The 72,089-nt window shown below is 43.6% G+C and overlaps 1 protein-coding gene across 1 annotated transcript; it reads right to left on the bottom strand.

Moving 5' to 3' along the window:
- Positions 1 to 12,909: 12,909 nt before the first annotated feature.
- LOC126298040 (uncharacterized) lies at positions 12,910 to 71,185 on the bottom strand. Its single transcript, XM_049989359.1, has 3 exons — positions 71,168 to 71,185; positions 61,308 to 61,492; positions 12,910 to 13,306 (listed from the first exon to the last, which is right to left on the bottom strand). The coding sequence occupies exons 1-3, from the start codon at positions 71,183 to 71,185 to the stop codon at positions 13,210 to 13,212; spliced, it is 300 nt and encodes a 99-aa protein (XP_049845316.1). The 3' UTR covers positions 12,910 to 13,209.
- Positions 71,186 to 72,089: the final 904 nt, after the last annotated feature.

Below are 72,089 nucleotides of genomic sequence, written 5' to 3'. Positions count from 1 at the left end.
TATGGTACACGCTACAAACTGAAGCACAATAGTGGATGAGTTTTGGATGTTGCGTCAGCCAAGCAGCAAAGTCGACTGAGTAATATGCATGACATTTAACACCTCAGCTGATATTGGGAACAAATAAAAAATTCAGAGGCACTAAATTTCAGCACACCCTCGTACTACTGACCCTGTGGAATGAAAAGTAATACAGATTTCACTGAAATAACGTTTTTGGTTTTCACTTTGTAACTAAGAGATTGATTTATTGCTGGCAAGTGTTATGTGGAGATTTATACTGAAGAATTGAGTGAATTGGGGAATACTACTAGCAAGGGGAAACTACAGCCGTAATTTTTCCCGAGGACATGCAGCTTTACTGTATGATTAAATGATGATGGCATCCTCTTGGGTAAAATATTCCGGAGGTAAAATAGTCCCCCATTCGGATCTCCGGGCGGGGACTACTCAGGAGGATGTCGTTATCAGGAGAAAGAAAACTGGCGTTCTACGGATCGGAGCGTGGAATGTCAGATCCCTTAATCGGGCAGGTAGGTTAGAAAATTTAAAAAGGGAAATGGATAGGTTAAAGTTAGATATAGTGGGAATTAGTGAAGTTCGGTGGCAGGAAGAACAAGACTTCTGGTCAGGTGACTACAGGGTTATAAACACAAAATCAAATAGGGGTAATGCAGGAGTAGGTTTAATAATGAATAGGAAAATAGGAATGCGGGTAAGCCACTACAAACAGCATAGTGAACGCATTATTGTGGCCAAGATAGATACGAAGCCCACACCTACTACAGTAGTACAAGTTTATATGCCAACTAGCTCTGCAGATGATGAAGAAATTGAAGAAATGTACGATGAAATAAAAGAAATTATTCAGATAGTGAAGGGAGACGAAAATTTAATAGTAATGGGTGACTGGAATTCGAGTGTAGGAAAAGGGAGAGAAGGAAACATAGTAGGTGAATATGGATTGGGGCTAGGAAATGAAAGAGGAAGCCGCCTAGTAGAATTTTGCACAGAGCACAACTTAATCATAGCTAACACTTGGTTTAAGAATCATGAAAGAAGGTTGTATACGTGGAAGAACCCTGGAGATACCAAAAGGTATCAGATAGATTATATAATGGTAAGACAGAGATTTAGGAACCAGGTTTTAAGTTGTAAGACATTTCCAGGGGCAGATGTGGACTCCGACCACAATCTATTGGTTATGACCTGTAGATTAAAACTGAAGAAACTGCAAAAACGTGGGAAATTAAGGAGATGGGACCTGGATAAACTGAAAGAACCAGAGGTTGTACAGAGTTTCAGGGAGAGCATAAGGGAACAATTGACAGGAATAGGGGAAAGAAATACAGTAGAAGAAGAATGGGTAGCTCTGAGGGATGTAGTAGTGAAGGCAGCAGAGGATAAAGTAGGTAAAAAGACGAGGGCTGCTAGAAATCCTTGGGTAACAGAAGAAATATTGAATTTAATTGATGAAAGGAGAAAATATAAATATGCAGTAAATGAAGCAGGCAAAAAGGAATACAAACGTCTCAAAAATGATATCGACAGGAAGTGCAAAATGGCTAAACAGGGATGGCTAGAGGACAAATGTAAGGATGTAGAAGCTTATCTCACTAGGGGTAAGATAGATACTGCCTACAGGAAAATTAAAGAGACCTTTGGAGAGAAGAGAACCACGTGTATGAATATCAAGAGCTCAGATGGCAGCCCAGTTCTAAGCAAAGAAGGGAAGGCAGAAAGGTGGAAGGAGTATATAGAAGGTTTATACAAGGGCGATGTACTTGAGGACAATATTATGGAAATGGAAGAGGATGTAGATGAAGACGAAATGGGAGATACGATACTGCGTGAAGAGTTTGACAGAGCACTGAAAGACCTGAGTCGAAACAAGGCCCCCGGAGTAGACAACATTCCATTAGAACTACTGACAGCCTTGGGAGAACCAGTCCTGACAAAACTCTACCAGCTGGTGAGCAAGATGTATGAGACAGGCGAAATACCCTCAGACTTCAAGAAGAATATAATAAATCCAATCCCAAAGAAAGCAGGTGCTGACAGATGTGAAAATTGCCGAACTATCAGTTTAATAAGCCACGGCTGCAAAATACTAACGCGAATTCTTTACAGACGAATGGAAAAACTAGTAGAAGCCGACCTCGGGGAAGATCAGTTTGGATTCCGTCGAAATGTTGGAACACGTGAGGCAATACTGACCTTACGACTTATCTTAGAAGAAAGATTAAGAAAAGGCAAACCTACGTTTCTAGCATTTGTAGACTTAGAGAAAGCTTTTGACAATGTTGACTGGAATACTCTTTTTCAAATTCTAAAGGTGGCAGGGGTAAGATACAGGGAGCGAAAGGCTATTTATAATTTGTACAGAAACCAGATGGCAGTCATAAGAGTCGAGGGGCATGAAAGGGAAGCAGTGGTTGGGAAAGGAGTGAGACAGGGTTGTAGCCTCTCCCCGATGTTATTCAATCTGTATATTGAGCAAGCAGTAAAGGAAACAAAAGAAAAATTTGGAGTAGGTATTAAAATTCATGGAGACGAAGTAAAAACTTTGAGGTTCGCCGATGACATTGTAATTCTGTGAGAGACGGCAAAGGACTTGGAAGTGCAGTTGAACGGAATGGACAGTGTCTTGAAAGGAGGATATAAGATGAACATTAACAAAAGCAAAACGAGGATAATGGAATGTAGTCAAATTAAATCGGGTGATGCTGAGGGAATTAGATTAGGAAATGAGACACTTAAAGTAGTAAAGGAGTTTTGCTATTTAGGAAGTAAAATAACTGATGATGGTCGAAGTAGAGAGGATATAAAATGTAGACTGGCAATGGCAAGGAAAGCGTTTCTGAAGAAGAGAAATTTGTTAACATCGAATATAGATTTATGTATCAGGAAGTCGTTTCTGAAAGTATTTGTTTGGAGTGTAGCCATGTATGGAAGTGAAACATGGACGATAACTAGTTTGGACACGAAGAGAATAGAAGCTTTCGAAATGTGGTGCTACAGAAGAATACTGAAGATAAGGTGGATAGAGCACGTAACTAATGAGGAGGTATTGAATAGGATTGGGGAGAAGAGAAGTTTGTGGCACAACTTGACTAGAAGAAGGGATCGGTTGGTAGGACATGTTTTGAGGCATCAAGGGATCACAAATTTAGCATTGGAGGGCAGCGTGGAGGGTAAAAATCGTAGAGGGAGACCGAGAGATGAGTACACTAAGCAGATTCAGAAGGATGTAGGTTGCAGTAGGTACTGGGAGATGAAGCAGCTTGCACAGGATAGAGTAGCATGGAGAGCTGCATCAAACCAGTCTCAGGACTGAAGACAACAACAACACTGTGGATTTAATGAATATTATAGTATAGGATATAGGGCTATAATACACATTGCTACTTCACTGGAGTAGCGTCCACACTATTGAGTATTCAAAATGATGTGTCATTTACCTATTACCAGTTGGTAGTTTTGATATTAATGAAGTCCTTTATGGTAGTCATTTATAGTGGAATAATAGCAGCAATTTCATTGTCAATTCTGTGATTGTATCTAGTAGTTGTGAGAAATTGTACCTTGGTGTAGTCGTGAGTGAACCACTCGCATGTTGATCTTGAGTGTGAGTTGCATAAAGTGCACTGTATAATCATTTTCGTGTATTTTTAGGGCGCTAAATAGATAGAAATTTATGGATTTTTTGTCTGGTGAATTTTTTTCCTCTTAAAGGCGCACACTAACCTAGAACAGTTAGTGTTTGAGGGTATGTTGTATCAGTTTGTTAGACATGTCCTGACATGCCACTCCTTTTCACATTCGTCAGGCATCAGCAAATACACCCTGTGAGTACATTAGCGTCATTAGAATAAATTACAGGCTCTAGGAGTGGATCGCTATTCTATGACAGAACACATTTCTGTTTAGGTTTAAAATTTGTTTAATTTCTCTATTGTTGTCAAATAAGCACACTGGTTTCCATAGAGTATAGCCGGCCGCGGTGGTCAAGCGGTTCTAGGCGCTCAGTCCGGAACCGCGCGACTGCTACGGTCGCAGGTTCGAATCCTGCCTCGGGCATGGATGTGTGTGATGTCCTTAGGTTAGTTAGGTTTAAGTAGTTCTAAGTTGTAGGGGACTGATGACCACAGATGTTAAGTCCCATAGTGCTCAGAGCCATGTGAACAATTTCTTTTCCATAGATTATAACATGACAATTTCAGGAAAGTTGTCGAGGTAACGTATTACGTACTGTTTAGCCGAAATAGCGCTGAACACAACAATATCAAATTTAAATAGAAGGTTCTCTACAAGATTTTTCTAACTTCTTGACAGTGAAACCTTTTCTGCATTGGTCAATATTACAACAAATCATCCAATTTGGGTTCTAAGTTCTATAGTATTTAGGATTACAGCCAAGTCTATGGAGGATGGTTAGTTTTTGTGACAAGATGAGCAAAAGAATATTCAAGGTCGCTTATGTTCACAGTGGACGCAAGCTGGTGATCCAAACAATTTTATGCCTCTGCTAGCGGCGTTTAGCTGCGACATGCTATCAGATGCACGGCAGCTCTCACCCTCTGAAAATCCTATAAAAAGCTAACCAAAATCTTTGCTGATTTTATTAGCTGATACTGGCCTATGTTTTGTAGGCGATAAAACATGCACTCATCCCTAGTCTGGAAAATATGGCGATATTCACATGAATAGATGGAACAGTGTGTATACTTCAAAGCCATCCTGATTTAGGTTTACCGTGATTTCCCTAAATCGCTCCAGGCAAATGCCGGTATGGTTCCTGTGAAAGGGTACGGCCGATTTCCTTCCCCGTCCTTCCCTAATTCGATAAGACCGATGATCTCGCTGTTTGGTCTCTTCCCCCAAACAACCCAATCCAACTTCAGCGCCCTCTCAGGTCTCGCAAGAACTATGTGGCTGTTTCGTGACGTGATGCGCTCTGTTCCACACTTGACGTTGGTTCAGAGGAGACTCCCCGAAATTTTCGGTATTGTGTCTTTCGTAACAAACTGCCCCCCACCTGTGTCCTTTTGTGCTTCACGTCACGCCTTTTTCAGACCAATGGGAGCGTTCCTTTTATCTAGTGGGAACTATCCCTGCCAGTCGCAAAGGGCCTACCTTTAAGCAGCGTCAAAATATCGCTTCTTTTACTTCTTCCATATTCATTTCAGCCAAACGGACATTTTGTGCTTGCTCCTGGCGCCTAAAAGTTACACGCGTACATCACCAGAGCTCCACGGGTCATTCACGTGATCGACTACGTCTCTGGCCTGTTAGTAATTCATCTGGGAATTCCCCAACGCAGTTTTCTAAAGAATTTCTCCGTCACAAGCAGCCCTGGGCGGCTACCCGTTCCTCTCGATGTTTCAGCTGGCACGTTCGTTGTTCCTCTCGACGTGAGTCACCAACCCCTGTTAGAAGCATTGCGTTATATGCGAGCCGTGATGGTACAAATCACGTCTGCCCCCAAACAAAAAGTTTCTTCCTGCTGCTTTTTTCACCTTTTTCTCATTGACATGCAGGATTTGTGTTCTGTGTGTTAATACCGTCGAAGCGAGTGTCATCCCTTTTGGCATTACCTACTGTACGTTTTGACAGGCAAATCTGATCCCTATCACCGAAGTATGTCAGGTGACATATCCGTCTACTTGTTACGACATTGAAAACATCATGTAAGGTGTGAAACTGTCATTCATTCAAGCTGGCACTTTCCAATGTTTCTTGCAGAATAAAAAATTACATTACGCGGCATACTGAGTTTTTTAAACTGTGCTATTTTCTCTTTTGATGTCATTCCTATACATGAACCGCTTACTGCAGGAAGGCAACATGTCCACATATCCCACTTTGACAGTAGAGACAAAAATAGACTAAAATCGGTTCATGCACTTCATCTCCTGACATGTGTTCCTGGTTTCCTGATTTGGTGTAGTTGCTTATTATATACAAATTAAATTCAATTAAGACATAAAGTGATGGACAACCTATCTGGTGTTAAACGTATTCTACTTCTGCAGTACACTGGATTTTCAAATTAATTTTGGCGCTAAGTTACTTATTTTAAAACAGAATTGTATATATAAGCGATTTTTATTGTAATAAACATTGATTGTTACATATTTGTGAATAATATTTCATGTTTTGCTTGATTCCATTACTCGGTTATCTTTGTCTGAACAACGAGCAGCCGTTTTTGTCAGCAATCTTGTGACCGAGTTCCAAAACTGCATTTTCTCTTGAGTGATGTAGACCAAACCCTTCTTGATTTCATTTATTTTGTTATTATTTACGGGTTGTACTGATATGTAAGTTTCCTTTTACAGCTTCTCGAAGCCGAAAAGTGTCCATCGTCAAGCCAGCTATATTCATGTTTCTCGTAACACCATGAGAATTTTCAGCTCAAAAGGTTACCTCAGCGTATTTTGAACTATTGATAACCCTTTTTATGTGTCAAGGATCGACTTTACGAACTCAAACAGATGCTTTTATTAAAAGCATGTTACCGTTCTTTGAGAAATGTGTCTTGAGTTGAGTTCAATAATATTAACCCCTATATAGTATCTTTCCTCTTTTTTCAGCTTCCTACTAATTATTCCGAAAGTTCTGTTATTCGGTATGTACGATTGGCCTCTAATGGGAAAAATAAAGTCACTGCGTCTTATGATTTCACACAGGGCCATCATCATCCAAATCAGAGTGATGTTGCTGTTATGACTCGCACATTTGTCCCCTAATACGGATAACATTTTTTCGTCCTTGTCGATGTTATTCTTGACATACCATTTCAGTATCGTACGCACTTTATTTGACCGCTTTCCTCCCGCACGCTTATGGCAGATGAAAACTGTCCTTTCCCATGAAGTACAGTCCACAAACTAGCCGCATAGTCTCACCACCAACATGTTCCCTACCTTCAGGGAACGGAAAATTGGCGACGTTGCCAGACCCGTGTTATCCTTCCAGCAGGATTTCTTTTTATGGTAAAATATGCTTTGATACGCTCAGAAACACAATCGTCAAAACACGGAAATTTATAAATTTCGAACTAGTTGCCTTCCCGCAGAAAGCGATTAAAGTACATTTGTGAGAAATGTCGTTCCCAATTTCCCTGTAATGAAGGACATCGCCAGACTGTCGATGTGATTTTCGTGGATGCTTACATGTGGGTCATGGTCAGAAAGATAGTGGGTCAACCGTTTTGTTGGTGCTATGTAAATATGTTTTTCTTTCTTCTTTTTTTGTATCAAGGAGACCCAAATTGTTGACGAGTGAGGGTCACGCCTTTTTCAGCGAGAGATAACAATAAGACTCCCAGTTGAAGACAATTATATGTCGACATAAAATTTTTCTGATTATGGTACCGCGTCATAATGTATAAAATTACTACTGCTGGAGATAAACCAACGTTTCGCCTACGGTTGCAGCGGCCTTCTTCTGGGTCGAAAAGCGTCAAAGATTTTTATGTTTATAATTAAAGGAGATAATTGCTTTTAAAACCAGTCATTCGTTTATTGCAATATATGAAGTGTGGTGGAGGTGAATTACTGTGTCACTAAGCGTCGCTAAAGGACTATAATTCTTCTCTATGCAAACGTGGTACACTTTGTGCATGAAAGGAATTCTTGTGATGCGTTCCTAGCTGGGAAGCCCGGCGACCAGTGGACACAGGTAGTGCCCACAGGCGAGCGGCAGTCGCACGCCTATGTCGGCACGCTTCACAGAGGGCAGGGCCCCAGAGGATTAGCGACAGGCGAAGACGTTGCATACATCAACACGCTGCCAAGGAAAGCCGTGGACATTCGCACGTGTGCCCGAGGCAGCGGAAACTATAAACTTGGAGCGAAAAACAGCTTTGCCACGATTCTAGGTAACACGGAGAGAGCGGCGAGTTGAATAGCAACAGCACGACTTCGGTGTCCAAGAATGTCAAGTGGCCTGGGGAATTTTTGCCGTTTCCCGCGAGCAGAAGACCTGGGAATGTAGCGGCAATACTCAAAGGGAGAAGTCTTGGTTTATTTGTATACTCTGTCTCACACAGAGTATGGCTCTCTTTTCCTCGCGAAATGCGACGGCAAGGAGGGAGGAAAATTTGAAAGGGACTTCTTCATTGGTAAGAATCTAACGTTGACTTCGAAATATAGTACGAGCTACGTAATTTTGCGGAAGGGTGGGAAAAAGACGCTGGAGGGAAGCGGCTCTCTTTCTCCAGGTACGAGTAGCGCACTAGTATGGGGCATTCCGAGTTTTGCTTTTGAGGAGGCAGGAGTTCACTCTTGACTGCTTCCGATAAGTCGCATGGATTCTCTAATCGCTTGTCATGAGACGTATTACTCTGCATTCGTCGCAAACAGCGTAGAGAGCAAAGTTTGTTAGATCCAAGTAGGCGAGCTTCACTCACTGCGCGCGTTATCAAGAGTTTAACTCAGGATCACATTTTGATTTACTACATGTCCGATGACGGTAGTACCTTTAGAACAGTTTTGAGCTTTGTTTAGTGCAGTTTCACGTAGGTTTGCACTTACAGATGGACGCATACCATCGTCCAGTAATGATAACTTCCAGTAGCAGGTTTCGGTCACTATTTTCAGCCTAGGGCATGTTAGACGCTATCAACTACGACGCCGGCAGAGTCTTGATGCAGCCGCACACAATCAGCCGACTCCACCGCCATGTCGACCACACTATGAACATGGTAATACAGAAAACGCCTGCCTTCCTAGCTGCGCATTCTTCATTCGATTTCTTCAATTTCTTTGCAATGTGTTAGATGCTCATACATACGCAAGGCCCGTTAAGAGAGTCATATGTTCAGCTTTTTTTTTATTCCGTCCTCATTTAATACACCAGGTAAGCCCGTCTCGCGTAATTTGTTTATATATTAAATTAGAATGAAGTCATACAGTGCTCATGTTAAAAGGCAAATACCAGGGCAAGCACTTTATATAATTCACTAGATGTGAGCTCTTGGTGCCAATTCAATTCTATTTAATGTTTATTTTTTTATTTTTTGATACTTTCTATAGTATGTGGCGACCCATTTTTTAAAATTTTTGTTTATCATTATTTGAATAATTTGTGAGTGATCGTTAAATGAATTTGATAAAATTTCAATAATTATTGCATGTGCCGTTTAATGCAGTTTCTTGAATAAACCACTTGAACAGCACTGCTTGCATTTCATTTATAGAATTTAAATCAAAATTCAGTCGGCCTCGGTGGCCGTGCGGTTCTAGGCGCTGCAGTCCGGAACCGTGGGACTGCTACGGTCGCAGGTTCGAATCCTGCCTCGGGCATGGATGTGTGTGATGTCCTTAGGTTAGTTAGGTTTACGTAGTTCTAGGTTCTAGGAGAATGCTGACTTAAGATGTTAAGTCCCATAGTGCTCAGAGCCAAATCAAAATTCACACCTCTTTCTCCCTCCCACACCAGGAATCTATTAGGGTATAATGGTGCGTTCTACCTATGCAGTGTCCTTTATATTTTGTTGTTACTGTTTACTGCGCATGCCATAATTTTAAAAAGGTAGTTAGTTTCATAAGTCACTTAAGGAAGAAGGAGAGGGAGCTTTATTTTAATAGGTTATTGCGGTGGAGGGAGAACGTAACCTCTGTTGTCTAATGGATCTTGTGTTATGTGCCACCATTGGTGGTCACCGTCGAATGAGAAGTTGGCTGCTGTTTACCAAATGCTGGACGTCGGTTGCGCGGCGGCAGTTACTCGCCGGTAGTACTCGTGCCTCGAGTTGACAGTGCGGTCTGTTGGGCTCTGACTGCTGGAAGCCAAGATGCGGCAAGCCTGTATCCATCCTCTCTGTTCATGTTATTAGGGTGTTTGAATATTTCGATGGCCTCTCCGATTTTGCTTTTCGTCATAACCGGCTGCTTGGCTAACACAAAGGCTTCGCTGAATTTTATTTCTTTTCCGCAGTCTTGCTGACGTTCTGTCACTGCAGATTTGTTGTGCTGCAGAAGAAGAATATAGCGCTCGTGTTCCCGAATGTGCGTTGCTATTGGTTTATCATTCTCGCTGATGTATGCCTCTCCACATTCGCACTACCGAGCGAGGTGGCGCAGTGGTTAGCACACTGGACTCGCATTCGGGAGGACGACGGTTCAATCCCGTCTCCGGCCATCCTGATTTAGGTTTTCCGTGATTTCCCTACATCGTTTCAGGCAATTGCCGGGATGGTTCCCTTGAAAGGGCACGGCCGATTTCCTTCCCAATCCTTCCGTACCCCGAGCTTGCGCTCCGTCTCTAATTACCTCGTTGTCGACGGGTCGTTAAACACAAACCATTACCACATTAGCACTCCATCTTGTAAACGATTGCAGTGTTTGCGACCACCTTGTCCTTCGTGGAGTCTAGCACGCCCTGGAACGTACGACCACTATAGAAGACAGGCTGCACCTCAACCGGGCGAAGGAGTTTGCCTATTCGGTTCGAATAAAATGGTTCAAATGGCTCCAAGCGCTATGGGACTTAACATCTGAGGTCATCAATCCCCTAGACTTAGAACTATTTAAACCTAATCAACCTAAGGACGTCACACACATCCATACCCGAGGTAGGAGTCTAACCTGACACCGTAGCAGCAGCGCGGTTCCGGACTGAAGCGCCTAGAACCGCTCGGCCACAGCGGCCGGCTGCCTATTCGGTCAGTAACATTTTTCACATAAGGTAAGCGCACTGTTGACTGCGGTTTGTCTATTTCTTCCTTATCTTTCTTAATTGTGTTCGTCGACAAGGCTGTGTGGATCGACGTATGGCTGTAGCCATTGGCTAGAAACGTTGTGCGTTGCCTTTCAAGCTCAGGTGTAATGTTTTGAGCATCATTTAGGTGCTGTACATGGATTACCAAAGAACGGATGACAGAATTCGTCTGCGCTGGGTAGTGGTAGAATTGGGCGTGCAGATACCTGTCTGTATGTGTAGGCTTTCGATATACGCTGTGTCCAAGTGTGTCCTCCGTTCCCCTGTATACTTCGACGTCTACAAATGAAATTGCACCATTTTTCTCTACTTCGAGCGTGAACTGTATCTTGCATTTTCTTCAAATATTCATTAAACTTGTGTAGCTCCATTTCACCATGAGGCCATACAGCGAACGTGTCGTCCACGTATCTGAACCAGCAACGTGGGCCTAAAGGAGCTGAGCCGAGGGCCGTTGCGTCAAAGGCGTCCATGAATATTTCGGCTGCCAGAGGAGGTAGGGGAGATCCCATTGCTACGCCGTCTGTCTGCTCGTTGCATTTTCCTTGCCGCTTGAAATACGTTGAAGTCAGGTACAACCCAACCAGGTCGCATACGTCTGGCGGGACATGCTCCTGAAGGATGCGGATAGTTTCATCTACTGGCACGTTCGTAAATTGTGAATTCACGTCAAAGCTGACCATGATGTCCGTAGGTAAAACTGTTTCTCCCTTTAGGGGTTCTATAAAGTGCGTCGAGTTCTTCACATAAGAGTCCGTCTTGCCAACTAGATGTCTTAATTTGCAGGCCAGATACTTCGTCAAATTGGAAGCAGGTGAATTGATCCCATTCACTATTGGCCTCAAAGGATAACTTTCCTAATGTATCTTAGGAACACCGTAAATTCTAGGAGAGAGTGGTTCTCTGGGAATAAGACCCTTGGCTGTGTCAGCGTCAATTCTCGAGTCCTTAATCGCGGTCTGCGTCTTTCGAATTATCTCCGCCGTAGGGTCCGTCCTTAGTGCTTTGTAGATGGGATCATTTAATAATTATTTCATCTTTCTTCGTACTGCACGGTATCTAAAATGACAGTAGCATTGCCTTTGTCTGCTGTTAATATCACAATTTCGTCGTTGTTCTTCAGTTCCTTGATAGCTGCCCTTTCCTCTCGGTTAATGTTGTGTTTCGGTGGCTTGGCACGTAGTAGAACTCGAACGGTTTCCTGTCTAATTTTGTCAGCTTCTATCGCAGATGTGTGCCGGAGTGCTGTCCGGTTGCGACACTGAAATTTTAAAACAGGTCTTGCCTGCAGTTAGTCAGCTACGGAAAACTCATACCCGTCCAACGAGTTTATGTTGAACGATACGTAGATATGAGCACTCGGTAACGTCTCAATGACTAAAGTTATGCTCTGGGGTGTATTGCATACCATTTGGATGCTATTTGAAATTACGTCCGATAGATTAAGATGGTTTCTCAAGTATTTAACAATGCACTTGGAAGACTGAACCGATGGCCATAGTACTGTTTCTGCTACGACGATCTGGCAAGTTATTCCAGCAGGGTATCCTCCAGTTTATGAGTCTCCCTTTGTCTAAAAGATTTTCCGTGAATTGAAAAGTCTCTGTTGCTTCTGGCCTAAATTCCATCGTATACCTGCACGACTGAATGTAGAACATACTTACCTACGTCTAGTTCACCACATGACAACAAACTCCTGAGTCACAAAGCAGCAGTGTGTCCCAGAAGGAGCTCTGCACTTGTCAGACACTAATAGTGGATCATGAAAGCTGGTCGCTATTGTATATGGGAGACCTCAATATACTTACGTAGTGCTGAAATTAAGTGAAATATAATTTGTGTCATAAGCAAACAGTGTAATAAACGTTATTTACTTGTTTCGTAATTGCAATGTACTCACGCAATTGTGTATTTATAAACAAGATCAGTGTGTGTTTGATAGGTCATGAACTTTGTTAGCTATGTGGATAAATTTATGCATGAAATAAATAAATTAACGTGTGTGGTGCTCGTACAGTTATGTAAACTATAAGGTTGCCGACGCGAGCAGTGTATGCATAAAGGTAGAGAGCCCCAATTCAAAATGTCGAGTTTAATGAAGGATTAATTATTCGGATTCCTTTAAATACATTAATGAATTTAATAGGCGACATTTTCAGTCGTATACTTCAAATAGTTGACGAATCGTTTATAATATACGCGTACCTTAGGACATTAATGTGTCAATAGATGCAAATATCGATTTCATTGCATTACAGCAATCAATATGGATAGAAAGTACTAAAACAAATAGCAAATCAGTTACTGATAACATAAAGTGATACACGTTATAGAAAGTGATACAGAAATAGCAGTAATGGCTGGGATATACAATTTATATGGCTACAAATAATGTAGTTATCATTTATGGCATTACTGATAATTTGTGCGACTTAAAATATAAGATAACTATTCTATTTTGATGTGCGTTTCGCGGATTCTTTACTTCTCATCGCTGGCTGAAGCGTCGCTGTGCGTTGCTCTGCTAGCTGTCACTCCACGTCTTTGACGGTGTGCTGGAACTGTGCCAGGCCGCCCACTGAAAAAGAAAACCGCTAGTAACATATGTTATTATATGTACAAAATATTATACAGAAACGCTGTAACATAGCTACAAATATTGATAAGTATATGGCTTAAATGGCTCTGAGCACTATGGGACTTAATTTCTGAGGTCATCAGTCCCAAATAATTAAACCTAACTAACCTAAGGACATCACAAACATCCATGCCCGAGGCAGGATTCGAACCTGCGACCGTAGCGGTCGCGCGGTTCCGAACTGTAGCGCATAGAACCACTCGGCCTTTCCGGCCGGCGATAATTATAAATCTCATAGCGGAAACCAATCGTTAATCTTCTCGTATTACATGAATTTGAGAGTATGCGAAATAAAGTAACCGACGAGGAGGCCGATGCTGTGAGAGTGTGCAAAGAAATTGTATGCAAATAAATGTAACGCAACTGACTAAATGGAATCATTCTTAATTATTCTGTCGTGATGACTGGGTGTTGTGTGATGTCCTTAGGTTAGTTAGGTTTAAGTAGTTCTCAGTTCTAGGGGCTGATGACCATAGATGTTAAGTCCCATAGTGCTCAGAGCCATTTTAACCATTTTGAATTATACTGTCATCGTAATTACCAAGATGGAGCAGTGACTAAGACGTCATTCACTTTCACGTCCACGTCGTCTTAGGAACGTTAAACTTTAATCTTCCTTCCTAAGACATCACGACAATTCCTAGTCTGAATCCTGATTTATTTGGCAGGGCATCTCATGTAACATCGAGGAAGGACGTCATTGTTTCATAGCTTGGGGAGGCGCTGTTGATGTGAGCAATCAACCAGTCGTTCACACGTTCTCGTCCAACCAGGCAACTCACCCTGCCACCCTTCCACTGCCCATCTCCCTTTCGCTGCTACGGGTAGGGCGTGAGACATGTGGCTGAACAAGTAGACAGTGCATGGTACAAAAGGAAGTTCGGGATGCCTATTGAAACCACTGTTTATTCACAATCGTCGAATCAAGACAGTCAGCAGAGTTCGTATAACTGACTCACGTCGGCTAGTGCACAACAAAAATTACCTGCCCGCTCAAGGCAAGTAACTGACCCCGTTAGTGTGCGCTCCTTCTGCCCGTGTTGTTGGTAAGTTCATATTCTGATGTGCTTCTTAGTGCAATATACTTTCGATTATGATCGTGCGTTGGTCATTTCCCGTTTATATGTCACGCTCTCATCTGGGATAACGGCTATTTAATCAGTCCAGTGCGTAGTCTGCAATCGATGCACCCTCTGCGTCAGGGCGCGGAGTTTAAGAGTTCGAAAACCGTTGAGTCTTCTCAAAACTGAGATGGACTGACGCTTGAAACCTTTAGCTGACCAGCTGGACTGGTACCAACTCCTATAGCGCATTGGAAGAGAAGTCCCAAAACACAAGTAGGGTGAATATCAGTGAGCTATTTTCGATGTGTTGATGGTGCCCAATGTAGGGCCTGCATTCCAGGATGGTTGATGGCAGCGTCAGGTGTGGCACGATGCCCAGGCGTAGTGGTAGAGCGAACACGGGTTTCGAGACTGGATGATGTATTCGCATCCTGCTACTTGTCGGCGATGAGAGTGCTTAAGAGAGAACGTCTGGCTATTGGGTCGACGATTTGCTGACATTATTGCTCCAGGGCATATTAACACATCATCAGAGGACAGGCGGGAAGCCAATACCAACGGGTGAGGCTAGATGAGCAGTACTCGGCGTACAATAGCATTTATTCTTCGAGGGTGGTGCATGGAAACGTTGAGAAGTCATGAAAGGATTAATGGATCTAGTGCCGTGTCATCGACAGACAGTGACAGTTTTACATGGCAGGTCGTCAGAAAGCTTCTGTACGGGAGGGATAAAACAATGTGCTAAGCACTGATCCTTGTCGGAATCCCCGGTTGAAGGCCCGTAGTGGAAGTTTCCTCTCTCCAGGTACGAATGTTGCATAAATATGTGTGGCGTTGTAAAAGGGCATTGAGCAAGAGGTCATCGTAAGTGTACGAGTATCACGTCGCAGTAATCTCTACATCTATATACTGCAATCTTCCCTGCAGGTAGAGATGCTCGAACGTTATCGATATCGCTTAATTGCCATTAGATACAAAGTGCAGTCAAATTAAAATTGGACAGACGAAGAAAAGGTAAGTAAACTGTTTTTATTTCCGAAGTAATCGCCATAAATGTTAATACACTTATGCCATTGTGAGAGAAGACGGTCATTGTCTTCATGGAAAAACATTCACGGTTGTCTACGGAATCATGATTGTAGCCAGTAATGCACGTTTTCGTCCGAAGCAACCGACGGCCATCAATGTCTTTCTTCAGGGCTCCAAAAATATGGGAATCGCTTGAGTTGGCCCACATGCTGCTAAGGTTGTTTCGACTACGCTGCAGAAGTTTCGCTGGGAAGCCCTTACTCACACTCCATAATGTCGCGATCTGTCGCCGTGCGATTTCAATATTTCTGGCTCCAAAAATATGGGAATCGCTTGAGTTGGCCCACATGCTGCTAAGGTTGTTTCGACTACGCTGCAGAAGTTTCGCTGGGAAGCCCTTGCTCACACTCCATAATGTCGCGATCTGTCGCCGTGCGATTTCAATATTTCTGGCGCCCTGAAGAAAGACATTCCTGGCTGTCCATTTGCTTAGGACGAAGAGATGCACACGCGAGTACAGTTATGGTTCCGTAGGCAAACAAATCTCGTGAAGGCACTGACCGTCTTGCCTCACAACGGGATAAACGTATTAACAGTTATGGCGATAACTTTTGAAATAATAAACAATTTACTCACTGTTTTCATCTGTCTTGTTTTCATTTGGCTGACCCTTATATTTGGTGAACAGTCTTTCAAATTCCAATGATGTCAGATTGTTTCCACGTTGCTGGACGTCTCTCGTAGGCCGGATGACGCTGATATCGCAACAGCCTTTGTACCTTACCGCCCCTCACAGGCTGAGCTAATCCGCAATTTCCGGTCACCGAAGCCTCGCGACCACTTCTGGCGACATCCACGATGCACAGCGGAACAAACACAGCCAGCAGCGGTTCACTGCAAAACAAACGGCTCCAGGTTGCATGTATACAGTAGTTCCAAGCAATTCCACGCCGACATAGACCCACAAGTTTAAAAAAATCCACTGTATTGAGCCCGAGACAGCGATATTGTTGACCAAATACTTTGAATTTTTCGTGCGAAATGCAAATTTGTCCCTTCTATCCCAGTTACTTTCGAAGACAGAAGATATTGAGGCGTACACGCGTTCTCACACCGCTAAAGTATCGTTACTTGTGAAAAATGCTGTAATAGTAGGGCACAAGTTACATTTCCTATATCAAGAGAATGATCCAATAAGACATGTGAAAACCTTCCCCGAATTTTTTTGCACAGGAAGAAGACAACCAAACAAATGCACTTTCAGAATTTTATCTGCTAAGAGGAGCTGCAAATATTTTATAAAGGTAGCAGAAAATTGCGAAATTTGTAGCGCGCCAGCCGGCGGTAGAAATGTGCAGCCCCTCTGGTGCGCAAGACAAGTTTCACACGGAATTTGCCGTCTCCCCTCCACAACGGCCAAAGGTCGGTCACGTGATTCCACCTCAACACGGACAGGAGGCGGGGCGTGACTGCCAGTGCTCCTGGTTTTACGTGAGTGTACTATGTTGCTTTTCCCGCCAGAAAACAAACACCCTCTCGCCCGCTTTGTGTCGGTGTAAGCAAAAACAGCCAGATTGCACAGGTTCTTTTCAGGTTTGTACTACGAGTTGTTTAAAAACGTACAGCCCAAAAAGAGCCTCGAAGATTAAGTGACTTAACAAAAGTTTGTACTCTTTTCCGTTTTGTTTCACAAAATAAATATTTTTCTTATTAACATTCGTGTGTAGCGAACATGAGTTTCTACTGTGATGTTTTTATTGCTCAAAATAAAATATCGGTGACAAAATTGCCGAAGGAGTCGGCTTTAAGTTCGTGAAATTTCCACTTTAATATGCTGTAACGAGTTGGCTGTTTCTTTGTACATAAACATTTAGTAGATGCAAACAGTTCATCGTTCGTTTCGTTTCCTTATTTAAGTTGCTGTCTGTTGGTGTTCTTGTGAGATTTTATTCCACATATTTCAAGCATTATGTTCATAATATATCCGTGTCTTAGGTTGATATAACATTTAATGCATAGTTTGGCAACACATGGGATATGACTTTTCAGAGTTTTACAGTCGGCTGAAGAATGAGTTTTCCAACATTTTGTCCATTGCTGCTCAAATAGGATACAATAATTATTGAAGTGTCAATATTTTCCATACAGTCGTCCCAGCAAACAGCTGCATGGTTTTAAAGCTTTGTACAATAACCACATATATTTGCTGCCATGACAAACTATGTCGCCATTATTATGAATTACCTTATGTATCTATTGCATATCCAAAATATGTGTGTGTTATTAGTTTCGGAAACTTGTTCTTTTGAATAACATTGCGGGGAAAGTATGTTTCTAGTACACACTTATATTTATCTAAAGACATTGAAAATGCCTTGTAAGCAACATGTTCAAAAATTGTAGACTTTGACAATTTTAATTTGAGTTATTAAAGCCCAGGTAAAAAAATGATGAAGGCAAATAACGTTTGTAGTAGGTCTAAGACTAAGCGCTGGCAGTGATGCCCCACCTCCTGTCCGTGTGGAGGTGGAATCACGACCGGCCTGTGGCCGTTGTGGAGGGGAGACTGCAAATTCCGTGTGAAACTTGTCTTGCCTCTTGCGCTGTAGCAACTGCGCATGCGCAGCACCCAGAGCCGAGGTCGGTGGAACATTTGTAAACAGGAAACACGACACAACCCGATCGAAATTTGACGACGACGTTTCAGGTTACCGTTCGTTGATAATTTCTCTGACACTACAGTTCACAGTTTTTATTCCCTCTAATTAGCCACTCAACTAACATCTATTACAACTTATCTGTTTATTTTTGCAGCATCGGTAAGTACGGACAATACAAGTAAAGCTGAATTAATATTTATTGTCCTTTTGTAAGGTATGCCTGCTAATGCCCATTTTCTTTTTCTTCCAGTTCCACAGTAATGTGGAATCCAATTACCGTTCTCAATTTAGCAACGTTTAAATATGAAGAACGTGGTTTCCAGCCGAAATCAACTACTTCTCCCCAGGACTTACATATGTGTCATTTATTAGTTGATTTCCTTGACATTTATTCGAATGATATCGACGTTTCTTTTGAAATAGTGGATATGTTAGAAAAAATAGGTAATAACTATGACGATTCGATGTGTGGGTGTATTCCTAAGGGGCCAAACTGCTGAGGTCATGGGTCCCTAGATTTACACACCACTTAAACTAACTTGTGCTAAGAACAACACACACACTCATGCCCGAGGGAGGACTCGAACCTCCGGCCGGAGGGGCCACACAATCCGTGATTTGGCGCCGCAAACAACGCGGCCACTTCGCGCGGCCTGATGATTGCATGAATGGTGGTTCGGACGACGTCAGTTGTTCCAGTAACAGCTCTGAAGAAGAGTACCTACAAGGCCTAAAAAAAAAAAAAAAAAAAAAAAAAAAAAAAAAAAAAAAAAAAACCACGTACTGTAACAGCTTTCGGCGACAAAGAAAAGGCAGTGAAATATTAATTAAACGGAAGAGGGAAAAGACGCTTAAAGTTACACTGTGTGCAAGGGAGTTTTCGTTTCCTAAAATCCGAGCGTGATCTGTCCAACTGGAAGAATGAATTACATGAGGTAAGAAATATGCGCCAAACGGAAACCCGAAACCATCTGAATGGAAAAACAGTTCGAAAGATTTAGAATTGCTCGTGAGAGACAATGCACTGTTACCGATGGAAATCAATGAGAGTATGCCCTCCGAATTGCATCTGACATAAACATCACTAATTTCCAGGCTTCGTCGACCTGGCTACGCAGGTTCGAGAAATAGTAAAGAATAGTAAGTCGCAAAATTACCAAGTTTACGTCACGCAAACTTTTAGAGCAGCTGCGAGTGGTAGACAATGCTATACAGAAATTCATGGCTGACGTAAAGACGAAACTTGCTGTTATCACCGCAACTGTTGTTTATAGCGCTGATCAGTCAGGTTTCGTTAAAAAACTCTGTGAACCTCGCACTTTATCATTTCAGTGTGAAAAAAACGACGGATTCGGTTGCCCAGTCAATGAATGCAATGGTACTTTCATACACGATAATGTTAGTGATAAGTATGAGTGGATTACTGTTTCCGCAGCTGTATATCTGTCTTCCAAAACAACAAGGAAAATTAGAACCAAAAATAAAATCTGGACTGTTTAGTTGCAATAATCTTGTAATCGACGTATCAAAATCTGGAAACTGGGAAATAATAATTTTCAACATTTAGTTCGAAACGTATTCCTACGTGCTGCAGAAACTAATTCACTGTTTCTGTTGGATTGATGGTCTGGACATAACGACAGTTCTGTGTGGACGACGAAAAACCTGTAGATGTAATGTGGATTCCGCCTGGAACCACTAGTACGATTCAACTTTCCGATAAAGAATGTTTTCGGCAGTGGAAAGAATTTTTCAGGAAATTAGCAAACCATATATTTCCGATACCTCTCTCATATATCAGGTTTATCAGTTGAACAGTATTCTTAGGCACCAGTCATTTGTGCATTACCAATTATCTTCGCTACGCTTTAGAAATTTCATGAAATATGCCTGGTATGCTGCGCAATATGCAGAGCAACAGCCGGGACCATTTCTGACTCCATCCCAGTTCTGTCTAAAGTAAACTAGTGCTTACTGCGAGGTGCCGGACTGCTCGTACAAGAAAAATGTTTGTTTCTGTCATTCAATAGACACTTCGCCGTTTTGGGACGACTACAGAGATTAAACAGAAAACATTCAAATATTATTATAAGGAATGGCCTACAGGAATTGTTATAAAATGTAGGACTGCAAGTCGCATTTCATTTCAACAGATTACAAGTGCTCGTTGATGAAAGTCGTCTGTGACATCAAACAGTGCCATGATTTTCTCTGGTACTACCATGCCCCAACCCCATGAACCATGGACCTTGCCGTTGGTGGGGAGGCTTGCGTGCCTCAACGATACAGACGATACAGATAGCCATACCGTAGGTGCAACCACAACTGAGGGGTATCTGTTGAGAGGCCAGACAAACGTGTGGTTCCTGAAGAGGGGCAGCAGCCTTTTCAGTAGTTGCAGGGGCAACAGTTTGGATGATTGACTCACCTGGCCTTGTAACACTAATCAAAACGGCCTTGATGTGCTGGCACTGCGAACGGCTGAAAGCAAGGGGAAACTACAGCCCAAATTTTTCCCGAGGGCATACAGCTTTACTGTATGATTAAATGATGATGGCGTCGGCTGGGTAAAATATTCCGGAGGTAAAATAGTCCCCCATTAGGACCTCCGGGCGGGGACTACTCTAGAGGATGTCGTTATCAGGAAACAGAAAACTGGCGTTCTAAGGATCGGAGCGTGGAATGTCAGATCCCTTAATCGGGCAGGTAGGTTAGAAAATTAAAAAACGGAAATGGATAGGTTAAAGTTAGATATAGTGGGAATTAGTGAAGTTCGGTGGCAGGAGGAACAAGACTTCTGGTCAGGTGAATACAGGGATATTATAAAATCAAATAGGGGTAATGCAGGAGTAGATTTAATAATGAATAAAAAAATAGGAGTGCGGGTAGGCTACTACAAACAGCATAGTGAACGCATTATTGTGGCCAAGACAGACACGAAGCCCACCACTACTACAGTAGTACAAGTTTATATGCCAACTAGCTCAGCAGATGATGTAGAAAATGATGAAATACACTCCTGGAAATTGAAATAAGAACACCGTGAATTCATTGTCCCAGGAAGGGGAAACTTTATTGACACATTCCTGGGGTCAGATACATCACATGATCACACTGACAGAACCACAGGCACATAGACACAGGCAACAGAGCATGCACAATGTCGGCACTAGTACAGTGTATATCCACTTTTCGCAGCAATGCAGGCTGCTATTCTCCCATGGAGACGATCGTAGAGATGCTGCATGTAGTCCTGTGGAACGGCTTGCCATGCCATTTCCACCTGGCGCCTCAGTTGGACCAGCGTTCGTGCTGGACGTGCAGACCGCGTGAGACGACGCTTCATCCAGTCCCAAACACGCTCAATGGGGGACAGATCCGGAGATCTTGCTGGCCAGGGTAGTTGACTTACACCTTCTAGAGCACGTTGGGTGGCACGGGATACATGCGGACGTGCATTGTCCTGTTGGAACAGCAAGTACCCTTGCCGGTCTAGGAATGGTACAACGATGGGTTCGATGACGGTTTGGATGTACCGTGCACTATTCAGTGTCCCCTCGACGATCACCAGAGGTATACGGCCAGTGTAGGAGATCGCTCCTCACACCATGATGCCGGGTGTTGGCCCTGTGTGCCTTGGTCGTATGCAGTCCTGATTGTGGCGCTCACCTGCACGGCGCCAAACACGCATACGACCATCATTGGCACCAAGGCAGAAGCGACTCTCATCGCTGAAGACGACACGTCTCCATGCGTCCCTCCATTCACGCCTGTCGCGATACCACTGGAGGCGGGCTGCACGATGTTCGGGCGTGAGCGGAAGACGGCCTAACGGTGTGCGGGACCGTAGTCCAGCTTCATGGAGACGGTTGCGAATGGTCCTCGCCGATACCCCAGGAGCAACAGTGTCCCTAATTTGCTGGGAAGTGGCGGTGCGGTCCCCTACGGCACTGCGTAGGATCCTACGGTCTTGGTGTGCATCCGCGCGTCGCTGCGGTCCGGTCCCAGGTCGACGGGCACGTGCCCCTTCCGCCGACCACTGGCGACAACATCGATGTACTGTGGAGACCTCACGCCCCACGTGTTGAGCAATTCGGTGGTACGTCCACCGTGCCTCCCGCATGCACACTATACGCCCTCGCTCAAAGTCCGTCAGCTGCACATACGGTTCACGTCCACGCTGTCGCTGCATGCTACCAGTGTTAAAGACTGCGATGGAGCTCCGTATACCACGGCAAACTGTCTGACGCTGACGGCGGCGGTGCACAAATGCTGCGCAGCTAGCACCATTCGACGGCCAACAACGCGGTTCCTGGTGTGTCCGCTGTGCCGTGCGTGTGATCATTCCTTGTACAGCCCTCTCGCAGTGTGCGGAACAAGTATGGTGGGTCTGACACACCGGTGTCAATGTGTTCTTTTTTCTATTTCCAGGAGTGTATATGATGTGATAAAACAAATTATTCAGGTAGTGAAGGGGGTCGAAAATTTAATACTCATGGGTGACTGGAATTCGACAGTAGGAAAAGGAAGAGAAGGAAACGTAGTAGGTGAATTTGGATTGGAGCTAAGAAATGCAAGAGGAAGCCGCCTGGTAGAATTTTGCGCAGAGCGTAACTTAATCATAGCTTGGTTCAAGAACCATGAAAAAAGGTTGTATACATGGAAGAACCCTGGAGATACTAGAAGGTTTTAGATAGATTATATAATGGTAAGACATTGATTTAGGAACCAGATTTTAAATTGTAAGACAGATGTGGGCTCTAACTACAATCTGTTGGTTATGAACTGTAGATTAAAAATGGAGAAAGTGCTAAAAGGTGGGAATTTAAGGAGATGGGACCGGGATAAACTGAAAGAACCAGAGGTTGTACAAAGTTTCAGGGTGAGAAAAAGGGAACTATTGACAGGGAGAAAATTCAAAAATGCAGTAAGTTAAGCAGCCAAAAAGGAATACAAACATCTCAAAAATGAGATCGACAGGAAGTGCCAAATGGTTTAGCAGGGACGGCTAGAGGACAAATGTAAGGATGTAGAGGCTTATCACACGAGGGGTAAGATAGATACTACCTATAGGAAAATTAAAGAGACCTTTGGAGATAAGAGAACCACTTGCATGAATATGAAGAGCTCTGATGGAAACCCAATTCTAAGCAATGAAGGGAAAGCAGAAAGGTGGAAGGAGTATATAGAGGGTCTATACAAGGGCGATGTTCTTGAGGACAATATTATGGAAATGGAAAAGGATGTAGATGAAGATGAAATGGGAGATATGACACTGCGAGAAGAGTTTGACAGAGCACTGAAAGACCTGAGCCGAAACAAGGCCCCGGGGGTAGACAACATTCCATTAGAACTACTACTAGCCTTGGGAGAGCCAGTCCTGACAAAACTCTACCATCTGGTGAGCAAGATGTATGAGACAGACGAAATTCCCTCAGACTTCTAGAAGAATATAGTAATTCCAATCCCAAAGAAAGCATGTGCTGATAGATGTTTAAATTACCAAACTATCAGTTTAATAAGTCACAGTTGCAAAATACTAACGTGAATTCTTTAGAGAATGGAAAAACTGGTAGAAGCCGACTTCGGGGAAGATCAGTTTGGATTCCGTAGAAATGTTGGAACACGTGAGGCTATACTAATCCTACGATATATCTTAGAAGAAAGATTAAGGAAAGGCAAACCTACGTTTCTAGCATTTGTAGACTTAAAGAAAGCTTTTGACAATGTTGAATGGAATACTCTCTTTCAAATTCTGAAGATGGCAGGAGTAAAATACAGGGAGCGAAACAATTTGTACAGAAAGCAGATGGCAGTTTTAAGAGTCGAGGGACATGAAAGGGAAGCAGTGGTTGGGAAGGGAGTGACACAGGGTTTTAGCCACTCCCATATGCTATTCAATCTATATATTGAGCAGGCACTAAAGGAAACAAAAGAAAATTTCGGAGTAGGTATGAAAATCCATGGAGAAGAAATAAAAACTTTGAGGTTTGGCGATGACATTGTAATTATGTCAGAGGCAGCAAAAGACTTGGAAGAGCAGTTGAACGGAATGGACAACGTCTTGAAAAGAGCATATAAGATGAACATCAACAAAAGCAAAACGAGGATAATGGAATGTAGTCGAATTAAGTCGGGTGATGCCGCCGGAATTAGATTAGGAAATGAGACACTTACTACTTAAAAGAGTTTTGCTATTGGGGGAGCAAAATAACTGATGATGGTGGAAGTAGAGAGGATATAAAATGTAGACTGGCAATGGCAAGGAAAGCGTTTCTGAAGAAGAGAAATTTGTTAACATTGAGTATAGATTTTAATGTCTGGAAGTCGTTTGTGAAAGTATTTGTATGGAGTGTAGCCACGTATGGAAGTGAAACATGGACGAAAAATAGTTTAGACAAGAAGATAACAGAAGTTTTCGCAATGTGATGCTGTAGAAGAATGCTGAAGATTAGATGGGTAGATCACACAATTAATGAGGAGGTATTGAATAGAATTGGGGAGAAGAGGAGTTTGTAGCACAACTTGACCAGGAGAAGGGATCGGTAGGTAGGACAAGTTCTGAGGCATCAAGGGATCACCAATTACGTACTGGAGTGCAATGTGGAGGGTAAAAATCGTGGAGGGAGACCAAGAGACGAATACACTAAGAAAATTCAGAAGGATGTAGACTGCAGTAGGTACTGGGAGATGAAGAAGCTTGCACGGGATAGAGTAGCATGGTGAGCTGTGTCAAACCAGTCTCAGGACTGAAGACCACAACAACAACAGCCACATTTATCAGAATTACATGTGCAAGAATTGAACTGTCGATGTGAAGTTATTGAAAGAAATATTTCTATAGTTTAAGCCAGGTTTCTACCAGAGCAAACAAGCTTACAAGCACGAGCAAAAGAGAATTCTATCTGGTGTACCCGGTAGGCCTCTATCAGGTCTTTCAACTGGACGCCACTACAGCTACTTACGTGACCCTAGCCTTCCCCAGTTACCTAATTGGAAACTGGGGACCTGCAGTTTAACGTGGAATCCGAACCGCATGGCTTTCGTCTCCACTCCAACATCTATGAGAGGTGAATGCTTGTTTAAGAATCATAGTGAAAAAGTTGTGGTGTTAACAGGATTAGATCCCGCGCTCTCTGGATCTCGAAGAACGCACTTTCCCACTAGACCATTTTTGTTTTAGAAAACGATAATAATAATATGAGCATTAGACTTTACACACACAGTGGAAACTCTAGCTGTGTCTCACTTTGAGATGATGCTTGATGTTGGTAATTAGTGTTCTGTTTATAAATTTCCTTTCAATGGTAATGAGAAGCCAGGGAGAAAATGGCAGCCGACATACAGGGAAACTTTTGGACCAGTGCTAAGGAGAGATGGAGATAAAATTCCGTGTAAAGTGCACAATCTCCAGGCATATCACTCTTCCATACAAATTGCGATACTTAAATTCTTTCTTTTTAAGCCATTTTGCATACTCCGTCAAGAACAGTGCGCTCGCCATGCAAAATAATCCTCAACGAATAGCAAAGTTTCACACTTTGGCTCTAACAAGACAGAGTTGTATCCTGTAAGCCGAATATTAGCTCCAAAAACCGATAACTAGTAACACAGCGTTCATAGGCAATGTTCGCTACCTCATGTTCTCTTTCTATTCCCTCGAGTATAGACGATTCTACCCCTACACAAGCGAATGGTAGTGAATTGTTTGCAAATGCTCATTCGCACGTGTTCGCTTCCATTCGCTCCATTGTAAACCACACCTTAGGTGCTTAAAATCGGTGTCTGTGAACTCTGGATAATTCCACTACGTGGCGCTGCTTGAGTAATTCACTACGTCGCGCGCTAGGCGGGCAGGGCTATAGCGACCGCTTTTATAATCTGTTCTTCGCTCGGCAAAAATGTGTAATCTCTACATTTTTTACAAAATACTGGCAGTGCCTCTTAGGAGCTAAATTCTTAGCAGCACATTTCTTTCGTTGCCTTCTTCCTGTGTAAAAAATTTCAGGGTTGGTTTCGACTTGTCATATTGGAATATTGGATCATTCCTTTGTGAGTATTTTCTCATCAGGTGAAAAAATATGTTCTGGTCAGCTCATGTCCTTTGTCACAAGACTAGAATATTAAACGCATTTTCGGCTCATGACGGAGTGCGTGATTACCGCTCCAAGTACCCTAGCTATCGCTTCCACCCGCCAGGCAGCACTCCATCACTATCAGATTGAATTAATGAAACTGATCACTGGAGTCATTTGCATGGCAACTATATATATTTTTGTTTCAGATGTTGGCTTACACTCACCAGGTAGTTCAAATGGGAATTCCTAGACAGAAGACGGTGTTCGTTTCGAGGATCATTATTGAGAACCGACGTTTTAAGCTAATCTTAGAAGGATTCTACCGCCGGCAACACACATTTCGCTATTAAATGATTATGTTACAGATATCCTGCATAAAAAGCAGTCTTGGTTCTACAGGCACACACAAGAGTCGCCGACAGCGTTACGCATTCTAGAAGAAATTCTGTCTGCTATTTGAAATCAGGCTCTCCATTCAAGTATATACTCGCACTGGATCCTATGGAGATGTCTTGTAATGATTACAGCCACTGGTGAATCATACTCGTGGCACTCCCATATCTCGAAACGAATCACCTTTCTCGGACCTATCTGCTACAGTAAAACTCCATCGTGGTTTTAGACAGTCCCTTTGCATCTTGTAACTGTTTCTCAGTCTCTGCCACGTCATCCCTGCAGATTTGTCAATGTGAGCGTTCCAATTTAAGTCAGAACTTATCAGAAATCGGAGAGTGCTATATCTACTACCTGCTTCAACCGTGGAAAAACAGGGTGAGCTGTGCTAATACGACAGGACCGTCTTTTTTCACCACTCGGTGGAAATGAAATATGCTGTAGTAGCCTCGCCAGCGGTGTATGATGTGTAAGGTCAACACCAAACAAAGCTTTCTCCTGCAATACAAGGTAGTTGAAAAGAAAGTAAAAGCACTTAAGGTGGTGTTTCTTACTGGGAAAATTAGGAAGACTCTACTTCATGTAGGAACTGGAAAAAGGACAAGGATTTTGCTACCGCAATGTGGTGCGTTTCCAAACTAAATACAGGTACTGCAGTTCGAAGGAGATGTGTGTGTTCAGGCTGCATTAACGTCTGTCACCTAAACATTGTCTCTATCACCGTTATTTTGTACCATCCAACTGAGGAAAAAAACTATGAACTATAAAAACACAACTAACATCATCCGATGGAGATCTTGACAAGATTTTTACCGTCTCTCTCTCTCTTCCGATACATCGAAAACAAATACCGTCTGTGTGATGGCGCTGACCATATGTGCCAATCCTATTAAAATTATAGGTATTGGTTCACTGGAGCAGGTGGCCAGTGATCGAAGTCACCTGGACAGAGATAAAAGGAAACCAATATATGGCCAGTGGCCGGTGCTATTTAGTAACGTGATCTGTAATTGGGACATTGGGCGGTTTTTACCTGTGTGGCTGTGACCTGACGATAGACACAGGCACGGGAGACCCCAAACAGTGGCTACTATAGTGCACTTCATTCAATTCATGGCCTGTAGACCCTTTTTGTAGGGTTTAACTGTCAGTGCAATATGTATATATGTTTCTCGATCTGTACAAGATAGTTTGCAACTGACATTCCAGTAATTTGTCCATCGGTAGGTTTCGAAACATCATGAAAATTTAGATATGTAATTGTTTCCATTTTCCCATCTGAACTTAGACACCAGTGCGCATCGAAAACTGACAAAAGTAAGAAATAACAGCCTTAACCCTCCTGACTCTGACAGTTGTTTAAATATTCCATATTGCAATTGATTTCCTGATAATTTTTTTAAAATAAACTATATTCTGTACACCACATTGTATCCTGCTAATTGTTTAATTAAACAGTATTCCATACACTGCAGCCAATACCTTGAAAAATTCTTTAACTGAATAAGTAAACTATATTTAAAACACTGCCTTGTATTCCACAAATTGTTTAAATAAACGATATTGCACACATTGTCTGAATTGTTTAAACAATATTCCATAAACTGCAATCAATTTCCCACCGAATGGCCAATCATCTGCATCTTTTTCCCGCCAGTCTACAAGTGGAGGAAGGGAGAAGAAAGCCTGGTGATTTTCCCATAGGTGAAGGGGTTAATTAATTGATCGATTTAATTAATTAGTCATTCAAATTTACACCAGAAGTTCTTGTATCGGTGTGAGGAGTAACCAGAGGGATGTGGGAGGAGGAGGGTAAGGGGGGAGAGTAGGTGTGGGGGTGACATGGTAAACCACTTAACCAAACAACAGGTTAAGAACCTTTCAATCAAAAAGACAGAATATCTCCAGAGCATCATAATCTACATCTACATCTACATGTACATTTATAATCCGCAAGCCATCCAACAGTGTGTGGCACTTTACGTGCTACTGTCATTACCTCCCTTCCCCGTTCCAGTCGCGTATGATTCGTGGGAAGAACGACTGCCGAAAAGCCTCCGTGCGCATTCTAATCTCTCTAACTTTACATTCGTGATCTTCTCGGGAGGAATAAGTAGGGGGAAGCAATATATTCGATACCTCATCAAGGAACCGCACCCTCTCGAAACCTGGACAGCAAGCTACACCGCGATGCAGAGCGCCTCTCTTCCAGAGTCTGCCGCTTGAGTTTGCTACACATTCCCGTAACACTATCACACTTACCAAATAACCCTGTCACGAAACGCGCCGCTCTTTTTTGGCTCTTCTCTATCTCCTCTGTCAACCCGACCTGGTACGGATCCCACACTGGTGAGCAATACTCAAGTATAGATCGAACAAGTGTTTTGTAAGCCACCTCTTTTGTTGATGGACTACATTTTGTACGGACTCTCCCAGTTAATCTCAACCTGGCACCCACCTTACCAACAATTAATTTTATATGATCATTCCACTTCAAATCGTTTCGTACGCATACTCTCAGATATTTTACAGAAGTAACTGCTACCAGTGTTTGTTCCGCTATCATACAATCACTCAATAAAGGATCCTTCTTCCTATGTATTACGCAATACATTACATTTGTCTATGTCAAGGGTCAGTTGCCACTCCTGCACCAAGTGCCTATCCGCTGCAGATCTTCCTGCATTTCGCTGCAATTTTCCAATGCTTCAACTTTTCAGTATACTTATCTGTATACAGCATCATCCGCGAAAAGCCGCATGGAACTTCCGACACTATCTACTAGGTCATTTATATATATTGTGAAAATCAATGGTCCCATAACACCCTCCTGTGGCACGCCAGATGTTAATTTAACATCTGTAGACGTCTCTCCATTGAGAACAACATGCTGCGTTCTGTTTGCTAAAAACTCTTCACTCCAGTCACACAGCTTGTCTGATATTCCGTAGGCTCTTACTTTGTTTCTCAGGCGACAGTGCGGAACTGTATCGAACGCCTTCCGCAAGTCAAGGAAAATGGCATCTACCTGGGAGCCTGTATCTAATATTTTCTGGGTCTCGTGAACAAATAAAGCGAGTTGGGTCCCACGCGATCGCTGTTTCCGGAATCCACGTTGATTCCTACAGAGTAGATTCTGGGTTTCGAGAAATGACATGATACGCGAGCAAAGAACATGTTCTAAAATTCTACAACAGATCGATGTCAGATATATAGGCCTATAGTTTCGCGCATCTGCTCGACGACCATTCTTGAAAAGTGCAACTGCCTGTGCTCTTTTCCAATCATTTGGAACATTCCGCTCCTCTACAGACTTGCGGTACACGGCTGTTAGGAGGGGGCAAGCTCTTTCGCATACTCTGTGTAGAATCGAATTGGTATCCCGTCAGGTCCAGTGGACTTTCCTCTGTTGAGTGATTTCAGTTCCTTTTCTATTCCTTGGACACTTATTTCGATGTTAGTCATTTCTTAGTTTGTGCGAGGATTTAGAGAAGGAACTGCAGTGCTGTCTTCCCCTGTGAAACAGCTTTGGAGAAAGGTGTTCAGTATATCAGCTTTACGCGTGTCATCCTCTGTTTCAATGCCATAATCATCCCAGAGTATCTGGATATGCTGTTTCTATCCACTTACTGATTTAACGTAAGACCCGGACTTCCTAGGATTTTCTGTCAAGTCGGTACGTAGAATTTTACTTTCGAATTCACTGAACGCTTCACGAATAGCCCTCCTTACGCTAACTTTGACGTCGTTTAGCTTCTGTTTGTCTGAGAGGTTTTGGCTGCATTTAAATTCCCAGTGAAGCCCTCTTTGCTTTCGCAGTAGTTTCCTAACTTTGTTGTTGAACCACGGTGGGTTTTTCCCGTCCTCCGCGGTTTTACAGGGCACGTACCCGTCTAAAACGCATTTTACGATTGCCTTGAACTTTTTTCATAAACACTCAACATTGCCAGTGTCGGAACAGAAATTTTCGTTTTGATCTGTTAGATAGTCTGAAATCTGCCTCCCAAAACTCTTGCTAAACAGATAAACCTGCCTCCCTTTTTTTGTATTCCTGTTTACTTCCATATTCAGGGACGCTGCAACGGCCTTATGATCCCTGATTCCCTATTCTCAACATACAGAGTCGAAAAGTTCGGGTCTGTTTGTTATCAGTGGGTCCAAAATGTTATCTCCACGAGTCGGTTCTCCGTTTAATTGCTCGAGTTAATTTTCGGATAGTGCACTCAGTATAATGTTACTCGATACTCTGTCCCTAAACATCTGAGTGTCCCAGTCGATATCTGGTAAATTGAAATCTCCACCTAAGACTATAACATGCTGAGGAAATTTATGTGAAATATGTTTCAGATTTTCTCTCAGTTGTTTTGCCACTAACGCTGCTGAGTCGGGAGGTCGGTAAAAGGAGCCAATTATTAACCTAGCTCGGTTGTTGAGTATAACCTCCACCCACAATAATTCACAGGAACTATCCACTTCTATTTTACTACAGGATAAACTACTACTAACAGCAACAAACACGCCACCACCGGTTGCATGCAATCTATCCTTTCTAAACACCGTTTATCCCTTTGCAAACATTTCGGCAGAATTTATCTCTGGCTTCAGCCAGCTTTCCGTACCTATAACAATTTCAGCTTCGGTGCTTTCTATCAGCGCTTGAAGCTCCGGTACTTTACCAACGCAGCTTCAACAGTTTACAATTACAATACCGATTGTTGCTTGGTCCCCGCATGTCCTGACTTTGCCCCGCACCCTTTGAGGCTGTTGCCCTTTCTCTACTTGTCTGAGGCCATCTAACCTAAAAAACCGCCCAGTCGACGCCACACAACACCAGCTATCCGCCTAGCCGCCTGCTGTGTGTAGTGGACTCCTGACCTATCCAGCGGAACCCGAATCCCCACCACCCAATGGGGCAAGTCCCTCCCACACGGACGCAGAACCGTCTCAGCCTCTGATTGAGACCCTCGACTCGGCTCTGTGCCAACGGTCCGCAGTCAGTCTTGTCGAGTCGACGATGCTGCAGATGGTGAGCTCTGCTTTCATCCTGCTAGCGAGTCTGTCAGTCTTCACCAAATCAGTTAGCCGCCGGAAGCCAGAGAGGATTTCCTCCGATCAATAGCGACACACATCTTTGTTGCCGACATGAGCGACCACCTGCAGATGGGTGCACCCTGTACCCTTCATGGCATCCGGAAGGACCCTTTCCACGTCTGGAATGACTCCCCCCGGTATGGACACGGAGTGCACATTGGTTTTCTTCCCCTACCTTGCAGCCATATCCCTAAGGAGCCCCATTACTCGCCTGACGTTGGAGCTCCCAACTACCAGTAAGCCCACCCTCTGCGACCGGCCGGATCTTGCAGATTGAGGAGCAACACTCCTCTTAGCAGAACAGTATAACCTCTGTCAATCAAAACAGAACAGTAGGTTTGGCCCTGAATGTATACTTGCCCCTGATCTACGCAACCCGCACTAAAAAGCTCTGATTCCCCATCCACCCCCCCCCCCCTTTGCCACACAACTTACATTGACATAATTAAATTTGCAGATATCTACTCGAGTTTCGTCGCTGAGAAGCTCCAGGGTTTTCCCAATGTAAGTGGTAGCTTCCACCTGGACAGAGTATGGATCGCCACGGAAAATTTGATTGAGGACTTAAATCTGAAATTAGCAGCTTTACTGTGCAGCTTAAGAGAATCTATCAACAACTAATTAAATGTACAACTAAGTTTTATGGGGATACTTATAAAACTGAAGGTCAATGGAATCATTTGTCCTTCTCACGCCGTCCGAGATAAGACGTTAGAAGCAGACGGATTTGTCCCCATGGTATTATTTACGAATATGGTAAGCTATCAATAGTCGGGTGCTACATTTCTATGTCACACTTCACTCACTTACCGTTATGTTTTCTCAACACTTAAGAACCAATCACTATCTCTTTCACAATGGGATTCCTTCATTTTTAGCTGTTTCCAGTTTGGGAATCATCATCATATATTTGTATCAGAGTGCCACAAGGAAGAAGAAACATAATTTAAGAATATGCACAGAGACTCACACAGCAATAACGGAAAACCATGGAGGCCATCACGTACGGACCGGCATACGCGCGGAAATATAATGTTTCACAGTGTTTACACAAATAGTATTTGCAACTGCATAGCACAATGCGTACAATAGAATATTTAAGGAGAGAGTGTCTTGAAAACTGCAGGGCAACGTCTGTCCTCAACACATAGCTTGCTGCAATGCCAGACACTGACCTGTTTTGAGGCACAGTCATCAGACATTTTTCACACTTACGTAGACCTAATTAAGCACATGAAAGGATTACAAAGTCTAAATCTGTATGATCTGTCAGTCTAAAGATCTGAGGCGGAGTAAGAGAAGATAGCGACCAACCTCCTGCCATCAAATGGATTACTGAAGGCAGAGTAGAGTATTACCTCGAATATTAAAGGAGTGGCGAAAGAAAGCGTCCATGTCTTTATCTACTAAACTATTTCTTTATTTGCATAAAGTGATTTACGGAAACCACGGAAATATTGATCTGCATGTCAGACCGCTGAAATGAACACATACTGAAACGTATGCCTTTCATTTTGCATGAATACTGATTACTACTTATATTTGACTTGATTATCGCTTGATAACAGGTAAGTAGTCTGATATTGCTAACAACGTAAAGAACAAACATTTGGCACCAGGCGATGTGGCTTCACGTTGAGGGATTTATTGAACCACAACGAAAAATTTCAGTTACGTTCTAAAACAGTGCCGTGTGAGGTCCACATCATGACACCAGTTTTAGTGGTCACCCATTAGGTCAAGATTTTTAGTGTTCGTGGGAGCTGAGCAGGTGCAGTGGTGACGCTACTAGTGCAGAAGGCTGACATTGGAGGCTGGTGTGTATTACTGCCATGCACGCATTAAGGCATCACTGAAAAAGTGTTGCCAGTAATCATACATTTTACTTATAATTTATATCAAGGATTATCTTCTCCTGCGCCACGGAAGGCGCGATGATTCACACACTCGAGTGCGGCAAGGAAGGGCGGACATAGTGCTCCATCGGCTGCGGTCGTTGTGAGGGTCAGGGCCCAATGGCGATGTCGTGCAGATGGCCGGGACTGGAGTCCATAGACTGAAACCTACCGCAGCTCAAGGGCAGCTAGTGCGTATCGGTCAAGCACTCTCGAAGAGAGACGTGCACTTACGCAGGTGGCAACACCATATCACAGACGGTTGGTGTCGTCAAGGCGGTAGCCCAGGACTTAGCGATAGGACAATCGACTGTTTTTAACAATCGATTAGTCAGTCGATTGTCTTTTTGTTCAGTCGGTTTTTTCAATCGAATGAAACAACCAAATGAAACTAATCTCTGTTGCCATGTCAACTATCTGCATCTCCTCACTCATTCATCACATTTGAGTGGTTAAACTTAGTGTGAGACAACCGACTGAAACAAATGTCCATCGGTTGCGGCCGTTACATAAAGGTTTCACTCATTCACCGGGTTTGAGTGGCTTCACTAAATGCGAGACAACACACTGAAGTAAGTCTAAGTCGGTTGCAGCCGTTATATGAATGTTTTCATTTCCTCACCGTGTTGGAGTGATTTTACTTCTCCTTTTCATCATTTTCGGCAATACATGAACCATGACTAGGGCTGACAATTTTTTTAAGGCAGATAAAGTATCTGTTTTCAAGGAGATGTAAATGAGAACTATATTTCTAAAGATAAAGTATATTCAAAATGTATGTATTTAGTTCCTGAAATACGAATTTTCGTACTTGTGGCATTAAATATCATTTTTTTGTTTGTTTTAGAGATTTAATATCTCTTGCTGCATTGTAGATCTCTGTATGTATATAAACGAACAATCACTTTTGAACATGTTTTTATTAGGTCATTATCCTGTCTTCTTTATCGGAATAAATCTTGCAACTGATTTTAAATTAGCTTCCCGATAAATTTGAAACTTTCAACACATCACAGAAATGGATGACACTTTACTATTACTTCGCTTTCGAGTCTGGTGTGTGGCGGAGGGTACTTTGTTCTCCGTTTGTCGCTCTTTCTCTCTCTCTCTCTATTCGGTATAAATTTTGCAACTGATTTTAAACTAACTTCCCGATAAGCTATAGACCTTAAAATTTCAACTTAGCTCAGAACTGGATGACAATGCAATATTAAGTGCCTTCTCTTCAGGTGTATGGTGGAGCGTAGGTACTTGGTGAATCACTGCTATTTCCCTGTTTTCTTGTTCCAGTTGCGAATTTTTCGCAGTTAAGAACGATTGTTGGTAAGCTTCCCTCTTATCTCGAGCATCTCTCATTTTTGCAATCCCGCTCTCTTTGCAAGACATGCCTATGAGGGAGCAATATGTTGGTTGACTCAGTTGAAGAGAAACTGAAATAATCCTAAAGTTTACCATATGTCTCTGCTGTAATCTCACGTCCATCAAAATGTTTCAAATCACCAGAAAAATTTCACACGAAGACTAAAATGCAAAGATTAAATATTTAAACGGAGACTCTTTTTGATGTAAAACGGTTTTGAAATGGACTAATAAATATTAAATAATCTCTCCTTGACCCATACAGATTCCTAACGTCATACAGATAGACCTGAAAATTTTGCTTCTGAATTTTTATTAGCTACGACACTACCTGTAAAACTGTACGTATTTATCTGGTGACGTAATTCTCTGTAGAAAATATTTACCTTCCACACAATTAAACGGCTGAATATTCAAATGATTTTGCATTTGTGGAGATTATTACACATTTCCTATAAAACGCAATGCGGACTGTCGCTAAAACGAGGCAAGATTCCTTTCTTCTTCACGTATCAATAAAGGAACCATTGCGCTCATCTTTGCATTCCCAATCAGGACTGCAGTACGTCCGGATTTCCTCGGACTGGTCCTAATTTTGAGGGCCTCTTCAAGCGTCCTGGAGGGACGTTTATACAACCGTCAGGGGTAAACCTGGACCTCTTTTCGTGTCTGTGGATATTCGATTGCTTGGAAATAGATTGTAAAGAACCTTAGTTAAAATTCATTGGAGGAGGACAGAACCATAGATAGCTATTAAAAACGAAGCGGCAAGCACGCCCAGACGGTCTTTTATATGTGTACAGTATATTAGAAAATTTTCTTTACTAGTATGATCACGTATATTTTAAGAATGGGAATAGGTAGAAAGGTATGGTTCACACACACCTAAAGTTAATATTTTTCTAATTGTCCCAGTTTAGTCGTTGACTGGCCTCCTTCCTACAGTTGTTACATTCTGTGGAATGGTTGGTACAGACCAGATCTTCCTCCCAGGCCCATCGAAACCCCATTACATAATTTGCTTCGGGCAAACCGTGAGTTCGCATCAGAGCAGGAATAGCACAATTTAATGAGGATATCCTAGGCCGGACATGGAAATGGAACTGGATTATCGCTTCGGTAACCTGTGTGCTACGTACACATTTGAGGTGCACATCCGACCCTCCTACCCTCCCCCCTAATTCGGGACACCTATTTGCCCTGGATTTAACAACTATGAACCGATTTATTCTGAATTATGTGCTTATTGAGAGGGTACTTTCCCAAATGAGTAATGTATGGAGCGGTGACAAAACAAAATTTGTTGTAGAAACTGCGAAAGCAGTATTAATGACTAAAGTGAATTGTGATAAAACTTGAGTTGAATCTTTTCATAAAGTTGTTAAAGAATACATATTTCAAGAAGGAAATTTACCTCTCTGGTGAACACTGTGTCTGTTCGCAGCCGTCAATGTGGTCATTTGTCTCCGTGATGATGAGGTGTCAGCGGACTTGTCTCCATCGTGGTGTGTAAACTGTTGTCAGTTCCCTTTGCCATCGCCGGCCCGTGTGGCCGAGCGGCTCTAGGCGCTTCAGTCTGAAACCGCGTGACCGCAACGGTCGCAGGTTCGAATCCTGCCTCGGACATGGATGTGTGTGATGTCCTTAGGTTAGTTAGGTTTAAGTAGTTCTATGTTCTATGGGACTGATGACCTCAGATATTAAATCCCATAGCGCTCAGAGCCATTTGAACCATTGCATTCGTACTCTCCTTCAATGCTAGAGCCGCTGAGTTTAGAGGTTACATGTTACGGCTCTGTAGCGCAAGGGTCGCAGAATGTTGCATCATGTGCTGTCACACCGTGCCATTTGCGCTTCTTGATTATGGCTCGGTTCGGAGTGGAGTTGTATTATGTGTGGCGCCGTGCCTTTTGAACATTGCACTCTGCATGTCCCAGACACCGGTCGTGACTTACGGTACGAGCCATATCTGATTCCCTACCGTCTACAGAAAGTAATGGTATGCATTTTACGTTGGTGCATCCAAACGACTGCAGTTTACGTGGTTTACACTGTCACTAGTTTATACCATGCAATCCCGGTTAATATCCTACGAGAGTGAGTTACATTTCGTGTTCCCACTTAAATCTAGTTGTTCTTGCTATAACTTAATTACAAGCGTTGGTACAGTTGGTTCCAGTTCCTATTTTTTAATTATAGCGTCAAGCTATTCTACGTGGCTCTGGTGCAAAAATAGGTCCCGAATAGTGGCAGGTTTGAGCCTCAATCGTAGGTAGAGTGAACAAGTTGCTATAAGAAACACTGCTGTTTTATCTCCATTTCTGTCCTCATAAGCTATCACCAATTTATAATTTTTTGTAATTGCATCAGATGGTTATTTTGTCCACAGTTTTGTTATATCACCCGAACTTTTCCTTTGAAACAAGAGTTTCCATTACTTTTTGCTTTAATCAGTCACCCCTAAAACTGTGCTTAGACATCACGTCTCTTATTCCGCAGTTACCTACAAATTGACTTCACCTAGTAATCCCTTGTTGTACTATACCTTTCCCTTTCAAAGCCTTCTTGCTCGTGCTCTTCGGCACTTTGCCGTGTGTATTGAATGTTAGTGCTGCCGTAGTTTAGGTGCCTCTGTGATCATGATAATAGACACTTGCGACGGTGTAACAGCTGCAACTGTCTCCTTCGACTGAAACAATGTCTTCTCGAATGTGGCTATGCTTTTAAGACGTCTTTTTCTTACCCTCATTACCTGTGACATTGCAACTATCGTCAAATTTACCATGATCATTAGCATTTTGCGCCCTTCTCTTACTCCTTCGCACTTTTGGAGAAGGCGTTGCCTCTACATGCCATCTCAAATGGCGACGAAGCTGCGTCCTTCGTAAATAAATGTCTGTACATCTTCATCATGGAAAACATTCGCGATGTAACTAACATCATGAAGAGCGTCCTATGCAATCTAAATGGCATCGACCTTAACATCACCGTCTGTAGTTCCACTCTGCACGACAGGAAAATCGATGGCCTATTTAATTTCCTGTACATCTGGCCCACGCTCCACGCCCTCAAGACAACAACCATTATCACCCAGTGTGGTAGATATTACTACACCAAAATCAGTATCACCAACGTTGCTACTGATATACCCCTTTACGTCTATACAGCACCCACTTACTCCGTTTAGCACTTCAGATATTTCAGGCTCCGCATTTTCACTAGTTTTGGCGCCGTCGCTTCTGCGCTACTCTCCGTTACTTTCACAACACCAGATCTTTGCGTCGCAAGTAAACTTACGGCAACTTCCACAAATTTCGATTCCAGACACCTTTCCGCCTTTTCGAGTGCTGTAACTGAATTAGCCCTCTCTCGTTCTTGTACCCATCAAGCATCCCATTCCTTCCCTTGCCTCCCTATTTCTACAAAATTTGCATCCGCTTACCTCTCGGCATGCTGGTCCTTGTAGTGTCCTAATTCCCCCGGCTGTTTGTTCAAGTGCTGTTCGCAACCTAAAGATCTGATCCGATGGAGAGACAATAGGAACACAGCACAAGCGGTGCATGCTTGTAATGGCATCTCCCGTATTCTACTACTGCTCAGACAAGAAATAAATATACAGTACAAAAGGGAAGTACACACAGAGTACACAATACGCACGAGTTACCTTATATATCTTACGGCGTATCATAGTCCACTTACATTCACATCAATCTCGTGTCAAATGACACCAACGTCGACCAGTGAAACATATATTTGGCACAAACTACGGGCACGACAACTCGCTCTCAGAAAAAATGCTGAATGCACACCTGACGACATTTGTTAAATATGACTCATAGCAGTTAGTCGTAAAACAGACAAATCTGGAGGATCAACGGTTGTATAACAGTTATCTCTAGATTAAAATGAACGTCGTACGAACCACCCTGACCGGTGAATTACACAATGCAAACGGCCAGTAGAAAAGTAAACGAGAAGCTTTTCACGCCCCACTCTGCATCATGCGAAACGTTGGCCGCATAATAGGCGAATCTGTTGTGGTATTGACCGCGACACTGGAAACTGGCGCCGGTCGTAGCATTGTCGCATGAGGCCCACTTCTAATCACCAGTTGTAGCAGCGCGGCATGAGGCACATTTCTTGACACCATTCCTGGCGGTAACCTGCCGGGTCAGATTTTTTAGTTCGTTTGGAAGCCGAACAGGTGAGGTAGTGATGCTACAGGTGGAGGAGGCTGAGTTCAGAAGCTGTTGTAATAGCTGTCACATGTTCTACTGGATCAGTGAAACCACTTTCTGTCTGTATACTCCGTTGCAGCAGAAGGCGCGCTGGTTCACAGACACGAATGCGTCAGGGAATGTCGACACAGCGCTTCATCGGCTGCGCCCGTTGTGTGGGTCAGCGCTGTCAGCTGTCATCGTGGAAACAGCCGAAACCTCTTTAGCATTTAGGATGTGTAGCGGATAACTACAGAGCCACTAACAGCAGCTGCTGCCACACGGCAGTCAAATGCGCAAGCAGCTGCAATTGCCGCTCCGCCTGCGTCGAATCTGTGTTCTGAGAGGACTGAGCGTCCGCCGGTGAAGCAGCCCATTTGTCGCTGCATCAAAATCTTGACTCTGTGTGACCAGCACGATACAGTGACGAGCATTTCAACGAAGCGGCATGGCCACTGTGGTGCAACGCGGGAGACCGTACCGGCAGGCTGCTTTCTGTCTGGCGTCGAGGGCAAGGTCTAGGCTCGTTCTTATCCCCTTCAAACACGGCGGTGATCAAACAGCAGTTCCAACTTACTACGACTGAGTCCCACTACAGCCGGATGGCCATGGTATAGAAGGCTAAGTCTTATATCAGCGACATGCAGCACATCGTTGTTTGCCAGTCAGGCTATTCTATAACTAGTGAAACTGCCGTTCCGTCTGAATCAGAGATGGCCACAAACACAGATTGAGGCTTCGGAAACGGTCGTATTTAAGCCGAACATAGCGTAATCGTCGTCAGATATGCTGCCATTTGTCCTCATCATTGGTTGGTTGGTGGATTTGGGTAAGGGACCAAAAAGCGAGGTCAACGGTGGCAGCCCTCGTGATCCGAAGGTGTCAGTAGACTCATTCCCACCGTGGTGGTCAGATCCCCTCACCTAATCACTTTCCGGCAGCTCCAGGATGCCGGGGAAGACGTGCCCCCGGAGGTTAGAAATTACGGCTCCTTAGTGCCAGGCATTCAAGTGACGAATTAGATGTTATAATACTGCGCCTCTAGTGCTTCCTGATTGCCAATGGGCTCGGTTTGAAAATGTGTTACGAATGGGGCGCTGCCTTCTGCGGCATTGCACTCTTGGCGTGTCCCATATTCCATGTGTGAGGATCTGATTCTCTACTGTCTGTGCCAAGTGACTTAAAAAATTAATATGTTCGCCCGGGAATTTAATCTGCTGTGCAACATGTACTTTGTGACTATCCCCAGTCGCAAATTACTCAGAATGATAATCAATTTCGTTCAGTTAGAGAACTACTTCAGATCTACTAAATGTAAATAAGAGGCTAGTTGCTCTCTTTTAAATGAGTGTATGTCACCAAAATGCAGACAAGAATTAGAAAAAATTGCACAATTCTCAGAAACGATATGGTATGCAACAAAATTGTGTAATGTACAACATATAATGATTACGAATATAGGAAGCGTATAACAGAAAACAGTGAGACACTTTCCTTGGAGAAACAACAATGTCATTGTATAAGAGGCTGCACCGAGATGAGACTACGACACAAGTTAGACGACGACCAGGAAAATTCACTAGATATGGACCTGTAAAATAAATGGCCAGAGTGGGATAAGTTCTACATAGGAAAAATCGGACTCAAATTACCCACTCTATTTCAGGAAGACATAGTCACAAATTCTAAAACTGCGATCGCTACGTACCTAAACCATGACAAGAACTACTGAACAGCACGCGGAAGTGACACAGAAAGTCCCATGGAGCTTGAAATATTCGCACATCAATTAAAGAAACCAGATGAACAGCCCAATGAAAACAATGCGTTTCAGATACACTATCTTTCTGAACTTCATGAAGATATTCTATAGGCACATAGCACCGAATAGACACAAACATTGGTTTCTGGGATGTACGTTTTACATCGGCTGAATGTCTCCAGCCTGAACAGATTGCTTGCTTTAACATACGTGTTCCAGAGCCATGGGAAACGACACCTCTGCTGAAGTACTCCATAAAGCAGCAGAACTGCAATGTAAGATATGTTGCACGTGTATTTTCTGTTCTAATTCTAGCTTCGTGTGTAATTCGTAATGTTACCTTTGCAATTGTTTTGTTTTAGATGTCATGACTTTGTCATCTTGTATCACACACAAATGCCGACACTTCTCATTGTTTTCGCAATTTTATATTTCTTATTGTTGTCATTGTGGTCTTCAGTCGGAAGACCAGTTTGATGCAGCTCTCCATGCTATTCTGTACTGTGTTAGCCTCTTCATTTCTGACTAACTACTGCAACCTAAATCCTTCTGAATCTGCTCACTGTATTCACCTCTTGGTCATCCTACACGATTTTGACCCCTCCACACTTCCCGGCAGTACTAAACTGGTGATCCCTTGAAGTCTCAAAATGAGTCTTATCAAACGATCCCTTCTGTTCGTTAATTTGTGCCAGAAATTTCTTGTCTCCCGATTTCTGTTCAGTATCTCCCGATTTCTGTTCAGTATCTCCCCATTAGTTACGTGATCTCCTATATAATATTCAGTATTCGTCTGTAGTACCGCAATGCGAAAGCTTCTGTTCTCTTTTTGTGTAAACTATTTATTGTCTATGTGGGGAAGTTTCTCATCATCGGTCCCCAAAATCGATATTTTAGTAAACTAACTCCTGAAATGACTTCCACACATTGCTACACTCCAGATAACTACCTCCATAAAAGACTTCATAACACTTAAGTCTATATTTGATGTTAACAAATTTCTCTTCTTCAGAAATACTTTTCGTGCCACTGCCAGTCTACATTTTATATCCACTTTGCTTCGGTCATCATCAGTTATTTTCTTTTCAAGACAATGTCCATTCCGTTCAGCTGCTCCCCCAAGTCATTTGCTATCTCCGACAGAATTACAATGTCATCGTCAAACCTCAAAGATTTTATTTGTGCTCCATGAACATTAATTCCTTCTGCAAACTTTTCTATGTTTTCCTTCACTGCTTGCTAAGAGTTCAACGCCGGGGATAGGCTTCAACCCTGTCTCTCTCCCTTCTCAACCATTGCTTTCCCTTCGCGCCCTTCAGTTCTCATAACTGCCATCTGGTTTCTCTACAAATTGTAAACAGCCTTTCGCTCCCTGTATTTAACACCTGCTACTTTCAGAATTTGAAGGAGAGTATTCCAGTCAACACTTACAAAACCTTTTTCTAACTCTACAAATTCTATAAAAGTAGGTTTCCCTTAACCTATTTTTAAAGATAAGACGTAAGGTCAATACTGCCTCGAGTGTTCGTACATTTCTCCGGAATCCAAACTGATCTTTCTCCAGGTCTGCTTACAGCAAGTTGAAAACGAGAGGGAGAGAGAGAGTGTGTGTGTTTCTGTGTGTGAGAGAGAGGGTGATATTTACGTTCGTTTTATAAATCCTTTCTCACGAAACTTTCTCTCCTTCATACCTCCACTGCGTTACCACAGATGACGTTTCACTGATCTCATTTGGAATAAGATTGCAGTGCACGCGAGGTGCCTATTTGATTCCACCGCCCAGAGTGGAATGCATAAGTTCTAATAAATGTTCACCAACCTGCAGTATTATGCAGTTGTTGTTCCTTGCGCAGAGAACAGCACGTAGGTCGTGAATCCGTTATCTTGAAGCTGTAAGAAACTCTTAGCGAGGACCTGGTATTACGTAACTCATTAAATTTCCAATTGGTTAATTTGTATGGGGTGAAACTCGTTTTTATTGGCAGAACACGAGAAACTGCACAGTTACATTCCACTTTAGAGCCATAAATAATTTCCAGTCTGCAACAAAATAATGAACTGTGTATTTTCGTAATTACTATCACTCTGTTCTCAACTACATATCCCTATAACCATACATGGCTAATAAAGTCTTAACCTGATACCGGCTGCGGCAAACATGTTTCTCCGAGACTGCCGAACCAGCCGCACCACTTCCCCTACCATCGAAGTTAGGCGCCACCCGTAGATCACCGAAGTGCTCCGCCTGCCTATTCGTTTAGCAGTTGTTTATAATTCTGCTGGTTATTAATACTTGTGAAATAATGGAATGATAGCACACTGTTGAGAGATGCTTTAATTTGAAAGGCAAGTAAATACGCTGTTTAGTTTGTCTAATATTAATAACAGAAGATTAACACTTTGGCGCTCAACTTCCGAACGCAGCAGCCAATCACGGAGAAGGAACACAACTGAGATACCCGTACCGAAAAAACCATCTGAGGTCGGTACCTCACACCGCATTAGGTCATCATTCCACGTTTTTCTTCTCAGCAGTTCTAAGAAGAGCTTCTTGTACCTGAGCATGACGGCTGCAAAGCCAGAAATATTACTTGCTTCTGCCAGTTTTTCCGTTCTTCTGGAAGGAATTTGTGTTAGTATTTTACAACTACGATTTATTAAACTGATAGTTCGGTAACTTTCACACCTGTCAGCAAATGCTTTCTTTGCAATTGGAATTGTTACACTCTTCTTGAAGTCTGAGGGTATTTCGTCTGTCTCATAATCTTGCCCACCAAACGGAAAAGTTTTGTCATGGCTGACACTCTGAAGGATATCAATAGTTCAGACGGAATATCGTCTACTCCCAGGGCTGTGTTTAGTCTTAGATATTTCACTACTCTGTCAAATTCCTCTCGCCCTCAAGTTCATATCCCTTATGCAGACCCTCTGTATATTTCTTTCACCTCTTAGCTTTCCCTTCTTTGCTTAGGACCAGATTTACATCTTAGGTCTTCATATTCATACAGCTCCATATATTTTTCTCCAAAGGCAGCTTTAATTTTCCTGTAGGCAGTATATATCTTTCCCCTAGTGAAGTACGCTTCTAAACCCTTATAATTTCTCCTCCAGCCATTCCTGCTTAGCCATTTTGCACTTCCTTTCAAGTTCTTTTTTTACACGTTGATGTTCCCTTTCGTCTGCTTCATTTGTTGCATTTTTATGTTTTCCCCTTTCATCAATTAAATTCAATATCTCTTCTGTAATTCAAGGATTTCTTTTAGGCCTTATCTTTTACATATTTGATTCTCTGCTGCCTTCACTATTTCATCCCTCAAAGCTATCTGATCTTCTTCTACTGTATTCCTTTTGTGCTGACATAAGCTGTCGCCAGCACTCCGCTTGGCAAAGAGATTGCGAGAAGGTCGATAGTAGGCACCGGAGCAAGCGGGCCTATCTGGAGAGAGGCCAACGACAGACACGCAAACAACGTGCCAACTCCCTCTCGACCGCCAGTGTTCAGAACGCCGCCGCGGACCCGAGGGCCCTGTCAGTCATCCGGTCAGTCACAGAGTCGAGTCATCAGTAGCAGCCCAGTTGCAGACAGTCCCAGGCAGAGTCAGAGTCTCAGTCTCAGGCAGCACATAGCGGCCAGAGCAGTGTACATAGTGCGGACTTGTACTTAACAAGCAGTGAGGCTAACATGTGCTATTACGGAGAAGCTTGTTCCGCAACACCTGGACTAAATTAAGATAAGTACCTTCCGGTTTAAGTTAATAAAGAACCCTGTTATTGCATGTGTGCAGTAGTGTTATAGAGGATAGCAGCCACCAAACAACGTCGTCTCCTTGCTTCCCATGGTACAACTCTACAGTGACTAGATGACACGAAAACTGGCGACGTGTATAATTGAGTGCAGGTTTTGCTTGTTTCTCATGTTTTTGCGGGTAGGGGTGCTTATTTCTTATTGCTAATTTACTGTTGTGTACTTGCATGTATTCCAGCAGGGGATTCGCAGAACTAATCAAATTTCTCTTTTCAGAGGCTTTGCTTGCTTTTTTGCTATAACGTATTTCTGTAAACCATGGCTGCTCCGCCCCCTCCACCTCCTGCCCCTGCGTCCCATCCGCGGATGCATCTAACCCAAGATTTTCAGTTTCATAACCAACAAATTGCTGCCCTACTAACGACGGTACAACAACTACAGGCTGCACAAGCTGCGTCGGCCGCCCAACAGACAAACCGACCTGCCCAATAAGTGCCGCCGACCAGCATACCACCGCTCTGGCAATTTAACGACGACGAAGAGGAATGGCTGGAAAACCTGACGCATTGTGAAGTTCATCAAATTCAAGGTACAGTAAAGCTACAATACTTTCTTTCGATTGGGGGGTCCCCAGTCCTCGGTTAATACAAAAACTATTGTCAACTGCGTCTCCCGACGAACTCAGGTATGACCAAGTAATCACTGCATTAACTCATTACTATGACCAGCATGAAGTATCTGCAGCCAGTTATCAGTTTTTTCACTTGTAGAAAAATTCGCGAGCGCACCAAACGGTCTTGTTTTCGAAGCAGAGCCCCAACATTATTCAGTAAGAATTTCGAAAGTGATGCTGAACAGTCATTGCGAACCAAAACGCTGTTGTCAATTCTCCTCACGCCAACCAAAGAAAGGCAATCTGCCTCAGATCCGCGTATGCGTACTGCAGCGCCACAGTGTCACGATCTCGAAGCGGCTAGCAACCGACACAGGCATGCCATTCTTGACAGTACCGAGAAGTGTGGTTAGAGTACGTAATACTGTTCAAAATTTCGCTGACCACGGGCTTCGATGAATGTATGTTAACGATAGAATACTGACTGTGTTCTGGAAACTGTCGTAAATATCACATTATGCCATTTTATTCTCATTGATATAGACGTCTTGTTTTGGATTTTACGTTTCGAAATATGAGTTAGGAATGGAGTGTAGTACTACATTTTACAAATACACATATAGAAACACCCGAAAAATTAGCCATTATTTCTGTTTTCCGTCGTTCCTTACGTGCTTCAAAATTCATGGAGGTACGTTCCATCTATGCTACTAATGTAACCGCTCGACCGCTACGGTTGCAGGTTCAAGTCCTGCCTCGGACATAAATGTGTGTGATGTCCTTAGATTAGTTAGGTTTAAGTAGTTCTAAGTTCTAAGGGACTGATGACCTCAGATGTTAAGTCCCATAGTGCTCAGAGCCATTTGAACCATTTTTGCCACTAATTGAAGGCAGTTTGTTTATTGCCATACGCGATTCGCTTCCGCTTTTCGTGATGATGCTTCAAAAATAAAAGAAGCGAAACGCGTATGGGAATAAACTGCCTTGAATTAGTTGCATAGACGGAACACATCTCCAAGAACCCGAAAAATGGTTTAAGAGAGTGTCAAAGAATAAGAAGATGCATCGAATGTGGTTGTAGCTCGCTCCTAGATATCAAAAGGATGAAGTAGCCTACTTCCCTCTATCATACATTAACGATTTGGTTCATTAAAGCAAAATTTATAATAATCGCCTTTCCGAGTGCGTGTGGCTAGTGCAGCAATAGAAGTTAATTTATAATATGCATCAGATGAATCAAAATGTTTCATAAATGATGGTATAGTCTGAAAATATTGTGGCGGGAACCTTTCGTCTCTGTCGGCTGTTGTTAAGGATTGAATCACATCAATACTGCATAATACGCAATATGTCCTTAATGTTATGTAGAAACTGTAACTCGTTCAATCTGAGTATGCCTGGTTAGGTGTAAGAGAGGGCCTGGAGGCCCTAATCTTGCCAGGTAAAATAAATTCATAAATAAATAAATAAATAAATACTTGTCAAAAGCTAGAGTATAAAGACGATTGCTGCTAGTTTCATTCGCAGTAATTTACGTTGTGTACTTAGACTCCTGTCTGACCACACTCTTGGAAATCGATAAGTATTCCGACAAAATGGTAAATTATTTGTGGCAAGAGGTAGTATAAATGTCACTGTGAGTTGTTTCATGCACAGTAATTTCATCTTTCGTTTCTTAAACATATGGAAGTCACGAAATCGGAGATACTCATACCTGAGAAAGAGCGTTCTTACGTGTAAATTGCAACGAATATTTCAGAAAAAATGCTTAACTTTGACGATTAACGAAGTCTCAGAATGTGTTTCAAACACGAAGATGAAAAAAAAAAAAAATTTCGCAATCAGCGGTATACGAACCTACACCCTTTGTGACGACAGGTTTTATAAACACTCCTGGAAATTGAAATAAGAACACCGTGAATTCATTGTCCCAGGAAGGGGAAACTTTATTGACACGTTCCTGGGGTCAGATACATCACATGATCACACTAACAGAACCACAGGCACATAGACACAGGCAACAGAGCATGCACAATGTCGGCACTAGTACAGTGTATATCCACCTTTCGCAGCAATGCAGGCTGCTATTCTCCTATGGAGACGATGGTAGAGATGCTGGATGTAGTCCTGTGGAACGGCTTGCCATGCCATTTCCACCCGGCGCCTCAGTTGGACCAGCGTTCGTGCTGGACGTACAGACCGCGTGAGACGACGCTTCATCCAGTCCCAAACATGCTCAATGGGGGACAGATCCGGAGATCTTGCTGGCCAGGGTAGTTGACTTACACCTTCTAGAGCACGTTGGGTGGCACGGGATACATGCGGACGTGCATTGTCCTGTTGGAACAGCAAGTTCCCTTGTCGGTCTAGGAATGGTAGAACGATGGGTTCGATGACGGTTTGGATGTACCGTGCACTATTCAGTGTCCCCTCGACGATCACCAGAGGTGTACGGCCAGTGTAGGAGATCGCTCCCCACAACATGATGCCGGGTGTTGGCCCTATGTGCCTCGGTCGTATGTAGTCCTGATTGTGGCGCTCACCTGCACGGCGCCAAACACGCATACGACCATCATTGGCACCAAGGCAGAAGCGACTCTCATCGCTGAAGACGACACGTCTCCATTCGTCCCTCCATTCACGCCTGTCGCGACACCACTGGAGGCGGGCTGCACGATGTTGGGGCGTGAGCAGAAGACGGCCTAACGGTGTGCGGGACCGTAGCCCAGCTTCATGGAGACGGTTGCGAATGGTCCTCGCCGATACCCCAGGAGCAACAGTGTCCCTAATTTGCTGGGAAGTGGCGGTGCGGTCCCCTACGGCAGTGCGTAGGATCATACGGTCTTGGCGTGCATCCGTGCGTCGCTGCGGTCCGGTCCCAGGTCGACAGGCACGTGCACCTTCCGCCGACCACTGGCGACAACATCGATGTACTGTGGAGACCTCACGTAGGAGGTGGCCATGAGAAAAAGACTGAATAACCAGCGGAAGGATAATATTCTACAAATAGGGGAGTGGAATGTCAGAAGTTTGAACGGGGCAGTGAAACCAGAAAACCTGAAAAGGGGAACGCTGAAGCTCAATCAAGATATAGTGGGGGTTAGTGAAGTGGAATGGAAAGAAGACAAGGATTTATGGTCAGGTGAATACAGGGTAATATCAACAGCGGCAGAAAATGGTGTAACAGCAGTATTATTCGTTATGAATAGGCAGATAGGACAGAGTGTGAGTTACTGCGAACGGTTCAGTGATAGGTTGGTTCTCATCAGAATCGACAACAAATCAAGACTAACAACGATAGTTGAGGTATACGTGCCGACATCAGAAGCCGTAAATGAAGAGATAGAGAAAGTATATGAGTATATTCAATTGGTAATTCAGTACGTGAAGGGAGATGAAAATCTAATAATCATGAGGATAGAGTAGAAGAATGGGTTACGGAAGAATATGGGCTTGGTACTATGAATGAGAGAGAGAAAGGTTAATTCAGTCCTGCAATAAATTTAAGCTAGTAATAGCGAATACTCTGTTCAAGAATCACAAGAGGAGGAGGTATACTTGTGGAAGGCAGGGAGATGCGGGAAGATTTGAATTGGATTACATCATGGGCAGCCAGAGTTTCCAAAATCGGATACTGGATTGTAAGGCATATTCAGGAGTAGACACAGACTCCGATCACAATTCAGTAGTGATGAAGAGCAGGCTGGATTTTTAGAGACTAGTTTAGGAAAATTCAGTGCGCAAAGAAATGAGATACGGAAGTAGTAAGGAATGAAGAGGTACGCTTGAATTTCTCTGCGGATATAGATACTGAGGTAAGGATTAGTTCAGTAGACAGTTCAGGTGAAGAGGAATGGGCGTTTCTAAAAAGGGCAGTGGTAGAACCTGGAAAGAAAATCGTCTGTACAAAGAAGGTAGCCGCGAAGCAACAGTGGGTAGCACTAGACATACTTCAGTTGATCGATGAAGACTGAAGTACAAAAATGTTCAAGGAAATTCTGTACCACAGAAACACAAGTCACTTAGGAATGAAATAAATACGAAGATCAGGGAAGCAAGGCGAAAGGGCCCCATGAATACGAAATGATTATCGGAAAGACTGACTCAGCTATATAGAAAACTCAGAACAACCTTTGCTGAAACTAAAAGCAATGGTCGTAACATTGGAAATTCCACTGCTAAATACAGAAGATAGAGCGGATATGTGGAACGAATATATTGAAGGCCTCCATGAGGGTGAGGACCTGTCTAATGACGTGATAGAAGCTAAAAACGAGTCGATACAGATGAGGTAAGGGATCCAATATTACAATTTAAAAGAGTTCTGAAAGCTTAAAATCAAATAAGGCAGAAGGGATACATACCATTCCATCACAATTTCTAAAGTTATAGGAGGAAATGGCAACAAAACGACTATTCATGTTGGTATGTAGAATGTATGAGTCTTTTGATATACTACCGACTTTCTGAAGAAATGTCATCGTTACCTCACACCACGTTACGTCATCTTTCCACAGCTGCCTTCTAAACTGCTCTAAGAAGAGCTTACTGTAGCCGAATATTGTGGCAGCAAAACCAGAAGTATTACAGATTACATGTGTGTGAACACAGTTATGAAGTGGGATACATATGTTTCGCCTCTGTGTAACACATATGCCACTTTTGTTTAAGTATGTGCTACGGAAGGGGAAGGGGGTTAAAAGTGAATGTAGCCAGAGCATAATTTTTAAACTTTTCTTGATCTTGAGTATCCAGGTACCCCCAACCCACCTCAGTGCTCCGCATTTCCTGGTACTTCTCTAATTTTAAGTATTCTCAGTCAGTTTACGTATTTTTGCTATTTCTTTGCTGTTTTACATATTTGGTCTTATTTCCCTCAATTTTACGTATTACCCATATGTTTTTCCTAATTAAACGAGATTTTCGACGATTTTTACCTATTTTATGCCATTTAACATGTTTTTTTGATATTTCCTCCGTATGTATATGGTCACATTGCCAGCATACCCGTACATTGTTTTAGTTTATAAGAGGATATTTGCATGTGCTATACACCAGCTTATTAAAAATTTTAAGAATTCTCCTCGTCCCGATGATCAACATGCATGCATTTTGAAAAGGGAGATGATGAAACACTCGCCTCGTATGTAGATGACACTCAATGAGTGGTGCAGATTGGAAACTCATAGTCTGGAAACAAATCTGTGTACTGCTACGACACATCAGAGATCTCGTCTATAGATTCATGTAGCGAAGCACTTGAAGGAAACTCAAAATCTGGCACAGTTCTAAATGTTCATCAGACCTCCACTCTACCGTGTAGGGATTTGCAACAGGGAGTTGACATGTGTCTAGATTTTGTTTCTGCTGCTGCTCTGATAATTTTTCTCGTAAGTATAAGCTCTTATTGCTCATCAGATGAGCTCCGCTACTTTTGTTTACACGTTCCAACTCTGATACGTCCCCACACCCGTCTCAAGACATCTACAAACTGTAGATTTTGGGTGCATTTTTTGCCTAACAATAAGTTATTTTTTAGTTGACAATGTGTCGACTTCATTTAGCATCCTGGAACGTGAGAGTTTCCCCACCCCATACCTATAGAGTGCGCACACGTGGCACTGCAATTATTCACGAACAGTTAGCAAGTATGCCTCGGAACTAGAACCGTCCGCCATTGACAGCTTTACACACACCATACATTTAGCGACTATGCAAGCATATTAACAGTCGCGAAGTCTCGACTTCAACCGATTATTTTCGACAGTGAATCAGCTACGACTCAGATTCACAGGAGAGCTTCTGTGAATTTTAGAACGTAGGAGACGAGGTGCTGGCGGAAGTACGGCTGTGAGAATCGGACGTGAGTCATGCTTGGGTAGCTCAGTTGGTAGTGAACTAGCCCGAGAAATGCAAAGGTCCCAAGTTCGAGTCTCAGACTGACACTCAGTTTTAATCTGCCAGGAAGTTTCATATCAAAGCACCCTCCAGTGTAGAGTGAAAATTTCATTTCGAAAACATCCCCCAGACTGTTGCTAAGTGATGTCACCGCAAAACTTCTGCTCGAGGACTGCTAGTCTTGCAAGATTTGCAGGAGAGTTTCTGTGAAGTTTGGAAGGAAGCAGACGAGGTATTGGTGGAATTAAGGCAGTGAGGAGGGGGTCGCGACTCGTGCATGAGTATCTCAGTTGGGAGAGAACTTGTGCTCGAAAGAGAAGATCCCAAATTCAGGTCTCACTCCAGCACACAGTTTTAATCTACCAGGGAGTCTTTAGTATATTGTACATTCAAAGAAGTGGAGGGGTGACTTTGCATTGCCACAAAAATTGGAAATCAATCTGCTGTGTCATTGGCAAGCGCTGAACTTACGGAACAACTGGTAAAATTACTAAAATTGATCCCGATATCAACCATGGTGCATATTAAACTACATCTTCACATATCAACAGTGTCTTTCGCATCCCTTCCGCCCACTGGTAAGCTGTTGATTACCACATAATGACTGATTGATACCACTTGGCTGAGACGGAGGGAGCCTTGGCGGAACACTGGATATCTGCTCCCGGCTGGGTCAGGGATTTTCTCTGCCTCGAGATGACTGGGTGTTGTGTGATGTCCTTAGGTTAGTTAGGTTTAAGTAGTTCTAAGTTCTAGTGGACTGATGACCGTATATGTTAAGTCCCATGGTGCTCAGAGCCATTTGAACCAACCATTTTGGATATCTGCTACTTGTCACTGTGGAGTATGGTATTAAATGTAGAGGCCATCACCTTCAGACAGTTGATTGGAAGCGTTCCTCAATGCTGCAAACTTGTTCTATTTTAATATGCTGCTTGTTCTATTTTAATATGCTGCGATATCCTCCACATTATTTTGTTTTGTTTTTCATCAATAAGATAACAGTACCTCTTACTCTTTCTACTACCTTGTGTTTGTTGTGAACAGCACCTTCAGACGATGGTCATGTACTTGACTGCAAAATGAGGAAACAATGCTCTTTGAAATGGAACACCGAGACATCCGCTACCCTGTCGCTGTGGAAGATGAGATTAACTGTACAGGTCATCACCTACAGATAGCTGTTGGAACCGCTCTACAATGGCGCAAACTCTTCCAGATTCAATATGCTATGCTGTCTTCCACATTTTTGTCAATGATAAAAATTGCCTCTGTGTTTTATTTCTACCAGCCTGTGTGTTGCGGGAGCTACAGTCTACACCATGCCACGTTCAGCTTTCCGTGAGAAGTGAGGACCAATGAATCCAAAAGTGTTAACGCCAGTTTAGCAGTTGACAATTTGATAAAGCTAATGTCCCTCCCCACCCTCGTAGGTGATGAGAGAGAGGGAGGAAGGGAGAGGGAGGAATGAGGAGAGGTAAGAGGGCCTCTAATTTTGGTAGTTTGTGATCATACATCGTATAGAATGTACGTACTACTACTGTTCCCTATGCAGTGTTTTAGGACAACGATTGTGTTGCTATATCACCCGTTCATTACGAGTCCTGGTCTTTTTCTCGTCATTTTCGATGTGTGATTAGAGCAGTGAAGAATTTTCCATCAGTTGTGGCAGCATGTATTGGCTTCGATTACCTGGGCAGCAGGGTCATTGTCGACAGTGTTTGTAGCGAACTCTGATGTCTAACTAATGTAGATACAGTGCTCAGCTATATGCTCAGAAGTAATAAACTTATTAAACTGTTCTCTGTCGAACACCAGCAACTCGTCAATTGAATATCTTATCCACTAAAAAGATAAAGATAGTGCCTCCCACTCCAGCTTGTAGGTGAAGAGTTTGAGTACGCCTGCCACTGGTTTTGAATCGTATTATGAAATTTTTTCCATCGGGATAACAACAGTTAGATAGCAACATAAATTTTTGAGCTGTATTGTGATTTTAGGCATTCCTTGTGTAGCTCTATGCATATACTTGTGTAATTCGGGCCGATATTTGTGGTTAATTACATAATTAGGACCAATGTCTACTTCAGCTTCACAACCAAACTAATTAACATACACTAATCTAACCTTCCTCTCCTGCTTTTGCACAGTTTTAATGTGTAGTCGGTGTACTTGGACTCTCCGTCCAGAAGGAAGAGCGTTTGAGTCCGAGAAAGCGCACCGCTGTTCTTAACTTGGCGCCAGTTCCCAGGTGGGGGTGGAGTGGGACATCAGCACAGCCCTGGGACAAATAAATACCCACCAAAATTAGAAATTCCCACCAAATTCCAAAATTCCCACCAAAATACGAAATTCCCACCAAAGGAGCAGGTGGGTGGGGGGGGGGGGGGGGGGCGGAGGAGTAGGTGGGATGGGGCAGGGGTAGGGACCAACATGTCAGCTGAGGAAAACAAATGATGTCATCAGCCGGTGGGGGTGTCAGTGAGGTTGGGGGTGCTGGGGGTTAATTAGTTGGTCAATTTAATATACTTATCAATTTGAAATCACTATTGTGCTGATACCTTCATTACCCTACTACTTCTTTGAGGAAGTGATGTACAATGGTCAGGCATGCATATGTTGTGACTGTGGAAAGGAAGGTCATCTCAGGTGGGAGTCTTTCAGTGCTGACTGTTACTAACACTAATAGGGTAATCGACACCACAGGTGGTGGCGACTATCCTTCCCCTCATCTACATCAAAGTGGTGAAGACATCCTCCAAGGACGAAGAAACCACCGATCAACACTAGGTGCTGATGCCCTATGAATCCCACAAAGACATGATAAAGTTCAGACTGCCACCCCAGACGATGAAAACCCTGCAACACTCCCAACTGCCTTTACTTGGTGAACCCCAAGGAAAGTTGGATGTCGTCGACACAGTCATACTGATGTAATTAGGACCAATCTGTACTTTAGCTTCGCAACCAAAATAAATAAAGTACACTAATCTAGCCTTCCTCTCCTACATTTTTGCTGTTTCCATGTGTGGTGGGTGCACTTGGACTCTCCATGCAGAAAGAAGAGGGTTTCAGCCCCAGAAAGGGCACCGCTATTTTTAACTTCCCGCCAGTTCCCAGGTGGGAAATAAGGACTATTGAGGGAGCGATGGCAAACAATTAGCATCCACACTCCGACACGAAAACTCATCTCCATAAAAAACGATCACCTCGCAAACATAAAAAAATTATGCCGCGCACCTTCCAAATATTGTCATCTTCATACAAGGGAACAGGAAAGTGAGAGTTTTGTAGAGGGCATGGAGGACACATCCGCCACGAGGACGAGTCGACCTGACGCCTTCCATAATCAAAGCGTGATCTCCTCATCACCTCTCTGGCTACGATACCAAGGGAAGCTGACCCTCCGTCAAATGCCCATTGGAAGGAGATACAGTAACATAACAGCAGCTGGCGACTTGCAACCTGTGGGCAGACGACGTTGAATATGACGCACTAACAGAGGTGAGGGAGGAGAAAAATGGCGATACCCACTATGCTCTCGCTGCTCCAGCGACCAAGTAAGTCACATGGACTCAGCGGCGCTTAGGTTGTCATATCCCATTCTGTGGTCGTCCACCAACTGAGACGGAGACAAAGTAACAAACATTTCGGCTGACAACAATCATCCTCAACACTATCACAACACGCCATAAATTCTTCATGCTGCAATACATGCTTAATGCTGTAGATATCAGCATCACTCTCCTGCAAAAGGTCCACCAAGCTAGCTTCCTGATCTCTTCAGTTACACAAATAATGTCTCCCACACTTCGCCCACTGGCAGCAGCATTGCCATCCTACGTACAGAGGGCTTGGTAGCAGGTCACATTTGATATGTCTCTAGTGCACAGGGCATGGCTGCCATTTGAACAGAGTATGACTCATCAATATCTATGCCCCTTCTGGTAAAGATCCACCGTGGAAACGCTCCATCTTTTTTCCAGAGGACATCATGCTGCTCTGCCAGGGCTGACTAGACGATCTGGTGATTGACAGGGACTTCAACTGCACACAAGCACTTTTGGACTAGCTCCTGCGCCGTTCCCTGTGCACTGAGCTTGACATACTCATCCATGAGCCTCAACTAGTGAACACATGGCATCACATCCATGGTGGTAGGTATAACTATAGTCATATCACCACTCACTCGTTCAGTCGACTAGACTGGATTTATGTCACTCGCTCACTCCAGGCAGCAATATGCGATATGGAGCTACGGCCAACAGCTTTTTCGGATCACTCGGCCTACATCTGTGCCATACCCCTCAGGGCAGGGCGAAGCAGCAGCCCATGGACTCAAAACAGCACACATTTGGCCTCCCCTGACTGTCGAATAGCCATAGAAGATATCTCTCAGATGTAGGATGGTGAACTGACTGCGCAAAACTGGCCGTCAGGCCAAACCTCGTGGCGTACAGTAGAGAAGCAGCTGGATGGCACAGACACAAAATGGACTTTTACTTTACCGTCATGAGAGAATGTTATGATCAGTAGCCCTTGCTGGGGAGCCACGTGTCAGTCAACTGTGCCAAAGCAAAGGCTGTTTCTCTTACACACCTCCATTTTGAAGAAGCTGTAGTACATGCACGTACACAAGACAATCTACCCACAGAAAGACGTTCCCTGTATCACATACTCGTGAAGTGCCAAAGGCGGCGAGATGCGCTCGTCCACGTTATCGACACGGACGACAGTAGACGTCTCAATGAGCAATGAGATACAGCGAAGGATTTTCATGACTATTATGCTCCACTATATTCGGCGCAGCATCTGGATGTAGTGGTCGTTGCGGACTCCTCACAGTTGATGCATGGCCCCACACCACAGGCATTGGAAAGAGGCTATATACGGGCGTGATAGAAGTCGAGGTGTCTGACGCCATCAACAGTGTAGTGGTCAACAAAGTTTCATCAGGCATTCAGCCTGATGTGCTGGACAGAAATGTGCCAAGAACTGATGTCTCCAAATCTACCAATCCCTTTCTTACAAGGACTGACACTGCCTATTCACAAGCGAAATGGTGGCTCCCGTATCCACTATAACTGACCCTTGACACTGCTGAATAGTGATATGAAAATTTTCATTAAATTGATGGTTACTTACAGGAGTATAATACAGTATGTAATTTTGCAGGATCAATCACCTCACAACATTCGTACAGTTCTGTGCTGATATAGGGACATGATAACACTGGTGAAGATTTAGCGGATACCAGGTGCACTGGCACCCATCGACTTCAGTCGATGGCCTGCAGCATTATGGCGACTCCTGACTACTTAGTTAGTTCAGGAAAGTTATTCAAAGTTCGATATGAATATCTCACCTTCGCCCCCCCCCCCCCCCCCCATCCACAGCCCAAGGACTATAAGTAGTAAAGATAGAGTAGTGGCTCTGTATATTAGTTCACACCAAAGCCATCGTTGCCCCACCAGACTCATGAGTTTTTAGTGGGAAGCTCCCTCAAGTGCCAGATTTCGTTACAAAACATCCTGGCATCTTTCATACACCTTGAACATTTCAATTTGGACCTTACTTACACATGTGACGCTTTCCTTACTTACCCTTGGCGACAGCGGATGATATCTACTGCGCTCTGCAACTGAGACGACAACTAAATCTGGTGTAAATGAAATATCCCAGCACGCAATGACATGTCGTGTAGCGAACAGTTCACACACCAATGCTCGAATTTGATGTGCAGTCCACTTTGCATGTGACAGTCAATAGGAAACAGATCATACAGGAACGTCTACATTAATTGCACATAGCGGCGTCCTCCAACTGTGTGCAGTGTAATGTGATTGACATGGACGAACGGCGCCTTTACTACAGAGAAGCCACGGTGGTCTGGCAGTACATCAAACAAATGTTGTCTTTTCTACTGCGGGTGACATCGACACATGATACCACTCAAACGCTTCTTATTTCAGAGGAGACGTAGGATCTGAGAACCAAGCCCAACTCTATCATATGTATCCAAGGCTATCCGATCCATTACTTATTTAGTGACGGGGGATGTACTTGATTTTATAAACTACAAGCAGGAATGTTACTGCGTGACACTTAGGAACCCCAAATACAGACACTATTTTATGAACTAACCTTGGAGTGCTCTACAGAACCCACAGTGCACCTGGATCATCCATGGCGGGAGACGATGAACTTGGTGTAATGCAGGTCACTTTCGAATGAACAGTGGTAACCCAACACAAGATACGGGAAGATACACTACAATGATCTGGCACTGCAAGGACCCTAGTTACAACTACTAGTGGAGTGAACGTTTATTTTCTTTCAATAGGAGGGCGGACCTCCCTTTCCTTTTCTTTCTTCATTGGACGACGTGACGTTACATATATTGACTGGAAAAAAAAATTCCTGCTAATTGATAGCATTTAGTCTGTTCTTTACACCCTGAAATCCCCTTTTCCTTCTTCTTCCCTTCGCTGTGAAGGGGACACTTGGACCAGGCCTCAACGATTGACCGCTGCCTACTCTGATCCTAACCCATTCCTTAAATAACATCTATAATTTGTACATAATGAATCATTTCTTATTTGTATCACATAGAAAATGTTGTGGGGAAGGCTAACCAGAGACTGTGTCTTGTTTACAGGACACTTGGAAAATCCAACAGATCTACTAAGGAGGCTGTCTCTACACTACGCTTGTCCGTCCTCTTTTAGAATACTGCTGCGCGATGTGGGATCCTTACCGGATAGGACTGTCGAAGTACATCGAAAAATTTGAAAGAAGGGCAGCACGTTTTGTATTATCGCGAAATATGGGAGAGAGTGTCACAGAAATGATACAGGATTTGGGTTGGACATCACTAAAAGAAAGGCGTTTTTCGTTGCGGCGGAATGTTCTCACGAAATTCCAATCACCAACTTTCTCCTCCGAATGCGAAAATATTTTGTTGACGCCGACCTACATAGGGAGAAACGATCAGCACGATAAAATAAGGGAAAGCAGAACTTGTACGGAAAGATATAGGTGTTCGTGATTGGAATAATAGAGAATTGTGAAGGTAGTTCGATGAACCCTCTGCCACGTACTTAAATGTGAATTGCAGAGTATCCATGTAGATGTATAAAAACGTAGGTTGAGTTTTGCCTGCTCTTTTGCACGAGATCTGGATTCGAATCGCTGTCTTGGTACAAGTTTTCATTCGTCACTTCATTCTGCATATATACACCATTGATGCTTTAGTCATGAGAAAGTCTCTGGTACCCTATGGTTTCATTTCTAACTCAAATGATGCTCTCTAGTTAGCCCATCGCATGTACTTTCATATTATTGTATGTCAGTGTTAGATTATTTAGGTACCATCACGCTTGGTACGACTTTTATTCGTTATTGACATATAAGCTGAGTAGCCTGTGTTGCCTACGTATGTATGCATTCCATTAGATAATCTTCTCCTTCCCCCTCTCTATGCCCACCTCCTCCACGGCCAACTCTCTACCTTATCCTTTCCCTCTCTCTGTCCACCTGCTCCTCTCGACTCCCTCTGGTCACCTGCTCCTTCCCCTCCTATCCATATCATCTTTCCTTTCTGAATCATCGTCTCTTGCCCCAATGTCTCCTCGTCCCCTATATGTCCACCCATCTCCTTTTCCGTTTCTGTTTCCTTCTCCCCATCTTTCCGTCCATCTCTTCCTCTCTCCATCCTCTATCTGTTTCCTCCTCCCCATCTCTCTATATATTTTCACCTTTTTCTTTTCTCTGCCCATGCCATCCTTCCCCGTCTCTGTCCATTTCTTTGTCCCGCTTTGTATCCCCTCCTTATCATCCCCACACCAGTAGGAGGTTGCTCGCTCTTGCCCTCACACTATTTCTTTCCTAATCCAAGTTTGCTTGAAGCCGATTGACGGGCTTAGAGGAGCTATTTACTCATAGCTTTGCTCGTGTACACACATATAAAACATATTTCACATATATTTTACATACTTTACACGTATTTGTACACATACTTCACCTGTATCTCTAGGGAATTTCGTTTTGCAGTTTTGTTTTCATGCAGCTCTATCTCCATAACGTCATATCTCCTGAACCATGTGTCCTACAATGCTACAATTTTGTAGTCACATTCAGTATCATATGTCCATATTGTCACAAAGTGTGTCATCAATACAATTAATGGTAAAGAAGTAACAAAATAAAAAGTGAAGCATGATGCGGAAGTTCTACTGCATGAGTAACGAAAATATAGTAAGTGGTAAACTTCTTTCTTTCCTTCATTTTGTGGGGTTATCAGCTAGAAAAAGATTCTCAAAGATTAGAAATTGTGTGTAAAGTTTCTTGCAAGTCACTGCATGCTCTCATTCTCAAATAAGGGATGAGTAAAATCTATGAATTCGTGAGTCGTGAGCTACATTACTTTTTCACCCTCACCCCCAGTTGTTTGGTAGGTACGTGGTTCTTAGCCTCAAAGCGATTTTCTCCATATAGTAAGTAATATGGGTACCAAGTTTGGTCGAAATCGGTCCAGGTTTCAGAAGCAAATCTACATTCATACATACACGATGAAGTCACATTAATGTGACCACCTCTGAAACGCCCGAATAACCGCCTTTGGCACCACAGATGTGATGGAAGAGAGTCAGTAACATTCTGATAGACAGGGATATGGAGCCATACCGACTCCGGTGCGCGAACAGCCCGATCGAGGTGGCCCATAGATTTTCGATTGGTCTTAAATCCTGGACGTTTGGTGGCCTGGGGAGTACGGTAAATTCATAACGGTGCTCTTGGAACCCCTTACGTACACTATGAGCTGTTTCACAAGTTGTTTCTGCTGCTTATAGATGCCATCGGGCATAGGAAAGAACAGACTATTTGTAAGAATCGACGAGGTACCCAAGGATAGATGCATGCTTGTGTCGATCCATTGTGCCTTTGAGAATGACGAGATAACCCAGGGAATTCCACGCTAACATTCCGAGCCGTACACGCCAACGGCCATCTGTCCGATGGAGCTTAAAACGTGAATCATTTGGAAAGGCCAGATATCGCCACTCACTGGACGTCCAGTTGAGGTACTGGCGTGCCAATTCCAGTCTTCGTCGCAGATAAACGGCAGTCAGCGTGCATGAACTAGAAACCTGCGGTGGAGACCCATACGCAGCCAATTCCGCTGAACGGTCGTTAACGAGACACTACATGGAGCCCATTGTTTCATCTGGACGATCAGATGCTCAGCAACTGCATGTTCAGTCGCCCGTACATATCTCCGCAGCCGTCGGGCACTCCTGTCACCTATGGCACGTGATGCACTACAGTTGCCTCGGCTCTATTTTTGGATAGTGTCATTTTTTCATGCACAGTATATTTTAACCACGGCGGCACGCAAACAGTTTACAAACTGTGCCGTTTCTGAAATTCTTCCACACTTGGCCTGAAAGCCAATGATCATACTCTTTTGGACGTCACGTAAATAGCTCAGTTTCCGCAATACGGTAACGAGTACACTGTTACTTGCGTCTTCCCGACGCGCTTTACAATGACAGTATATTATAGAAGTAGACGTCGCAAATCAGTTCTCTTGAGATTCTTCAGTTGACAGTATGCCAAAGTTCCATAGAAACCCGGAGAGAAATTCCACTCTGCATCGCAGCGTGTGCTGATCTGAAACTTCATAAAAGATTAATATTTTGATCTGAACAGCTCATTTATTAGAGCATTTGCTATCGGATGGAAAACGAATCAAGTTCGAGTTACGGCCCAGCACAAAGTTTTCATCCTGGAAGCTTAAAAATGTGCAAATGTCGCTACAGAGTGAAAATTCATCTGGAAATAATCCGCTACGCTGCGGCTAAGCCATTTCTCCGCTACAACCTTTCTTGTAGCAATCGTATGCAGGAAGACTTAAATGAAGTTTGGAAGATAGGAGGAGGGTGGTGGTAGAAGTGAAGCTCTAAGGGCGGGTCGTTATTCGTTTCTGGATAGACCGCTCGGTAGGGCATTTTACCTCGAGAGTAAAAGGTTCAGGGTTCGCGTACTGCTCCGGCTCACAGTTTCAATCTGTCAGGAGGATTATTTTCAAAATACTGATTCAGGGCTAAGATATGAAAGGTGAGTGAATGCACTCACGTGGCGAGGAGGTTGGCGCTGGCGCTCCTGTGGCGGGGACGGGTGCGTGGGCGACGGCGGCGGCGCGTCCTGCCTGTGGCGGCCTCCAGGCCGCCGCGCGTCAGCTGGTTGAAGTCGATTATGGCCAGCCGGGGCGGGGGCGGCGGGGGCGGTGGTGACGGCGAGTGACCAGCGGTGGACTGGCTCTGCAGCACACAACGATCACGCCCGACTTAAGCGACAGCAAGACTGCATATGTCAATATATTGATATGATTAAAAGGATGAAGTGCTAACACTTTCCAAAGAAGCTGTAAAAGTAGACAAAATTAAAAGTCACTGTAATATACGTTACTTGAATAGCATGACTCATTAACCGCTACAGGCTAATTCCAACATAACTTTCATTTTAATGTGCACATATACAAATGATCCTGCACATATTATTAGCAGATCCCACAGGAATTCAAAAATAAAGAGAAAATGCGGAGCCGGCCGTTGTGGCCATGCGGTCCAGAACTGTGCGACCGCTACGGTCGCAGGTTCGAATCCTACCTCGGGCATGGCTGTGTGTGATGGCCTTACGTTAGTTAAGTTTAAGTAGTTCTAAGTGTAGGGGACTCATGACCTCAGATGTTAAGTCCTATAGTGCTCAGAGCTAGAAAATGTGGAAGCATATCTTTAATTCTGCTGCATATAAAGAATACTTGAGAATATTCTGCTCACAAGATTTTGCGGAACATGACTTTTTGAGTCTGCCATATTGGATTGAGCATCAATCTTTCAACAATAAAGTACATGCGAAAACATATTTACAATTTTTCTCGGTAGTTTACTTAAAAGGAACTAAAATTTCCGCCAGGTGTTGAAAATAAGTTGAAATAATAAGTCGTCCCGTCATTTGAGTGTTTTTCATTGGACTTCGAGAGCTTCAGCAACATGTATTACCTCCTTGAGGAGTTACCACTGCCTGACACCTACGTTGCACGTTCTGTATACGTCTGCAGAGCTCACCCTGTGGTATCCGTTTCCATTCTTCATTAAGAGCCCACGTGAGTTCTTGGAGAGTCTCCGTTGGAACAGCATGACCACGAACATGTTTGTCAGCCATGTCCCACATATGCACGCATCAAATGTCGATGGTTGCAGTACATTAGGACATGTTTTTATAAGACAGATCTGAAGATGGGCATTATAGACCGAAACCGGTAGTCTGCTGACAAAAATTTGTGACCATAGACGTAAAGTAAAGGAAATATATTCCATATTCGGGTCACTGTTTATTCGCGACCATGTTTCAGCTTGTGAAAAGAATGACGTTCTAGCAGAAAGACCCAAAAATCAAGTACATTCTTACAGCCATCTGAGGAAAGGTAGAACACTGTCGGAAACCGAATACAAGTCTCTACATTGACCTTCGCTCGGGGATACTATGTCTTATCCGGGAGAGACATGTCCGTCGTTCGATAACTTGCGGCACTACTTGAAGTAAGAAAGCGATCATTTTTTGCACCAAAGACCAAATGCTGCAAAAGGTCTACATACTAGGCGATGGTTTTCAGTACCCAAACCACTGCACTGAAGGCATAGAGGAGTATCCATCATATGAAAAACATAAAACCGAGATTGCGCCACATATTTCGCATTTACTACCAAATCCCACAGCGCGCGTGTCACTCTATCAAGGAAGACATGGTTTCTGAACGCCATACCACTGGTCACATTACTGTTGGTTACAGTCTCTCTACGGTATTACCTCACCGTCCTTGTGACAATAAGCGATGTATATCACGTGCCATTGCTAGCTTCATAGTCGGTAGGTCCGTTTGTACATAATTGCTTTCTTCACAAATTTCCGAAAGTCGGTAACCGTCGGTGAGGTGTGAGCCACCGCTACCGACGCTAGTCGGGAGGTAGGTGCCAATTCCTCTATCAAGTTGCCAGTCAGACATATCTGATGTCGAGACCGCATCCTGATTATCGTGCTAACGCAGATCGGTACTACACCGTCGCGGACGTCGACAAGGCCAAGGCCACCTCACCTAATCGGGAGTATAAGGGTTCATAGATGGCATTAAAAGCAGATCGGCGATCACAGGTCAGAATATCCTAAGGCCGCAAGGAGCTGACGCAGTATCACTGACACATCGGGAGCACATGGGCAAGTGTGGGATATATTACTCCAGAGAACTGGTGACAAAGATGACTGCTTGTATCATGTCTAAAGCTCTTAACATGATACCTAGGACACCCGTTCTTATTGTTTGTAGTAAACGTTTATAGTTGAGCGCTTTTGTGCTGTGAATGTCGTTGTGGATATTATCCCATAGCTTTTCATCACGTCAATCATCTTTAACTGTGCTACACTTCCAATAGGAAGCCATCTGCCAATGTTCATCGCCCCAGCTTCACTATGCTCATGCAACTTCCTGTAGCCGTTCCATACTGAGAGATACAATTCAGTTCCACTCGTACCTCGTCATCCGACCGTGCCACGAATACCAGTTCATTCACATACGATCTACATATAAATGAGTGGCCCCTGATAAACATTCCTGTTAAACGGTTCCGAAAGCCACAGAGTAAATGCTCAAGAGCTGTGGCATAAAGTATCGTCGACAGCTGGCAACCTCGCGTCACCGATCTCTAGGTGTTGACTGGCCCCACCATTCGACTGTTAAGGAGTACACTGAAAGAGGCAGAGCAGAGTAGTCGCATCACGACGGGATTAAAGATCGATGGAAACTTCATGTGCATCATCAGTTCTGCGAGATACGCGTGGCTCACCCTGACAAAAGCACGATCAAAATCCACTAACACCAAAACACCATGGGGACGTCACGTTGTTGCCAGGGCGACCGCATTGTGGCAGTCGCTGAGCGCCGTTTGTATATTGCTGTCCAAATTGAGCTACGTTTGGTCAAGTGAGGTGACTTGATACAGAACAAGTTTGACACGAGTTGCAAGTATCCTGCTGTAAATCTTGAACTCGCAGTTCGAAAGCATCAGCGGCCTATAGTCCTGCACCCTTGTTCCTCCAGATCGTTTGTGGATGATGATAATCGTACTCTCCATAAAGGCAGATGGTAGGGGCAGCCTGGGAAACATCAGTTTACGGTACATGGCAGTCTACCGAGGAGCCATGAAATTCTAAAATGTCGGCTAAAACTCTAGCGAAAATCTATCGGCTCCCGCCGACTTATTTGATGTGTCCTTACACAGAGCTTTCGCCGCATCATCATCCGTAAACTCCTCTGTTAACAGGATCTCAGTTTTCGGATCATGGATCTGGAGAACTTAGTGGAAGCCTGCCACAGCGTCTTCCGCTTCTTCGTAGAAGTGATTATAATGTTCCACAAAGGCGTTGGCCATGTCTATGGCACGTATTAAAGCTCTCCGATTTCGTTGTTTCTCTCCTATGAAATGATGCATCGACGGAGGTTATCCCCACACCCAATTAAGAGATCTCATTGAGAGTACTGTTCTCTGTGGTTTGCCTCGCATTAGGGGAAGTATCTGCACATGTTCCCGATTAAATACTGCGTGCCGATCTTCTGAAGGCGCTTGTACAGAGAAGTCCAGTAGCATCGTGAAATAAAAGTCCATCGCATTCCGTTTCCACACCTACTGTTCCCATACATATGCGGTCAATTCCCGACGCAAAGAACGCTCGACACGATCCAGCCACCAGATAGAAGTCGTCCACATGTATTCCAGGTGTCTTATATTAAACGTTTGCATTCTGTGTCCTGTAGGTGTGCTAGTGCCTGACTCCTCCACACCTGTTGCCATCGAAGTGAGACCGTGCATATATACAGAGCATGGTCCGAGAAGGCCATAGGCCACAATTCCGCTTCAGGGACAGCATTTGTGAGACCGTGTGTGACGCAAATGTAATCGATACGACTTCCTGAGCGGTTGTATAATATATACCATTGAGAAATGACACACCATGAAAGAATTATCAGAAAGGGACGGAATTCAGTGGATGTGATTTACATGCACAGATTAAAACAGTGATTACAGTTTCATACAAAATGGATGATTGATTCAAGATAAAGAGCCTTATAAACTGAGCAAGTCAATAATGCTTTGGTCCACCTCTGGCCCTTATACAAGCAGTAACTCGGCTTTGCATTGATTAATAAAGTTGCTGCTGGTGCTCCTGAGGGATATTGTGCCATGTTCTGTCAAACTGAGACGTTGGAAGATTAAAATCTCGAACTGGTTGGAGTGCCCTGCCCTTAATGCTGCAAACCTTCTCGATTGGGGAGAGAACCGGCGACCTTGGTGGCCAAGGTAAGGTTTCGCAAACACGAAGAGGAACAGTAGAAATTCTTGCAGTGTGCGGGCGGGCATTATATTGCTGAAATGTAAGGCTACTATGACAGTCCACGAAGGGCAACAAAACGGGAAATATAATATCATACCGCTATGCTGTTAGGGTGCCACGGATGACCACCAATGGTGTCCTGCTCCGAAAGTAAATGACACCTTGTCATTTGTCGGGCCGTATGGCCGACGACAGTCAGGTTTGTATCGCATCGCTGTCCGGGCTGCTCCAGACATGTGTCCGCTGGTCATCGGGGCTCAGTTCGAAGTGAGATTCCTCACTCAAAACATTTCTACGCCAGTCAGTGAGATTCCAGGTGCAAGACGTGCCTGGAGGTGCCCCGAGCAATGGTGCTATATCAACCTGTCGCCCGCCCTATGGCCTGACAACCAAGAGTGTCATTTCTTTTCATAGCAAGACACATTTGGTTCTCAAGAGCGTTAGCCTTACAGCACAGCGGTACGTCGACGATATTGTACCCTCTGTTTTGTTGCCCTTCACCGCAACCATCCTGGGCTTACATCCCAGGAAGACAATTCCCGCCCGAACACGGTGAGAATTTCTACTGCTTGTTGTCATGCTTGCCAAATCCTGCCTTGGCCAGAAAATTCGCTTTATCCCTCCCCATTAGAGAACTTTGGAATATTTTGTGCAGCACCCTACAACCAAGTCGAGATTTTGACGACCTTACAAATCGACTGGAGACAATTTGGCACAATATCCACCAGGAAGATATCCTACAACTCTGTCAATCAATGTCGAGCCAAATTGCTGCTTGCATAGGAACCAGTGGTGAACCAACGCGTTATTAATTTGTTCAAATGTTCAAATGGGTGTGAAATCTTTTGGGACTTAACTACTAAGGTCATGAGTCCCTAATCTTACGCACTACTTAACCTAAATTATCGTAAGGACAAACACACACACACATGTCCGAGGGAGGACTCGAACCTCCACCGGGACCAGCCGCACAGTCCATGACTGCAGCTTCCCTGACCGCTCGGTTAATTCCGCGCGGAGTTATTAATGTGCTCAATCTGTGAAGCTCTTTCTCTTAAAGAAATCATCGAATTATGTAATCAATGGTTTTTCTGTACATGAACATTGGTTCCGGTGATTTCAGTTCCATTCATATAATTCCTTTGCGGTGCGTCAATTCCTTCCTTTTTTGTTATAGAGTGTGTATCCTCGACTGTCGCCATGTCCCTGTTCCCAACTATCGGAGTCGTTGTAAATAAGCTTTATGATACTGAGAGGTGATAGTACATACATATATTGTCTATCATAGGGCGAGTTAAGCCGTTAATGGTAGTTGCGGTTACACCCTCAGTAGAACCTTCACATTCAACTAGACAGGGTCTTATTGTGTCATGGTAAACCTAGAGGTAGAACTTTGGTGTAAGAAGTGGCCTACTTTACCACTACCACATCGTATGAGTAAGGATATTACACTTTGTGAAATGGTAATGCCACCTGTAACTATTATTTCTTTTATTCATATTAATGCGATTTGATATCTGCTATTGTAAGTCTTGTAATGGTTTTTTATGTGCTGGATTGGTAGCTATTTTAAATATAGTTTTATCTGTTATATAATTTTATGTGATATTACGCTGCAAGGTGCTGCAGTACTAAACTGAGTTCATAAGCGTGTTTTATGATCCCTTTTTCAGCACTTCTCTCTCTTATTAAGTTTAAAGATGGAGTTTGTTCCGGAACTGTTGTATAATAAGGCAATATGTAACACGTGTCGGAAACTAGACCATGACTCAGGTAACAGACTTAATACACTAGATCGCAGCCTAGACCTCGAGCTACTAACACAGATAACCACTGAAAATACATTGTTATACGAGACACTGATATAAGATACTGTAGAAAATATTTTTGTGAATAATTTTTTGACACATACATATGGAAAACCTGGTATATAATCCTTTTACTCTTATGAATTTTTATGTATATAAAAATAATAAAAATACAAAATTCTTTAAATTCTGTTTCGATGATCTTGAAGACCACTGTCATCTGGTGAAACTGCAGAACACAATCTATTCCTCTGATTGCCTCACAAGTTTCCTATCAGATGTCAACGACATGAAAGGATTTTATACATGTCTTATGTATTTTATTTGTAGCTGTTGTGTACTTTTCGCACAGCTATTCTCTTACTTTATGACTAAAGACGATACTACGGTATATCTCCCCTATAAACTATGTTTACTTTGAATCTCTATACATTTTATGTCGATTTGATGTTGCAATTTTCCGTAATTGTTCCTTTATGTACAAAACAGTGGTATCCAATTACGTAAACAGTCGACGAAATGGACTGGACCTGTAAAATTTTTTCTGTACAAATGATCTGAAGATTGCGACTTAATCTCGGTGAAACTTGTAATCATTGTGTATTTTTATGCGATCTGGGCGAATAAATTTCTGTAATAAGAAGAACAATCGTGTTTAGATCTTCGTTCGCTCGTGTGCGCTTCCGTATCCAATTGCGGAAGATACCATCGCCTTCGGAAACGAAAGCAGCTGTGGGCACGACCATGGTATTGACTTCTATCCCCATATCAGATCCCTCCTCTTCAGTCATCGATTTTGACAGCACAGTCGTGGGCGGTACATACTTCGAAATTGTAGTGTGTGGGCGGTTCCTGGAAACTGTCCTGAGAAGTAGCTAGTTATTGATCGGAGCAGTGTCTGTACGGAGCATGTCAACATACGTTAGTGGGAGTGACGTCGGCGTGGGCGCAGGCGTAGGCATTTTCCGCCCCATGTACTCTGAACGGACGTGAAAGTCCTTTCCGCAGTCAGAGCATGTGTTCGGTTGTCCTTCGAACATAATTACCGCGCCTGTTTTGTCGATTCAATCCGGATCTGTCTCACGCACTCGAGAACATGATATGTGGTGAAATTCTACCATTTTTCAGGGACATGGCTAAGCACTCTACCATACAGTTGCAGTGCAGCAATCACTAGGTCAAATGGAACTTCAAAGGGGAGTTCGAAAATACGGATGGTTCATAATCAAAGCACTGCATGATTAATAACCACATCACCAGTATCGACGTTGGCGTGTAAATTTGAGTCCATCCTTAGTAGCTCGAATGATTCTGTCACCCACAGCAGTTTTTATCAGTTTTACGTAGACCACGCAACCCACGATGGAGAAGTGGCTTCCTATAATATCATGAAAGTCGTTTTTAACCTCTTCTCGTATGATTCTTTCCATTCCATGGACTTTAGGACCAGCATATTCTTACGAAAAGCTGATCTTTATTGTCGACTTACCGTATGAATTTGCCAATCTATATCGAGTCATATAAGTCCTGGCAGGACGGTTGAAGAGACAAACAACCTCAAGGCGAAATTCTGCTGCAAGGACGTAAACAAGACTTCCGTGCCGCAGACTACATAGTTTCGACTATCCGAGTACGACTTACGGCCAGACCTAAGCTTCATTTGTTGTCATCCACGTGCCATACCTGTACTCGTGATCCCTTAAACGTTATTCTCGTTTACTGGAGACATTTTATTTGCATGTTGCAGAGCCTGTATTAGCCGATAAATATGATTTCGCAGTATCTGAGTAAATATGCCCGATGGAAAATTGCGTCGTACTTCTTCGCAACATAGGCACTGCAACATTTTAGTTCAAGAAATGGTTCAAATGGCTCTGAGCACTATGGGACTTAACATCTGTGGTCATCAGCCCCTAGTACTTAGAACTATTTAAACCTAACTAACCTAAGGACATCACACACATCCATGCCCGATGCAGGATTCGAACTTGCGGCCGTAGCAGTCCCGCGGTTCCGGACTGAGCGCCTAGAACCGCTAGACCACCGCGGCCGGCAACATAGTTAATTGGAGTTTGAAAAGGAGAAAGAAACGCCATACGCAGTTAAGGTCAAGGAATGCGTAGCGTTGATATCCACCAGTCTTTAAGTGAATGTCGTGACGTCAAAAACTTTGCCGAAATGTGTCGAAAGCGAGCAGCTTTAATATCGGTGGACTTTGATCGACAGGGTAAACCATGATTTTTTATCGTCAGATATGACCCAAAAAGCGTTTCCATCGGTCTTCGTCTCCATAATTACGAGAGAAATCCGAGGGGATACATCAAAGTTGATGGTACTCGACCGGGATGCGAGCTCAGTTCTCCCGCGTCCGGATTCCCGGGTTCGATTCCCGGCGGGGTCAGGAATTTTCTCTGCCTCGTGATGACTGGGTGTTGTGTGATGTCCTTAGGTTAGTTAGGTTTAAGTAGTTCTAAGTTCTAGGGGACTGATGACCATAGATGTTGAGTCCCATAGTGCTCAGAGCCATTTGAACCAATTTTTCGAGCTCAGTTCACATTAACGGCTCCATTCGACAAGGATCGACGTTTTCAGTGGTACTTTTTTCATATCATTCGAGATGCTGATGCATATTACTCGACACTCTCTCACCGGAATAACGCTACATGCAACCTGATTTGTTTGGCATGCCTATGAAGACGGCCTGATACTCCTTGTCTGCTCAGGGCGTGAAGTGTACCAGGCTGTCAGACATCTCAACAATTACGGGATGGTGGCAGGTAGTCTCGTTAACTTGACGAAGTCCAGAATACTATAAATATGAAGAAGTTTGGAAGTTGTGCCAGAACCGTTTCAGACGGTGAAAACGCTGCGATACGTAGGGATCGTTCTTTGAGGCGGTCAGCAGTGGCGAATTATCGGCGGCCGCTTCAGAGTGTTAGATTGTTCATACGCAACTATTTATCGAGAGGTCTCGACATGGTCGAACGTGTAGCGTACACCGACGTTCACCTCCCGTCATTATTGCCACGTTTAGTGCAGATCCTACCGACCGCGGACGACCACATGGATGCCTTTGGGTATTACGTCAGTACTGGGATGTTGTTTAAGATCAAATATGACACGTTAACCCTACCGTTCCGTAAAAATGGCCTCAGTTTCACTAACGTGCGTTTCAGAGCTTTGGAACTTTATCTGCGAGCGATGTTTCTGAGGTGGCAGTAGTGGAAACACACTGAAATATAAGCTTTGATAGAAGAACTCTTATTCCGACGTCGTCTGGACCTCTGATAGCGGTGGTAAACATCTCACCTTCTCTTCCACACGTACCCTTATTTTTCTCGTGGATAATTGTTATGTTCGTCCGGAGGTATCTTCCATGAGGACACCCACGACTCAGGAGATCTATCGCTGATTCATGAGTCATCAAGGAAACGTCACAGAAATCAAACATCCAACGAGAGCTTGAAAGCGTATCCGGCGTGCAGTGCATACACCACTACTGTCAAGGGCAGCGCTATCGATGTGGTATATTCTCATAAACTATAAAACTGTCACACGGAACCGATTGTGAGCCATGCATATGGATTGTCCTCCTCTTCGACGCACAACCGATACAGAGACCACATAGGATGCACTTTTTTTTTTACCAGACCCCATGTTCTTTCCAAACAGAACACATAAGCGGTGAACAGGATTACTGGACACGCTATGCAAGAACAAAATGAGCTCGGACTTTCTCACTGGAAGTACAGAACTCATTTTGACGACTACACTCGTGACCAATATGAAAGAAACAAAAGTAAATTTTGCAAGGTTGCGTCTGTTTTCCTACAAAACAGTAAAAACAGGTGAGAGTAAAGCAGAAACGATGTAAAGAATACGTAATGCAAACAACTTCAAGAATAAAATTCCTGGCAGATTAAAACTGTGTGCCCTACTGAGACTCTAACTCGGGACCTTTGCCTTTCGCGGGCAAGTGCTCTACCATCTGAGCTACCGAAGCACGACTCACGCACGGTACTCACAGCCTTACTTCTGCCAGTACCTCGTCTTCTACCTTCCAAACTTTCCAGAAGCTCTCTTGCGAACCTTGCAGAACTAGCACTACTGAAAGAAAGGATATTGCGGAGACATAGCTTAGCCACAGTCTGGAGGATGTTTCCAGAATGAGATTTTCACTCTGCAGCGGAGTGTGCGCTGATATGAAACTTCCTGGTAGATTAAAACTGTGTGCCCGACCGAGATTCGAACTCGGGACCTTTGCCTTTCGCATGGAAAGTGCTCTACCATCTGAGCTACCGAAGCACGACTTACGCCCGGTTCTCACAGCCTTACTTCTGCCAGTACCTCGGCTCCTACCTTCCAAACTTTTCAGAAGCCCTCCTGCGAACCTTGCAGAACTAGCACTACTGAAAGAAAGGATATTGCGGAGACATGGCTTAGCCACAGTCTGGAGGATGTTTCCAGAATGAGATTTTCAGTCTGCAGCGGAGTGTGCGCTGATATGAAACTTCCTGGCAGATTCAAAACTGTGTGCCCGACCGAGACTCGAACTCGGGACCTTCGGGTCTCGGTCGGGCACACAGTTTCTTCTGCCAGTACCTCGGCTCCTACCTTCCAAACTTTTCAGAAGCCCTCCTGCGAACCTTGCAGAACTAGCACT

This window comes from Schistocerca gregaria, chromosome X, assembly GCF_023897955.1.
Source record: "Schistocerca gregaria isolate iqSchGreg1 chromosome X, iqSchGreg1.2, whole genome shotgun sequence".
NCBI lineage: Eukaryota > Metazoa > Arthropoda > Insecta > Orthoptera > Acrididae > Schistocerca > Schistocerca gregaria.
This window is presented reverse-complemented; position numbering and strand designations above follow the sequence as displayed.

Coding starts and splice junctions, on each gene's coding strand:
- LOC126298040 (XM_049989359.1), bottom strand. Junction 13,307..61,307: donor AGCGCCAACCTCCTCGCCAC/GTGAGTGCATTC, acceptor TTTCTTTTTCAG/TGGGCGGCCTGGCACAGTTC.